Below are 53,354 nucleotides of genomic sequence, written 5' to 3'. Positions count from 1 at the left end.
CGCCACGTGTTTCCACGCCCCAGAAGTCGGTCACCATCAGCAACACGCTCCAATGTCGTCATCACCGATCTCACCACCGTCTTCTGTACCAACCGACTTGCGTCGATCCGTCAGACTGTCTAGTCCGACCCAGCCGATCTCGTTCGACTGTACGACACGCTCGAGGCTCCCATACCGTTTTCGGCAAATTCCCATCCATCACATGCTAATTCCATCACAGCTGACATGACTTCCCGCAACGCCTTCAAGCACATCCTTGATGTGCCAACAAATCTTTCATCCTTGTCTGCCATAACCCAAGGTCTTCAGCTCCGCGAACTTCTCCACCTCAAACCTGATACCCGTTGGCATCATGGCTCTTTGTACGGCTAACCCTATGAAAAATTATCCAAGCTTCTCTCACGTGATGCCCTAGTACACAAGCAAAACCTGACTGTGGTACACCCTCATGTACTAATAGCAATTCCAACCAAAATACCTTCTGGTTTTCTCACGTGGCGTAGCTCCCTTGGCACAATTTTTGTAATGCTAGCTTTGCCTTGCCTCAGCTCTTCTGATGATGCGTATCAATGAATTTTCTCCGCCGATTCGATCTGCTGCCTTGTGTCTTGTCTCTCGTCCTTTGCCGGGCTGCTTTCCAGTGCGCGTGCACGTCTCCAACAGTCCGGCTCGGCAACGAGTTCTCTCGGGACTCGGTCCCTTTTGTTCCAAAACGAAATCTCTGTCCGCTGCTTCATAGCGCTTCCTGCGTGCTTCACGGCCATCTGTACTTGCTCATGTTGCCACACCTTGGCCTGCCCAGCTGCACGATGGGCCGGCAGGCACCAGCGATCACAGTGCGTGCCTCGAGTACACTCGCCCGATCGATCCAGCAATCAACCGCCGCCTGACTCGTCTGACGCCGCTGCTTCCAATCGCATCTCGCCGAGACTCTGAACAAATCGCTGCCAGATTGCACGCTTATGCCGCCGCCGCCTCGATCTGATTCGCTTTTCCGAGAAGATCACAACCGCTGGAACACCTCTGCTTCTTAGATCGCTCTGACTGCAATCGCTCCTGCAGAACTCCAATGATATCTTCCGCTTCCTCTAGATCAACTTCCGCGGATCCTTCGAACCTTGCTCACGATACCACTTGTTAGAATATATCCGAGGCATACCGTCGATCATCCGAGGACCAAGCAATCAAACGAGTATGACATCGAGATTTGTTAACGAGGTTCATCGATATGGCTACATCCCCGGGGCCCGACTACGGGCGCTCCTTCCCGTGACACCGTCACAATACCACACCCGGTCGCCCTGGACATCGGCACCATGCCGCCGGCTTCCCCTGCGTTCTGGTGCTATTATGTTGGCATAGGCTACATCGTGTGTCTACCCCCGCTATATATGAGAGGCCTAGGATACAAAGTGTCCTACTAGGACACGACTCCACATCCTGTGTAAACACAATACAACTCATAGTCCAACTGTAACCTACCTTGTACACTATATTCGACACAACTCTAACACTTCCCATAAAATCTTCAGGCATGCGCGTGGCCGCTAACACCACGAGCTGTAGCACGCCGTTGTCGGCTGATCCCCACCATTTCACTGTTGCGCTGCTGGTAACGAGAAGAGGAGTAGAAGCTTCCCCAGCGGCACGCGTGCACTGGCCGTCGTTGTCTTCTCCGGCTCCGGAGCACACCGGCGTGGCGGCGACAGCGACCTGCCGAAGACGGGGTACAGCCGGGCGCACCACCGTTCCTCCGTACTCTTGGTAGTTACGAATTTTGTTGCTCGGACTTGAGCTCCTCCCGTGCGCATCCCATGATTGAGCTCAGCCCCTGCTCATCCTCTCGGCCCGGAACCAACCATGGGCGGCTTTATACCAGAATCCATCGCCCTCGCCTTCCACTATGGCACGCCCATCTGACTTCAACGTTGATCACGATAATCGGACGACTAAGAGCATCTCCAGCCGTGCCCCCCAACAGGCCCCCCCAGGCGACTTTTTCGGCGTCGACGCCAAAAAAATGGCTCAGTCGTGCCCTAGGATGACAAAAAGCGCCGGTTCGGCCCTTTTTTCCGCCCGGCGGCCGCAGGCCGAACCCGGCGTGTTGGGGGTCGCTTGGGGGCTCCGGCCCAAGGGAAAAGCGCGGTTGGCCCACGCCGTCAGGTGAAAAGTCAAGATTTTCTTCCCCGACTGGCCTCCCACCCCCCGCGCTCTCGGCCGCCACTAGGTATATCCCAGCGCCGCCCCGCTGCCCTTCACCGCTAGGTAGCCATTCCCCACCGGAAAAATAGCAGAGGTTCGCCGTGGCAGCCCCTCCGAGACCAGCTGGGCGTTTCCGGCCCCGTTTCCGGCCGCGGAGGGGCAGTTTAGCGGCGGGTGCACGCCCACCGCGCGCAAGGTGTTCGGCGATTTGCCTGCCTCGGTGATGGACTCGGATGACGAGGAAGTGCTCGCCGCGCTGCTGGAGGAGGAAGCCGAAGCCGACGTCCAGGAAGAAGAGCATCTCATGGTGCTCGTCGCCCTCGCCCAGTTGCTGGCGAGCAATGAAAAGCCGCGGCGAGGTGGCTCGGCGCCGGGGCGGGTGAAAGCAAAGAACCGGCATCGTCTCGAAGGCTACTGCATGCTCTACTCCGACTACTTCGCCGATGCTCCACTTCACGGCGACAGAACATTTCGGCGCCGTTGTCGGATGAGCAGAAAGCTTTTCCTCAGGATTGTGAATTCCATCCGGGAGTTCGACAACTACTTCAAATGCAAGATGGATTGCACCGACAAACTTGGATTCACCTCCATCCAGAAATGCACGACAGCGATGAGGATGCTTGCATACGGAGCTCCCGGTGACTCACTGGACGACTATGGGAGCATGGCCGAGTCCACCAGCATAGAGTGTTTCTACAAGTTCTGTCGGGCAGTGGTGGCAGTGTTTGGACCGCAATACTTGAGAACCCCCAATGCGGAAGACATTGCTCGGATCCTAGCACAGAATGCTGCAAGAGGATTTCCTGGGATGCTTGGAAGCATCGACTGCATGCATTGGAAATGGAAGAATTGCCCATTTGCTTGGTAGGGGATGTACAAAGGCGCCAAAGGCGGTTGCAGTGTGGTACTTGAGGCGGTGGCCACACAGGACCTCTGGATTTGGCACTCCTTCTTTGGTATGCCAGGAACTCACAATGACATCAACGTGCTGCAGTGCTCTCCTGTCTTTGCCAAGCTTGTTGAAGGTCATTCTCCTCCGATGAACTTCGAGATCAATGGGCGGCACTACAACAAGGGGTACTATCTAGCTGATGGCATCTATCCGAGATGGTCGACATTTGTGAAGACCATCAAAAACCCTGTGCCTGGAGGCAAGAACGCCTGGTTTGCGAAGATTCAGGAGGCTTGCAGGAAGGATGTCGAGCGGGCATTTGGTGTGCTCCAATCTCGATTTGCTGTTGTCTGATACCCCGCTCAGACCTGGTCGAAAGATCAAATGTGGGAGATCATGACCTGCTGTGTCATCTTGCACAACATGATCGTTGAGAGCGAGCAGAAAGAGACAGTGTTTGACGCTGAACCATACCACAGGCAGGGTCCTCTTGTCCAAGTTGATCACCAGCTACCGGCAACCTGGACTGCCTACCTCAGTATGCGTCAGGAGATCCGAGACCCACAGATGCATCATCAACTGCAGCAAGATCTGATAGAGCACCTATGGAGGCTCAAGGGCGACACCGAGCGCGACGTGTGATGAAATATGAGTTTTTATTTGTTGAACTATATAATTTGTATTGAACTATTTGTTGTTTTACTATTTTGTTGAAGTATTTGAATTTTCTGTGATGAAATATGTGATAAAAAAATATTTATGTTGATAATTGAACGCCAAGCCACGGCGAACCACGCCGAATATGGGCCTATTCTCGCCCATATAGGCCTTTTTCGTCGAAATGGGGCTTCAAAAGTGGGCCAAAATCAGCGACGGGGACGACGACTGGACACAAAATCGCCCCCAGTGCCGAACGAATCGCCGGCTCGCCCCCATGAGGCGATTTTTATGCGTCCTGGGGAGGCCAACGGCTGGAGATGCTCTAAACTAGATGTGTTCCACCCGTTGGTACATTATGCTCAAGGCAATCAATCTCGCCTGCCTCTCGTCTCTCTTTATCTTCTTTCTCTATCTCACAACTCACGGTAGATAGCTTCATATCAATGCGCATACTCCCTCCATCACAAAATAAGTGAGACGGAGGGAGTATATACCACGTATGCAGCTGGACCAGTAGGCAGCTAAAAAAGCCGACTCAGACATGAGTGTGACACAGCAAGGATTCAAACTATCTGTAAACTAATATAAGAGTGTTTGGATCACTACTTTAATGTTTTAAAAGCTTTTATATTAGTTTACGGAGTACTAGTGAGTAACACAGTACTAACAAAGACGTTGGGCATATGTCCAAATCGGACACGAACAAATCGTAGTGAGAGATCCTTCGGTCTAGCCTCTGGTGCAAGGTTAGTGGGTCGGCCCAATATTCTAGTTGCTAGGAGCGGTTTTGGAAAGCATCTATGAACTGGTTCGGTACGCTTTTAGAAGGTTTTGTGCAGTTTCTTTCTGTGTTTTTATTGGTTTTCATTATTATTTTTGTTTTGTTTTGTTTTTTCCTTTTCTTTTATTCAAATTCATGTCAAATTTTATGAATACATGCTGTACTTTTTCTTATACAAGTATCACATTTTAAGATGCACATTGCTCAAATATATGATGAATATTTCTTCAAACACATATTTGAATTTATTTTCAAATAAATCTTAAACATTTTCAAATACATAATTAACATTTTTTTGAATTAATGAAACATTTGTTAAACAATGAAAATAATTACATTTGCATACATTTTTTAAATTCCCCAAACATATTTTTGCAATGCGTGAACTCTTTTTAAAATGTCACAAACAATTTTCTAAATAGTACAAAACATTTGATAAACTATGTGAACATTTTTCTATAATGTGGCTAACATATTTTGGAAATATGTGAGCATTTTATGAAATGAAATGAAATATTGTCAGAACAATGTAAGAAAAATTATATTATTTTAAAAATTAAATGACACAAAGTTATTCTGGAACGCGTCAACATTTTTTAAATATCACGAAATTTTTTTTTATGCTGTCAACATTTTTTAAAAGTTGTGTGGACAATTTTTTTTTCACGACATGAACATTTTGAAAAAAAAAATAGCTCATGTAATGTTTGAAATGTATATTTAGTTATCCCAAATTTTAAACCAATTTAAAAAAAACAAATAACTAACTAACAAATGAAGGAGCACACTACTAGGCCAACCCATTAACTCGTCACTTGAGGCTAGGGGACCCTCACACTCGCTGCGAGCAAAGATAAAGCCACTCCCATTTCGACCCCCATATGGGATGGATGGAATACAGTAGTGGGATGGCTTTCCTCAGAACCCTTATGCTCAATGCAGAGTTTGTAGTTGGGCCCTGTGTTGCCTCGCCCAGTGTGGCACGGGTGTTGATGGCTCTATAACTTGTCACTTTTTATTGGGTACTTTGTTTTGTTTATCGAAGGGATTTTGCTGGTTTTCGCTTTCAACTAACAACAAACTTTGTGAAATACAGGAACCTTGTTTCCTTGTTGAGCAGGTCTAAATACTTTTGAAAGGAAATGGGACAATACCTGGTCACCTTGGGTAGCAAGGGACACTTTCCCTCTTTGAAAGAATTGCAGTTGGCGCATCAGAAGAGAAGACGACGCCCGGTAAGAGCGCAAACGCTTATATCAATCTCTTTCGCCTCCCTCTCATCTATAGTGAGAAGTCACTCCTCACCACAGCCTGTTTGATCCCCTAGTCTGCGGCGCACTGATCATAAATGCAACATTTTATTTGCCAAAAAGAAATCGAAGAGTGAATCTTCTACCATTCATGCAAAAAAAAAAACGGTGTCACGTCCGGGCTTCTCATCGCGGCCTTACCAAAGCGGTCAGCTTGGTAAGCCAACAACAAAAAATTGCAATCAATAATTCGGCCTTGTTGTAGTACATAGCTACGTTTTTCTTGTGGGAAGTACGTAACTATGTTTACTCCTTAATTAATGAAGAGGTAAATACACTACAGGTCTTAGAACTTGCGCGCAGTGGTCAGCTTAGTGCACAAACTTATAAAATAGGTGATTGTAGTCGTCTAACTTGCGCATGCGTGCAAATACAGTCACATTTCCTGTATGCGGTTGCATCCCACGCTTACGTGACATACCAGGCCCACTGTCAGTGAGACTTGATGCAGGGCTGGGCGCATCCTAACCACTGCGCATGACGACAACTGATGCCATATATGGACTACTAAGGTACATATCATTTAGCTCTACATAAAAGTATGGTTAAAACATGAAAACTTTTATATTTTACTCTCACCGTCCCAAAATAAATGTCTCAACTTTGTACTAAGTTTAATACAAAATTATATTAAAGTTGAGACACTTATTTTGGGATAGAGAGAATACATGAATATTTCATTAAATACGTGTATATTTTATAAAATATATGAAATTGTATGAACATTTAAATAATATCTATGAAATTACTATTGATGTATAATAACTTAAATCTAAAAATATTAGCATGACTCAAATACTATTCATGAATAGTTTCAGTCATGCGTAATTTCAAAAACTAATCATGTATTATTTAAACAATATTCACGTGCATAAATTACTAATAATTAAATATAAAATTATTATGTAATTTTAGAATAATTTAAGTATCAATAAACATATTAAGTTAAATTTTTAAAAATACAAATAAATGTTCATATAATTTTTAAAAGTGTTGACATTTAATAGAAAAGTTTATGCAGAATATAGGAGTGTCCAGTATTTATGATATTTCTGTGTTGTTTTATAAAGTGTTCACGTTTTTTCATAAATGTTTTGTGTTTGCCAGAAAATATTTATATATTCCTTAAAAAAATAGAAAATATGTATGAAAAAGTAAATACATGCTTTGTGATCCCTTAGAAAGTAATCCTCTAGTACTTACTCCCTCCGTCCGGAAATACTTGTCATCAAAATGGATAAAAAGAGATGTATCTAGACGTATTTTAATTCTACATACATCTCTTTTGATTCATTTTGATGACAAGTATTTTCGGACGGAGGGAGTATTATTTAAATTATACAATCATTCTTATAATTAATTTATATTACTTTTTTATATGAATATATGTTAAATAGTATGTTGATATTTATTAATTTAATTTAATTTAATTGTATGTATATTAATTACAATACTATAATATTTTAAGGTTATTTTTTTACATTGATTATCATTTACATATCTTTTTCAAATTTCTTCTAGAAACGAACAAAAATTTCAAAAAAGGTGCCGCATTTGATGGTTCCATTGACGTCCCACATGCATATTCACTTATAGGTTATTAAGTGTAGTTATGCAACACTTACATAAAAGTTTAGTCGGAGTAGTGGTTATCGTCTGTAGCTTAACCTGTGTACTGTACACTGATACGTGGGACCCAAAGATCATATAGATGTATAGTGTCATTTAGTGATTTTTTTACCAGAATTTGACAGTAATTTAGGGGGTTTTCATAAAATATGACGCTTCACTCACTGACAATGGCCCCGGTATGCCACGTAAGCATGGAAAACACCCACATACGAAAAATGTGACCGTATTTGCATGCATGTGCAAGTTAGATGACTGCAATCACGTATTTTACAAGTTTGTGCACCAAACTGACCGCCGCGTTCAAGTTCTAAGACTTCCGGTGTATTTACCTCATTAATGAAATAGACAAACTATACCAAAGGACTTTCCACTGTGATTGGAGACACACCCAAGCAAAGTTCATAAATTTTATTCAGCCGGCTTTCCCAGCTGAGACACCCACGCAAAGTTTTAAAAATTTCTAGCAATTCAGCCGGTTTTCCCATAAATATTGGGATTTTACAGAGAACTCCGTATAATTGGGACGAATTTCCCTCTCTGATGAACGATGGCGTTCCAAATGGACTCTCATTGCGTCAGCTGCGTTGGCCAGCTACCGTTCTAGTTCTAGCTGGCCATCTCTCAAAACTGCAAAGTTTAATTAGATGTCAGACGATAATTAACCGGTTTCCATTTGTGTGGCTCCGGCCACTTACGTACGTTCAGAGCCCAGACTGAGCAAGATCGTGACCAGCTACGAGCTAGCCTAAACCCAGCGAGCTGCCCAATTAGCTCCACTAATCCGAAGAGTAAAGTTTGGAGATGGCTAGGCAGAGTAGGTGAGCGGCGATAAGGTCGATCGACGCCGACAGCGACCGCGCGCTCGCCTGAACCTCCGGCCAGATGTCTGACGATCGTATTCGTTCATGGACAGCTCGTACGCGGCGGCAACGGCTAATACGTACTACTCCTAATTAAGACTTTGGCGCATGCATAATTTATTGTCACCGGAACTAAATTTGCAAGTGAAGAAATTGCTGCACAAACTACTCACAATGTTGGATTTAATCTGATCTGCCAGCTGCTACTGTCACTGTATATGTACGAAAAGAAGCCAAGAAATTCTACACGCCGCGTACTGATCAGGGATCACAATCTGAAAGAAAGAAAGAAAGAAAGAACGAAAATGCAGGGCAACCACCCGATCGGCGTGAAGATGGGTCGACGCTGACGGCTGACGTTGGTTGGTTGGTTGGTTAGAAGGGGTGGTAGCTCCGGCGGAATGCGCCGGCGTTGGCGAAGAGCCCGAGGAGGTCCTGCTTGTACGGGAGGAACGTCGACGCCCTGCGCCCGGGGCTTCCCCTGCCGCTCCCGCCTCTGCCGCGGTGGCTCCAGCCGTGGACTCCTCCGCGGCCGCGCGGCTCGCCGGTCCCCGTCCCTCCCCTGCTGCCCGGGGAGCCGGCGGCGTCCTGCTGTGGCTGCAGGAACACGAACTTCTCCTTGCCGTCGCTGTGGCTCCGCCCCACCTGCAGCCGCTGGCGCCACCGCAGGACCGACCCGGTCGACCCGCTCTTCTGGCACCGCGACGGCGACGGGGACGGAGACGGCGACGGCGTGGTCCCGGGCGACCACAGGCAGTAGGTCTCCGCCGGCACCCCGTCCAGCTCGTCTTCTTCTTCGTCGTCGTCCGGCCGTTTCCCCGACGACGACGACGATGACCCCCGCTCCTCGAGGAGAAGCTGCCTCAGCGGCACCCGCACGGTGGCCGTGCCGGCATCCTCCTCCTCCACCTCCTGCTCCGCCGGCGAACGCGGGCGGCCGAAGACCAGGTACACGGGCCCGATCGCGCACCCGTCGCCCACACGCGTCGCCGCCGCGAAGGTGAACCCCTCCCCCTCCTCCTCCTCCTCCTCCTCCTCCTCGTCTTCTGACGCAACGGGATCTTCTCGAGGGATCTCGACAGCCGGCCGTCGCTGTGATCCGCCATGGCTCCGCTCCCCGGGTGCCGTGTGCGGGATAAAAGGGCCGGGAGACGCGGGCAGTTGCAGCTGCGAGCTGCGCCTGGCACGCAAGGCGTGGGCCCGCGAAGCCCGCTGCGTGGCCGACGGGTGGGCCCGGATTCGCACTGCCGCTGCTGCCTCGTCAGTGATTCGAGAGAGCTGGTTGTTCGGTTGGTGGGTGGGCCAGGCCCACGCTCGACACGTGGCCGTTGATGGGAGCCGGCCGTTGAGCCAACGGAACGGGAGAATGCAAGCTGGACAGCAGCGGCCGCGGCGGCGGGGCGAGAATCCCAGTGGAGTGGACTACAGCGTCGCTGGATCTGATCCGATCCATCCATGTGCAGCTTCTCTCGTCTTTTGATTTTTTTTTCAAAGTACGCCTAGGCTACCATATGAAGGCAGAAATCAATTATAAGAGACTACAACTTGCTGCGAACAACAAGTGCAGTTGAAACTTCACACTCCACCACAATAATTACAAACACAAACGGAAAAGGGCCTGCTCTAATAGCATCTCCAACGGCCGCATAAAAATTCCGCGCCCAATAAAAGTTATGGCGCCACGGTAGCATTTTTAATGCGCCGGGACCAATTTTGCTTCAACAGGCGCCAAAAACGCGCGCCCAGAAAGCAGACAGTGTAAATTGTGAAGCACGCGCGATCCGGCGTCCAAAATATGCTGCGCGCGATAGCGTTTTTCAGCGCGCGCCCAAAAACTTTTAGCGCTACAGTTTCTGCTGGAGCTGTCCGACGCCCCAAAAAACAAACTTTTAGTGCACGGAGCTCTTTTTGGGCGCCTGTTGGAAATGCTCTAAGCCAATTATCTGGTCGCGTCACGACAAAAACCGGTCGCCTCGAAAATCAAGAACTCCAAACGCACTACCCACCCTTGAATGCCTAAGAGGAGGCGGCGAGGGGATAGCGGGACTCGGAACACACCGAGAAAGCCATCGTCTTGAATCACCGGCAACTTCATACATAGCACCCACGAAGATCGACTCGGGCAACGACAAGCACCAGAGAACCATAGACAAAACCTCCAGGCCAGGTCTTCACATGCAATGCTCTCAACAAAGTAACGACGCCACACCGCCGCCATCGCCGGTCCTATAACGGACAAGGCTTTCGCCCGAAGACCACAATCCGGTCATGGAGGGGAGATGCCGACACACCTTGGCGACACCTCCAAGGAGGGAAACGACACCCGCGGGCGCCGTCGCCACCAGCTTCGCAGACGAGCAGGATTTTCATCCAACTGTCCCACCTCTCCCACCCCCATCAACAGATTGGCCAAACTGTTGGAGTCACACCGCCGTTGTCGCAACACCTCGCCATTGTGTCCAGACCACTGCGGTACATCGCCCTCGCACAACAGAGAGCAGCCCGACCACCAACCAGCACCAGCACGGCCGCGAGAACCACCTCACCAGGACCCAGCAGAAGAATTGCTGGTACTCCATACCGCTGCTGCAACCCGAGGCCACAAATGGCAGAAACCGGTGCGCCGAAACGCCCACGCGAATGCGCACGCCCACCATGGTGCTCCCCTGTCTGAGCCCCTGCTCCGACCTCCGGCATGGAACCAATACAGATCCTGGTCGCGCCGCCACCAACACCACAAAGGGGCCGCCTTCCTCCAAGCCAAGCCAGCGTCGACAAGAGCCACTCCGCGTGCCCCGGCCACGACAACAAATCCCGGCCACCGCCCCGGGCACCACCACACCCGTCCGAGATCCGCATCCACCAAGGCCCCGCATCGCAACCTCCTGCACCCACCACCGAGCTCGAAGAAGACCACCGCCCCGCTCCACGACACGACCGTGCACCGCCTCTTCCTATGCTCTCCACCGTGCATCACCCCTACCAGCGTCACCGCGTCGGGCAAGAGCCGCCGCCGGCACCTCACAGTGCCCAGAGGCCGCCAAAACCCGACGATCACCACGCCTCGCAAGCAAGCAGCCATGGCTTAGACCCAATCACCACCAGATCCAGGATCGGGATTGGGGTCAAGGGCCCCATGCCGCAGCCGCCACGAAGGCGGCACCACTGGACGGCGCCCTGCCCTCCACCCACGCAAGAGGACTGAGCCCCCGCCAAAGCTCCGCTGCACCACGCCGCCAAGCCTCGCCGGGATAACTCGCGCTTCTGCTGGGGGGGGGGGGGGGGGGGGAGAGGGACGCGCCAGGGAGAGGCCCCGCCGCCGCCAACACTGCCCGGGCTTTGCCCGACAGTGGCCCTTGGCGGCGGCGAGGGGGAAAGAAGGATGAAGGAGGGCCGGTGGTGGGGGAGGCTAGGATGCCCGGCAGTGGAAAATCCTTTTTGATCTTTTCTCAAAGAGCCCCTGTCACTCACTCCTGTAGTATTATATAATTTTCGTAAAAGAACGTACCCCTATCGAACATCCGTAAGAAAAAAGGCATTTGCTATTTGTAAATGGTCTGAAAAATAAAATGGCTTAAATCGATTTCTAGAAGAAGAAGAAAGGTAGGCAAAGCGCGACATCGCCGGCAAGGCCAAGCCGGGAGCGACTTGGGGCCGAGGACAACTCGTGGTGCGGGGTGGGCTGCCGGCACCAGAGAAGAAGGACTGTGAGGGCATATAAGAAAGGTTGGGGCGGCAGCAGCACGACAGAAAGGGCGGAAGGGGGCCTCCAGGTGCGTGTCGGAGCACCGCCGAACACTAATGGCTCGGCGGCAACTGACAGTTTGGTCGGCGCTGGATCAGGCGGGTGGAAGGAGAGCCAGAGGAGGAAGAACATGCGAGAGCCCTTGAGTTCAAATCTAATGGGGTCCCAAAAAAGTTCAGACAACTTATCTACAGTGGGCCCCAATAAACTGATATTGTATGAATCATGTTACTGCAGATTTATTTTGTGAACATAATTTTGTTTCTCTTATGCTTTTGCACGTGGATCATCAGCCTTGGTGCATTTACATTGTACAATGGTGTGACCTACCTACCACGGTGATCGGAGATTCGGATGAGATGACTTGTCCGGTTTGCCATGCGTCCAAGCAAGAAGGTGAGAGTGAAATGACACTATAAGAGTAGCAGTTCGTGTTTGATTTTGTAAGTGCTTGCCTATAAAGGTATGGCGTGTCACTGGCGCCATGTTTGTTTGATGTTTCCCTGGTGTCAATGCTCCGGTTCTAAGTAAAGTATAGCTTACTTAAGATGTGGGATGTGTGTTAACCAAGACAAAAGTACTGGTACTTCTCTTAGTGGATACACGTGGATCAACTTATAACCTCATTAATCGCAAATAAAACAAACTTGTTGCTTCGTCCGTAAGATATTGCAGGCGTATTGGTACAAGTGTACAATGTCAAGGAAAAAAAATGACAACTAATAGAAAGTTTTGGGGCAATAACACAGAACAAATGCTCGTACAAGCGAAAATGGCTAATCTGTGTCGACAAAACAAAATGCTTCTGTCCATCATGCTTGTTAACGGGCCACCAATCTTACAAACTTTACGAACTTAAGTAGTTGATCTCCACTATTTCTATTTATCTCAACACATATACATATATACCATCTTTTTTTTTTTGAGAAAATACATATATACCATCTAATCACATATGTCAGACCATCAATCCCACTACATTTATTTCTCGGCTGAAGGAGGATCCTCCCAGTAACTCATATTGGACCGGCCCAACTTTCTATAGTTTGTTTCTCATTTATGTTTCTTCATTCATTCGCTTTATTTTATTTTACTTTTTATATTTTTGAGAAACACAAAACACATATATTTGAAAACTTAGTTTGCTTAAAAAATTGAATACAACAAATTAGAAAAATATTAATGCAGTGTAATTGTTTTATTAATGTAATTTTAGAAACATGTTGGTAGCATTCAATTAAATGTTTGTGTCATATAAAAAAAATCGCACATTTCAAAAAGAGTTCATGGCATTTTTACAAAAGGTTTATACAATGTAAAGAAATGTTCATGTAATTCCAAAAAACATATTACATTTCCAAAATTGTTTGCGTATTTCAAAAATGTTAAGACAATGAAAACAAATGTCCAGGTAGTTTAAAAATGCTTCATATCATTGAAAAGTATTTCAACATGTATTCAAAAAAATTTCAAAACTTTTTAAAGGTGTATAAAAATTATAGATGTATACAAAAAATATACAATGTGTATCAGCAAAACATATATTTTCAAAAATGTTGATCACGTATTTAAAAATTGTTAAATGTGTACAGTGTTGCTGAGTTATACAAAAAACGTACAATGTGTATGAAAAAAATTAGACATCTGTTGATAAAAACCCAAAGAAAACATGTGAACAGCGACATAAAAAGAGAAAAAAATAAAATTGGAAAGAAAAAAGAACCATCACAAAAATGAGGAAACCCCGAAAAAGGTTGATACAAAACAGTGAAAAAAATGATAATACAAAAGACACAAAAAAGGGCACGGAGCAACTGTAATGGATGGGCCTTATAGCATGTGTTTTAGGCGTGACTTATTAAGAATCAGTAGGGACAATACATAGCTATGGCGAAGTGCGCCAATAGGATGTTCCTCTTCGCCACGGGATAGGGAGGAAAAAAATACACCCCAAGGTGGTGGGCCGTCCGCTTAGCGGATGTTATGTATTTTATTTTTTAAATAGACTAAAAAGAATGAAAAAGAAAAGTTTCTCAAGTGATAAAGTATTTTTAAAAATGGCCATCCTACTTATAAATGTCATCCCATATTTTTCAAATTTCTCTTTGTTTATTTGATAAACATTCAGCACATAGTTGAAAAAAGCTTCACCGCATATTCAAATAAATATTGCATCTTTGTAAAAATGTTAATCGCTACAAAAAATATTCATCGTATATTGGAAAAATGTTTATCACATATTACATAAAATGTGTGTGTATAAAACACTGAAAATAAAAACAAAGAAAACTGGAAGAAACCAACACAAAAATGAAAAATCCATAAAAAAACCGGGAAGAAAAGGAAAAAAAATGCAAACATGAAAGGAAACTTGGGCCCTGCACTGGGCCGTTGCATGAACGCAATGTGCACGCAACGATACTGTCATGTGCCCAATGCAGGGAGAAGGAAATAATCCAAACTCCTCCTCAATGACATGATGAATTGGGCTCTTCCATTTGTCAAGGTTCATGCATGATAAGGCGGGTTATCACACTATTTCAACATTCTTGTTTTGTCTAGTGATCCAGAAGAAATTTGGGTTTTTTGAGAAGAAAAGAAAATCTTGGTTTTGTATACTAATGGCCTTTTGTTCCCAAAAAACCAAGGATGCTAATACATAGCGAACGTCAGGTGAGAGAGGTGCCTCGAGCGAACGATTGTTTTGCCCTCGGAGGGTAAGATCGGGTGAACCAATATCGACCCCTCACAAGTTCGCTGCAGGGACTTTTTAGCGCGACCAAGCTGGCCTAGAAAATAGGGATCTCATGAGAGAAAAAGGGCTAGCCAATTAGCTGATTTTTTTGAAAATATAAAATCTCCATCAACAAAAAATAGTTAATTCATGATATAGAAAAATTAATGTAGACAGAAATACATTTGCCATGGTGTATAAAATAAATTTGCCATGGTACAATACAGAAGAAAAAAACATATGCTGAGAATTTGATCGGGTATTGCACGATAAAAGATGGTCTATGGTGAGATGGCAAAATGCGCCCGTGCGCGCGCGCATACACACACACATCAAATTAGAATATCAAATTTATATGTATAGCTACGCGCAAAAAAACCCGCCATGCTCTAGACACTAAAACTAGAACATATTTTTGAGAAGTTCAAGTGTACTATACATACATCCTGAAAGGTGACATGATTCATCCTACTATAAAACGGTAAGCTACGACATGTCTAGACCTACTATATATACAAGAAAAAATGGTTATAAGACAAAAAAAATTCATTATCTCTACTCCTAGTATAGCAGTTGGTGAATAGTCTTCCGGTTTTTTTCGCTGGTTTTATTTCGTCTATCCTCCCACCTCCGTCAAATCGCTGGGTTTTTTTCGTCTATAGTCCCACCTCCGTTAGCTCACGACCCTCCCGCGAAAAAAAACATGCCAAAGAAAACCCCACGACCTCCCCTCCCCTCGCTAGCCCTACGCAGCCGCCGCCACACCTGCCGATCCCTGCGCAGCGCACCCATCCCCGCCGCCATACCTGCCGTCCCCTGCGCCACCCATCCCCACCTCGCCCCGCCCGCCGCCTCCCCTTCACGCCGGCGCCCGCTCGCCTCGCCTGCACCGGTCGCCACGCGCTCGCCCCGCAAGGCAAGGAGCTCCCTTCCCCAACCCGATCTGATGGAAAGAGGACCAAGCCTTAATGGTCCGGTGTTCGTTGTGGCCATATCCGGCTGTGGGAGCCACCGTAGAGCCTCCATGTCGGTGGAGCAGAGCAGCCCGTCGGTGGTCACGACCACGTCATTCCCTGATCTCGTCCCGCAGATCACCGTCTTGCTCCTCCGCCCCGCCGCCATTCCGTTGGAGATGAGGATTGCATTGTTGCGCCGCCGCCGCCGCCACTTCCTACAGACTCCCTGACTCACAGTGCAAGACATCCCAACTCGGGTCTATCCGGGTAAATGCCGCCGCCGCCCTTGGCAGGATTGAAGGAAATATGCCCTAGAGGCAATAATAAAGTTATTATTTATTTCCTCATATCATGATAAATGTTTATTATTCATGCTAGAATTGTATTAACCAGAAACATGATACATGTGTGAATACATAGACAAACATATAGTCACTAGTATGCCTCTACTTGACTAGCTCATTAATCAAAGATGGTTATGTTTCCTAACCATAGACATGTGTTGTCATTTGATTAATGGGATCACATCATTAGAAGAATGATGTGATTGACATGACCCATTCCGTTAGCCTAGCACTTGATCGTTTAGTATGTTGCTATTGCTTTCTTCATGACTTATACAAAGTTCCTGCAACTATGAGATTGTGCAACTCACGTTTACCGGAAGAACACTTTGTGTGCTACCAAACGTCACAACGTAACTGGGTGATTATAAAGGTGCTCTACAGGTGTTTCCGAAGGTACATGTTGGGTTGGCATAATTCGAGATTAGGTTTTGTCACTCCGATTGTCGGAGAGGTATCTCTGGGCCCTCTCGGTAATACTCATCACCTAAGCCTTGCAAGCATTGTAACTAATGAGTTAGTTATAAGATGATGTGTTACAGAACGAGTAAAGAGACTTGCCGGTAACGAGATTGAACTAGGTATTGGATACCGACGATCAAATCTCGGGCAAGTAACATACCGATGACAAAGGGAACAACGTATGTTGTTATGCGGTTTGACCGATAAAGATCTTCGTAGAATATGTAGGAACCAATATGGGCATCCAGGTTCCGCTATTGGTTATTGACCGAGAATGGTTCTAGGTCATGTCTACATAGTTCTCGAACCCGTAGGGTCCGCACGCTTAACGTTACGATGACAGTTTTATTATGAGTTTATAAGTTTTGATGTACCGAAGTTTGTTCGGAGTCCCGGATGTGATCACGGACATGACGAGGAGTCTCGAAATGGTCGAGACATAAAGATTGATATATTGGAAGCCTATGTTTGGACATCGGAAAGGTTCCGGGTGAAATCGGGATTTTACCGGAACACCGGGGGGTTACCGGAACCCTCCCGGGGGTTAATGGGCCTTAGTGGGCCATGAGGGAGAAGAGGAGGGCCGGCCAGGGCAGGCCGCGCGCCCCCTCCCCCCTAGTCCGAATAGGACAAGGAAGGGGGGGGGGCGCCCCCCTTTCCTCTTTCCCCTCCCCCCTTTCCTTCTCCACCAAGGCAAGAGGGGGGAGTCCTACTCCCGGTGGGAGTAGGACTCCTCCAGGCGCACCCCAAGGGGGCCGGCCGCACCTCCCCCTCCCTCCTTTATATACGGGGGCAGGGGGGCACCCCATAACACACAAGTTGATCTACGGATCGTTCCTTAGCCGTGTGCGGTGCCCCCCTCCACCATATTCCACCTCGGTCATATCGTCGCGGAGTTTAGGCGAAGCCCTGCGCCGGTAGAACATCATCATCGTCACCACGCCGTCGTGCTGACGGAACTCATCCCCGAAGCTTTGCTGGATCGGAGCCCGGGGATCGTCATCGAGCTGAACGTGTGCTGAACTCGGAGGTGCCGTACGTTCGGTGCTTGGATCGGTCGGATCGTGAAGACGTACGACTACATCAACCGCGTTGTCATAACGCTTCCGCTTACGGTCTACGAGGGTACGTGGACGAACACTCTCCCCTCTCGTTGCTATGCCATCACCATGATCTTGCGTGTGCGTAGGAAATTTTTTGAAATTACTACGTTCTCCAACAGTGGCATCCGAGCCTGGTTTTATGCGTAGATGTCATATGCACGAGTAGAACACAAGTGAGTTGTGGGCGATATAAGTCATACTGCTTACCAGCATGTCATACTTTGGTTCGGCGGTATTGTGAGATGAAGCGGCCCGGACCGACATTACGCGTACGCTTACGCGAGACTGGTTTCACCGCTACGAGCACTCGTTGCTTAAAGGTGACCGGCGGGTGTCTGTCTCTCTCACTTTAGCTGAATCGAGTGTGGCTACGCCCGGTCCTTGCGAAGGTTAAAACAGCACCAACTTGACAAACTATCGTTGTGGTTTTTGATGCGTAGGTAAGAACGGTTCTTGCTAAGCCCGTAGCAGCCACGTAAAACTTGCAACAACAAAGTAGAGGACGTCTAACTTGTTTTTGCAGGGCATGTTGTGATGTGATATGGTCAAGACGTGATGCTATATTTTATTGTATGAGATGATCATGTTTTGTAACCGAAGTTATCGGCAACTGGCAGGAGCCATATGGTTGTCGCTTTATTGTATGAAATGCAAACGCCCTGTAATTGCTTTACTTTATCACTAAGCGGTAGCGATAGTCGTAGAAGCAATAGTTGGCGAGACGACAACGATGCTACGATGAAGATCAAGGTGTCGCGCCGGTGACGATGGTGATCATGACGGTGCTTCGGAGATGGAGATCACAAGCACAAGATGATGATGGCCATATCATATCACTTATATTGATTGCATGTGATGTTTATCCTTTATGCATCTTATCTTGCTTTGATTGACGGTAGCATTTTAAGATGATCTCTCACTAAAATTATCAAGAAGTGTTCTCCCTGAGTATGCACCGTTGCCAAAGTTCGTCGTGCCCAGACACCACGTGATGATCGGGTGTGATAAGCTCTACGTCCATCTACAACGGGTGCAAGACAGTTTTGCACACGCGGAATACTCAGGTTAAACTTGACGAGCCTAGCATATGCAGATATGGCCTCGGAACACGGAGACCGAAAGGTCGAGCGTGAATCATATAGTAGATATGATCAACATAATGATGTTCACCATTGAAAACTACTCCATCTCACGTGATGATCGGTTATGGTTTAGTTGATTTGGATCACGTGATCACTTAGATGACTAGAGAGATGTCTGTCTAAGTGGGAGTTCTTAAGTAATATGATTAATTGAACCTAAATTTATCATGAACTTAGTACCTGATAGTATTTTGCTTGTCTATGTTTGTTTGTAGATAGATGGCTCGTGCTGTTGTTCCGTTGAATTTTAATGCGTTCCTTGAGAAAGCAAAGTTGAAAGATGATGGTAGCAATTACACGGACTGGGTCCGTAACCTGAGGATTATCCTCATTGCTGCACAGAAAAGTTACGTCCTGGAAGCACCGCTGGGTGCCAGGCCTGCTGCTGATGCAACTGACGACGTTAAGAACGTCTGGCAGAGCAAAGCTGATGACTACTCTATAGTTCAGTGTGCCATGCTTTACGGCTTAGAACCGGGTCTTCAACGACGTTTTGAACGTCATGGAGCATATGAGATGTTCCAGGAGTTGAAGTTAATATTTCAAGCAAATGCCCGGATTGAGAGATATGAAGTCTCCAATAAGTTCTACAGCTGCAAGATGGAGGAGAATAGTTCTGTTAGTGAGCATATACTCAAAATGTCTGGGTATAATAATCACTTGATTCAACTGGGAGTTAATCTTCCGGATGATAGCGTCATTGACAGAATTCTCCAATCACTGCCACCAAGCTACAAGAGCTTTGTGATGAACTATAATATGCAAGGGATGAACAAGACTATTCCCGAGCTCTTCGCAATGCTAAAAGCTGCGGAGGTAGAAATCAAGAAGGAGCATCAAGTGTTGATGGTCAACAAGACCACTAGTTTCAAGAAAAAGGGCAAAGGGAAGAAGAAGGGGAACTTCAAGAAGAACAGCAAGCAAGTTGCTGCTCAAGAGAAGAAACCCAAGTCTGGACCTAAGCCTGAAACTGAGTGCTTCTACTGCAAGCAGACTGGTCACTGGAAGCGGAACTGCCCCAAGTATTTGGCGGATAAGAAGGATGGCAAAGTGAACAAAGGTATATGTGATATACATGTTATTGATGTGTACCTAACTAGAGCTCGTAGTAGCACCTGGGTATTTGATACTGGTTCTGTTGCTAATATTTGCAACTCGAAACAGGGACTACGGAATAAGCGAGCACTGGCCAAGGACGAGGTGACGATGCGCGTGGGAAACGGTTCCAAAGTCGATGTGATCGCGGTCGGCACGCTACCTCTACATCTACCTTCGGGATTAGTTTTAGACCTGAATAATTGTTATTTGGTGCCAGCGTTGAGCATGAACATTATATCTGGATCTTGTTTGATGCGAGACGGTTATTCATTTAAATCAGAGAATAATGGTTGTTCTATTTATATGAGTAATATCTTTTATGGTCATGCACCCTTGAAGAGTGGTCTATTTTTATTAAATCTCGATAGTAGTGATACACATATTCATAGTGTTGAAACCAAAAGATGCAGAGTTAATAATGATAGTGCAACTTATTTGTGGCACTGCCGTTTGGGTCATATCGGTGTAAAGCGCATGAAGAAACTCCATACTGATGGACTTTTGGAATCACTTGATTATGAATCACTTGGTACTTGCGAACCGTGCCTTATGGGCAAGATGACCAAAACGCCGTTCTCCGGAACTATGGAGCGAGCAACTGATTTGTTGGAAATCATACATACTGATGTTTGTGGCCCAATGAATGTTGAGGCTCGCGGCGGGTATCGTTATTTTCTCACCTTCACAGATGATTTGAGCAGATATGGGTATATCTACTTGATGAAACACAAGTCTGAAACATTTGAAAAGTTCAAAGAATTTCAGAGTGAAGTGGAAAATCATCGTAACAAGAAAATAAAATTTCTACGATCTGATCGTGGAGGAGAATATTTGAGGTATGAGTTTGGCCTACACTTGAAACAATGTGGAATAGTTTCGCAACTCACGCCACCTGGAACACCACAACGAAATGGTGTGTCCGAACGTCGTAATCGTACTTTACTGGATATGGTGCGATCTATGATGTCTCTTACTAATTTACCGCTATCATTTTGGGGTTATGCTTTAGAGACGACTGCATTCACGTTAAATAGGGCACCATCAAAATCCGTTGAGACGATGCCTTATGAACTGTGGTATGGCAAGAAACCAAAGTTGTCGTTTCTTAAAGTTTGGGGCTGCGATGCTTATGTGAAGAAACTTCAACCAGATAAGCTCGAACCTAAATCGGAGAAATGTGTCTTCATAGGATACCCAAAAGAGACTATTGGGTACACCTTCTATCACAGATCCGAAGGCAAGACATTCGTTGCTAAGAATGGATCCTTTCTAGAGAAGGAGTTTCTCTCGAAAGAAGTGAGTGGGAGGAAAGTAGAACTTGATGAGATAACTGTATCTACTCCCTTATTGGAAAGTAGTTCATCACGAGAACCGGTTCCTGTGACAACTACACCAATTAGTGAGGAAGCTAATGATAATGATCATGAAACTTCAGATCAAGTTTCTACTGAACCTCGTAGGTCTACCAGAGTAAGATCCGCACCAGAGTGGTACGGTAATCCTATTCTGGAAGTCATGTTACTTGACCATGATGAACCTACGAACTATGAGGAAGCGATGATGAGCCCGGATTCCGCAAAATGGCTAGAAGCCATGAAATCTGAGATGGGATCCATGTATGAAAACAAAGTATGGACTTTGGTTGACTTGCCCGATGATCGGCAAGCCATTGAGAATAAATGGATCTTTAAGAAGAAGACTGACGCTGATGGTAATATAACTGTCTATAAAGCTCGACTTGTTGCAAAAGGTTTTCGACAAGTTCAAGGGGTTGACTACGATGAGACTTTCTCACCCGTAGCGATGCTTAAGTCCGTCCGAATCATGTTAGCTATTGCTGCATTTCATGATTATGAAATTTGGCAAATGGATGTCAAGACTGCATTCTTGAATGGATTTCTAGAAGAAGAGTTGTATATGATGCAGCCGGAAGGTTTTGTTGATCCAAAAGGTGCTGACAAAGTGTGCAAGCTCCAGCGTTCCATTTATGGACTGGTGCAAGCATCTCGGAGTTGGAATAAACGCTTTGATAGTGTGATCAAAGCATATGGTTTTATACAGACTTTTGGAGAAGCCTGTATTTACAAGAAAGTGAGTGGGAGCTCTGTAGCATTTCTAATTTTATATGTAGATGACATATTATTAATTGGAAATGATATAGAATTTCTGGATAGCATAAAAGGATACTTGAATAAAAGTTTTTCAATGAAAGACCTCGGTGAAGCTGCTTACATATTGGGCATCAAGATCTATAGAGATAGATCAAGACGCTTAATAGGACTTTCACAAAGCACATACCTTGACAAAATTTTGAAAAAGTTCAAAATGGATCAGGCAAAGAAAGGATTCTTGCCTGTGCTACAAGGTGTGAAGTTGAGTCAAACTCAATGCCCGACCACAGCAGAAGATAGAGAGAAAATGAAAAATGTTCCCTATGCTTCAGCCATAGGCTCTATCATGTATGCAATGCTGTGTACCAGACCTGACGTATGCTTAGCAATAAGCTTGGCAGGAAGGTACCAAAGTAATCCAGGAGTGGATCACTGGACAGCGGTCAAGAACATCCTGAAATACCTGAAAAGGACTAAGGATATGTTTCTCGTATATGGAGGTGACAAAGAGCTAGTCGTAAACGGTTACGTCGATGCAAGCTTTGACACTGATCCGGACGATTCTAAATCGCAAACCGGATACGTGTTTTTATTAAACGGTGGAGCTGTAAGTTGGTGCAGTTCTAAACAAAGCGTCGTAGCGGGATCTACATGTGAAGCGGAGTACATAGCTGCTTCGGAAGCAGCAAATGAAGGAGTCTGGATGAAGGAGTTCATTTCCGATCTAGGTGTCATACCTAGTGCATCGGGACCAATGAAGATCTTCTGTGACAATACTGGTGCAATTGCCTTGGCAAAGGAATCCAGATTTCACAAGAGGACCAAGCACATCAAGAGACGCTTCAATTCCATTCGGGACCAAGTCCAAGTGGGAGACATAGAGATTTGCAAAATACATACGGATCTGAATGTTGCAGACCCGTTGACTAAGCCTCTCTCACGAGCAAAACATGATCAACACCAAGACTCCATGGGTGTTAGAATCATTACTATGTAATCTAGATTATTGACTCTAGTGCAAGTGGGAGACTGAAGGAAATATGCCCTAGAGGCAATAATAAAGTTATTATTTATTTCCTCATATCATGATAAATGTTTATTATTCATGCTAGAATTGTATTAACCGGAAACATGATACATGTGTGAATACATAGACAAACATATAGTCACTAGTATGCCTCTACTTGACTAGCTCATTAATCAAAGATGGTTATGTTTCCTAACCATAGACATGTGTTGTCATTTGATTAATGGGATCACATCATTAGAAGAATGATGTGATTGACATGACCCATTCCGTTAGCCTAGCACTTGATCGTTTAGTATGTTGCTATTGCTTTCTTCATGACTTATACAAAGTTCCTGCAACTATGAGATTGTGCAACTCACGTTTACCGGAAGAACACTTTCTGTGCTACCAAACTCACAACGTAACTGGGTGATTATAAAGGTGCTCTACAGGTGTTTCCGAAGGTACATGTTGGGTTGGCATAATTCGAGATTAGGTTTTGTCACTCCGATTGTCGGAGAGGTATCTCTGGGCCCTCTCGGTAATACTCATCACCTAAGCCTTGCAAGCATTGTAACTAATGAGTTAGTTATAAGATGATGTGTTACAGAACGAGTAAAGAGACTTGCCGGTAACGAGATTGAACTAGGTATTGGATACCGACGATCAAATCTCGGGCAAGTAACATACCGATGACAAAGGGAACAACGTATGTTGTTATGCGGTTTGACCGATAAAGATCTTCGTAGAATATGTAGGAACCAATATGGGCATCCAGGTTCCGCTATTGGTTATTGACCGAGAATGGTTCTAGGTCATGTCTACATAGTTCTCGAACCCGTAGGGTCCGCACGCTTAACGTTACGATGACAGTTTTATTATGAGTTTATAAGTTTTGATGTACCGAAGTTTGTTCGGAGTCCCGGATGTGATCACGGACATGACGAGGAGTCTCGAAATGGTCGAGACATAAAGATTGATATATTGGAAGCCTATGTTTGGACATCGGAAAGGTTCCGGGTGAAATCGGGATTTTACCGGAACACCGGGGGGTTACCAGAACCCTCCCGGGGGTTAATGGGCCTTAGTGGGCCATGAGGGAGAAGAGGAGGGCCGGCCAGGGCAGGCCGCGCGCCCCCTCCCCCCTAGTCCGAATAGGACAAGGAAGGGGGGGGGGCGCCCCCCTTTCCTCTTTCCCCTCCCCCCTTTCCTTCTCCACCAAGGCAAGAGGGGGGAGTCCTACTCCCGGTGGGAGTAGGACTCCTCCAGGCGCACCCCAAGGGGGCCGGCCGCACCTCCCCCTCCCTCCTTTATATACGGGGACAGGGGGCACCCCCCAACACACAAGTTGATCTACGGATCGTTCCTTAGCCGTGTGCGGTGCCCCCCTCCACCATATTCCACCTCGGTCATATCGTCGCGGAGTTTAGGCGAAGCCCTGCGCCGGTAGAACATCATCATCGTCACCACGCCGTCGTGCTGACGGAACTCATCCCCGAAGCTTTGCTGGATCGGAGCCCGGGGATCGTCATCGAGCTGAACGTGTGCTGAACTCGGAGGTGCCATACGTTCGGTGCTTGGATCGGTCGGATCGTGAAGACGTACGACTACATTAACCGCGTTGTCATAACGCTTCCGCTTACGGTCTACGAGGGTACGTGGACGAACACTCTCCCCTCTCGTTGCTATGCCATCACCATGATCTTGCGTGTGCGTAGGAATTTTTTTGAAATTACTACGTTCTCCAACAAGCATCCTTTTTGGCGGCTTGGATCTAGGCAAAAGAGGAGCGGAAGGAGAGAAGTACGTCTATGACTCGGGTCATGGGGATGGATGGATCTCTCGGTAATGGTGGATCCAGAGTTCCAGACTCAGTTCATCTTATAGGCTTAATTCGTACTGTATCATTTTGATGAATACGTTGCTCCCCTATTTTTTCTACAATCAAGATGATTTTCCTCTGTGGGGTATGCATATCATCTTCTTTCGTTTTCGTTAGAACATATCATATTTTGTTTGACACGCAGGCACAACGATGGCAAATATTTGTTTTCATCAGAAGTATATTTTCATGAGATACAATGGCAATCAGGTTTGTGTTTTACGAGCTTTGTTCATATCACTGCTTCTCCCTAATCCGCCTTCACTCTAACGCATGGCCACCCAACATTGTCTTCTCCTCGGTTTGCAGGCGGCACATGCAGAAGAGTTGTGGAAGGTTGATTGAGAAGTCATAAGGACTGGGTGAAGCAAAATGCAATCTCCAAGGTTAGGTTACCTCTCAATGCCCTTGATGATATGAGTGCAACTAAACTAATATTTGTTTCTTGTGATCTATGGTTCCCACCTGCCATACTCATATATTTCTGTTTCCACATGATATGTCTTCTGTATTAAATTATAGTCTTTGATACAATAAGTTATTCCTTCAAATTTAACAGTCATGGAAGAATCTAAATATGGCAACGATTTCTTTCTTTCCTAAGCACTCCTCTCCTATTAGAATCCAACATATGCTGAACCACTGCTGCTTTAATGTCCAAATCTTTTGGTTTATAGTTTATGGCAAACCAAATTATGAATCAAGTGTTCATCTCTGAAGTTCATAACAGTGGTCGGTTTTTAGTGTGTCTAAAGGAAATGCACCAAGCTTTTGTACTGAAAGATTATCCTGACATGGGATTTTTTATTCTTGAATGAACATGGTAGCCTTTATTATTACTTTTAGAGAACACAGCTAGGATACAGAACTACATTCTTACTCTGATTGGCTTAATGCAACTAAGATCAAGGCTCCACGAGGCTATGTTGATTTGTTAAATTCCTTTCAGTTACAGGTTTCAAAATGAGAAATTGGAGCATTGAGACCTTTGAACTGAAACCTAAATAAAGGTATACATATTTATGTTGGTCTAAAGCCACCATGTTTTATCTGTAGAAAATAGAAATCGCCGTTCGGTTTCATTTACAAATTAAATTAAACTATAGACATAGTCCACGACGTCGGGACAAATAGAGTAACTAATTATATGTATGTTTTTTCCAGCAAAGAACTTATTATAAAACGGGACACCAGAAAATCCAGTGGGAAATTGATGGGCTCCCCTCTTTGCAAAAAAGTTACTTCACGGCATTGCCTAATGTACAGAGAAATCACGGGGTCAAAAATTGCTTTCCCGCCCATGACATAATTTATACAACATCATAGAGTGCCTTTTTATGCATAATCGACTTCCCTCGAAAAAGCATTTGTAAGATAGCTAATCAACATGTCATTTGTTCTTAATTCAGAATTGTGCATGCATCCAACAGAGAAAGGTGCGTACATATCCTGAGGGACAATAAAAAATGTGAGTTCTTTATGGCATAATATCAGGCACCGTTCTGAGTGATCTCTTTGCAACTCAAGATACCGAATAGTTATATTATTTCCTACCTGTAACCAATTTCTGCACACCAAAACACAGAGTCAAGTCAGATCTATAGGAGGATAAGTATTCTTGGTGTGATTACTAATGAGACAATGTAAGGAATTGTTTCTAGAACTCAATTTTATTATAAGTTCAATATCAGCACCACACAATCTTTCTACTACCATTCCTAGACAAATATCAACCCGTTACACAAGACAATGCAAGAAAACATATGTCACACAGGACTATTCTATTTCCGTGCGCTTCACCGTTGCCGTCGATGTTCCCAGCAGGCCACATATCCTCCAATGGCAATCTCATGGGTCATCTGATGAGACCGATATGAACCAAACTTTTAGCTTAATGATGCATGGTTAGATATAGATAGAAGAACCGGTTGTACTATATCTTTTTTTTGCCCTGAAGTAGCGCTTCTACTTCTGATTCATGTCTACTTCATGGTTGACATCTTAAAGAAAAAATACTCTAAATTAAAAGGTGCAAAGATTCTGTGGATGACATCCATGCATTAATGCATATAGCTCTGAGTCTTCCTTTTCTCTTATATATGAATCTATAATCTGCTTTTGTCCAATGGTACAATTTATCAAGTTCAACAAGGGTGTGGTTAGTGCCTTTTGTCCATTCAATCCAAAAACGGATCGGGTTCTACTATCGAAAGCGATAACAAAAAAAACATGAAAAATGAACCAGGTTAGTTCCTTTTTTTGCTAAGATTTACAATTAAAGTCAAATTAGTACTTAATGTAATGAAGGTCAAACTTTTGTCTTTACTGATTTTTGTCTGGTTCGCAGGAGAGAGGGACGAGTTCCCCGGCATGGGGTCATGAGTGGTACAAACTGGAAGATGCATGCCGATGGTTCTGTCAGTACAATTTACTTAGATTTTCAGTTCTTTTCACCTCATAATTATCTTTTCTTTATGTGTTAGTACGGTTAAACTTCTTTATCTTTTGTTCCTTCCTACTTATGGCCTTCGTGTGCACCTTGATTAAGTTCTGGTGTTTATTCGCTGCCAATGTCTTAAGACAATAGTTTCATGCATGGATTTATTCCAGCATTCTAATTTAGAGACCTTTGTGCCAGACAGTTTGTTGCATTCACCTTAATAGAGATAATAAAATCTTACTGAGTAACAAGCGTAATGATGGAGGAACGGACGTAAATTTAAAGGTGCATATTATTCAGCTTGATTCATTGCTGAGGATTTTTTTAATACATGGCTTCTAATTCCAGACCAAGAACTTAATTCAGAATCTAAAAATTGAAGGGGAGGTAGAGGGATATTGTTGGTGCTGTCCAGAAACAATGCTCATTTATTTATTACAGTCGATGTATTTCTTGTGTGTCTCATTGATTGAGTATTTGAGTTGGAGCATAAGTATATTAATGTCTTAGAATTTGCACATATGCTTTATCCACTTGTCATTGCTATTTACAAGTCACATATTTATATTTGGATTACAGATTCTTTGTACTTATTGTTGTACTTCGTGTTTTCTATTGAGTGTGGTACCTCTTGAAGGAGGGAAAGCTAGGATTCATTGATGACTGAGGTACAGAAACTGCTGGACACGTACAAGGACGAGGAGGTGAGCATCACGGTAATGGGGCACAGCCTCGGGACGGAGCTGGCCACCCTGAATGCGTTGTACATCGCCGAGAATGGCCGGTCACGGTGTTTGTGTTCGACAGCCCACGACCGGGCGCAGCCGGCTTCAAGAAGCGGTTCGACGTCACTGCGGCCTTTGCGACCGCAACACCGGGACATCGTGCCCAGGTACTCGGCGCTGCTGTAACATGATATGGGCTCCGAGCTGGCCATCGACATCGGCACATCGCCATACCTGAGGCCTGAGGGTGTCGCAAGGTCAGTCCAATCAATCTCCTACGCCATAGACGATGCCCTGACTTTTTTTATGTCCATCGACAATGATTCCTCACATATAAACCATGCGACAACCATGGACGACCTTTTGCTGAAGAATCTATTGTTTGCTCTAGTGGATTTGATCTTTAGTCTTCCCTTTCTTTCTATGGTTGTGAGTAATCTAATCCAATTCGCAGCTCCATGCACGATCAAGGCTAGGGTGTGAATTATGACTGTGTCGTATGAGGCCATGATTGTGGCAGGGATGTTTGGTGGCACGAAGTTGTTTAGTAACAAGATGGGTCTAAACTCAGCTACTAGAGATCTGAGCTGAAGCACAGGAGGAGTTCCTATCATCAATTCTAGCCGTAAAGTCGAATGCCTATGTTGGTGAGCTCTATAATCCAAACACCCAGAAGATGGTACCCCCTTCGTTCCATAATAAAAGATCTTATTACATTCAATGTAATAAGATCTTATATTATCGAATAGCGGGAGTAGATGTTATTTTGTACTCTTAGCATGTAAGTTGTTTTAAACTTTTTATTAGCAGCTTGTGACTTTTCTAAAAAGTAAGGTCATGTAGGCACATGGAGCGCTCCTTTTTTTCTTCACTTTCTACTCAATTGTAGAGGTTTATTTATTGCAGTATAATAATTACTTCTTGTTGAGGTTACTCTGCAGCACTTGCTGTCCTTGCCTTTTCTGATATCAAGGGGCCAATACAACTTCTCTGATTATAAATGTGTGCAACATGACTATTTGAAAGAAGCTCTGTTTGAGAAATTGAGGCTAGAGTTCTGATGTAAGTACGGCATCAGCATTTGTGAGCGCCTTTATATGCTGACCATCTCATCAGCATTTGTGAGCGCCTTTTCATTTTCTTTACTTTACTATGTTTCGTATACTTACATTATGTTCTTGTAACTACATGATGGTAGCACTTGTTTTTTCTTTCTATTTGTTTCCTTTTATCCAAAATTTTAACTGAACTAGGTAGGATGCCACAACCTGTTTAGCCTCTTTTGCATGATTGCATGCTGATAAACTTATGAAACAGATGGTAGACTAGGTGTGCATGTAATGAGATGGTGTGGTTGATCGAGATGATGCTAGAGTGACGCAGTGTGCCAACGAGAGAAGGAGGTGAGTTGAGAGGTAGGGAAAGAGGGTATAAGAGGAGAAATAAAGAAACAAATGTTTTTTTTCTTTCTAATAAAGCATACATATCTACAACAATCTATTTGGATTTTTTATTTTAAAGTTTAAGCAGTGGAGTGTATAGAAGCTGAACCAATTGTCTCAATGAGCTGTCTACACAGAGTCATCGCACAGTGTTGCACAATGTTGTTTGTAGCCTAGCCATTGAACATGCATTATCAACTTAGTTCTTCTGTTTTTCATACTTGGTGAAGAGATTGTCTATAGCCTAGCTGTCAGACATTATGCATCCAACCATTTGCGAGATAGCTACAGTTCTGAGTGCAGTGATCTCTTGAATGTAACTAGGGCTACAATTTAGCTTGATTCGGTGAGTTTGATTCCAGCAAGTCTTCTATGCATCTGTGCACTAAAAAAAGTGAACTCTAATACATATAGGATATGCAAGATCGTGCAAGCAGAGACTTATTCCTTTCATAAAGATAAATTGGTTGAATCTATTGGATTTAGTATCTTACGAGGCAGTCATGTTTCTGAATAGCAGATGGCAACTTAATTTAGGTTACGTAGTATTCTCTCATATTTTTGCTTGCAATTTTATTTGAACTTGATAAATACATGACTATTGTAGTTCTTTGAAATCGAGCTCAAATAAAACTAAGTGAATGCAAGCTTTAGTTAGTCTTTGATTTCCAGTCATCTTATATGTCCTTATTTCTCATGTTGTACTACGCCACATGGAATAGAAAGTTCAGTTGTGGAGACAGATATTACTTGCAGTACAAGGCAAACACATGTAAATGTAAACTGCATGACTAAAAACGACAAGAAGCATAACTCAGTTGTTTAGCTTAATTAAAATGTGATGTCATTTTTGGGTTTTCTAGCTGAAGAACTTTCCACTTTATATGTATGATAGTCCAAATAATTATCAAATTCCCTCAAAACATGTGCTACCAATGGAGAAACAGTTGTCCTGAAAAGTCTCTCTTTCCTACAAAGGCAACTTAGTGGACTGGAGCCATATCAAAGTTAGTAGAGCACCAACCTGTTTGAGCCATGCTTTTGTTTTGCACCATCATCTTTCACATGTACATTTGAGCCGACTGAATTATATATCGCTTTATCTCCGCAATTCTCCTTTTGAGAAGAGAATTACTATAATTTGTGTATGGACCAAAGTGTTCGGTTAGCATGTGGCAGATTGGTTAATTGGTTTAGAGAAGGCGGGCATACAAGTTGTTCGGCAAAACAAATATTTGTTGGGTAGACAGTGCATATATTTTACTGATATGCATGGTTGGACATAGTACATATGTTACGTGAGGAGTAACGTAAGATGAAGTGTAACATGGTGGACATGGCAGCATGACAGAGCTGGTGGAGAGATGTTATGGGGCGATGTTGAGGTCAGCGGTGGAAGAAATGGGCAAATGGGGTTCCTGATAGGTTCCCGACTTTCTCATGGAGCGATGCAATGTGCAGCAACATCGTATTGGGTTCCATTTCTAGATGGAGAAGAATGGATGAACGACATGAGCACGATTCATTTGTTCATTCATTTTATCCTTCCTTATTCTACTCAACTTAGATTCATTTACTTTTGCACTCACTCATGATTTGATGGATGTAAAAATTTAGTGACGTTAATTGTAATGAGGGGTACCATATATACATGAGTCTCAACTATTTTTTCCATTGGAACATGATCATTATGTTTATATATACAACCATTAAGTTTTTTAAAATGCCCGTGGCAACGGACTGGCATTCTATTAGGGCGCCGGCTCGTCGGGGCACACGGCGATGCGGCGGGGGAGGGAAAAGTGGGAGAAGAAGTGACTGAGTGGAGGGGGAGTGGTGAGTGAGTGGGGTTAGGGTTGGGATGCGGGCGGGAGAGGGGAAAAGGCGAGGGGTGGCGAGTGAGCCCAGAGGCAAGCGTGCCAGGTGGGCCGTCGAGCCGGCCCATGAGGCAACTTTGCCGTGCCTGGGCCGGGGAGGCCAGCACGCGTGCCTTGCCAAGAAGTGTCGTGCCTGGCCCGTGTAATCCTGGCCGTGTCGGGCCGGCCCATTTGTCCAGGTATACTGTAATCCCTCAAAAAAATATACTATGGACAAGGTAATTTCTTTTATAGGTTTTTTTTAGGGGGCTAAGTTCGGGTGCTGGTTGGGCCGTGGTGGATAGCTTATTTCGGCCTTGTGTGCAAATTTTGCTCAACGATAGAAATGCTAGACTCGCATGTGTATGAATTTATGATAAAAAACATAGATATTAAAAGTATACATACCTCACAGAAACAATAAAAAAGTATATATATACATATATATATATATATTAAATATGGTTCATAACATTAAATATTTTTTATACTTACCTTTCATATACTAAGGGTATCAGAATAAATTGAGAGAAAAAACAAGTATACTTGGTTGAAGAAGGTTTATTTGCATGTTTTTTTCTTTTGTTGGACAATTTACCATGGTCTATATAAATAATTTAAATAATTTTCATATGACAATTTACTTACCATGGCCTATATGAACATTACAATTTACTTATATATGAACATTACTTATATATGACAATTTTGTGTTAGTACAATGATTTAACCAACATATTTTCCTAATAATGTCAAATATGTTTTTTATAGAGAAAACAGTTGTGTTAGTTTCACTTTTATTTTTTCAGATATTATATATGATTATACTATGCAGTAGAAAATATCATTTATATTTCATCATATATATTTCATCGTAGATACAAAGTGATGGGTTCCGACGTATGCACTGATGTAACAAAGACAGACCGCATTGAAACACCACGAGAAGAGGTGAATAAAGCTAACCTTCCTCTGTATGTATATTCTACATGAAAATACTAAAGGTATATTTTTTGTATATTATTGTTTTTTCAGAATATAGGAGACATGGATATGGACTTTGGAGATGCACAAAAAGAATCCATTGAGGGTTTCGATGCGAATTTGCTGAAAGGGGCCGTAAATTCACCGAGTTTTTTACAATATAATGTTGTCGAAGCGGTGATATCTCATAAGAAACCAAAAAGGATGTCAATTTAAATGTTATCGCACAAGGTATTTTTTCAATGCCATTCAATATTTTCTTTGTGAAATTGCCTTCTGTATTCAACTAATTTGGCTCATTTTGTTGTCTAAGTTGACTCAATTTTTTATGATGTCGACGAAGTATGTTTGTACCCCTAGAGATATTTTAGTCATCAAATCAATCATGTCTGTCCCCAAGAAAACCTTGTTTGTGGAAATTGGAGATGATATGTTTTTTGAAAGATGATATGTTCTTACATAGATGGTGTAAGACCAATTTAACATGTATCTCTTGTAAACTTCTTCAAGAGCCCGTGGCAACGCACAGGCACTCTACTAGTCTAAGTAATAAAGTTGTCGTCATGCTACCAACAATAAAAATAATAAGGTCTAACTATTAACTCTTTAAGAAGTCGACTACTCCGTCCTGGTTCTTTCTTTTCCAAAAAGTTAGGGTTTCTCTTGCCTCCCGCCGGCGCCGCCGCCGGTCCTCCCCGTCTCCGGTGGCCTTAGGGCCATGGAGGCGGAGTGGATCTCGGCCCTTGCTGGTGGGAGGGCTTCGTTTCTAGATATTTTTTCGAATTTTGTTAGGGTTTGTGACTTTGTGTCCTACTCAGGAAGGCGAGACGGCGGCGATTCCCTGAAGATGGAATAAAGGTCTCCCCGCCTAGCCCCCGTTTCGGTGATGCGTCTAGCATTGTCGGTGGGCATGTGAAGGTGTGTCTCCGGTGGATCTATCTTTGGCGGATTTGTTCGGATCTGTTCGTTGTTCGTCTATGTTCCTGTGTCTTCAGGTTGGATCTTTCTAATCTACACTCTTCATCGGCGGCGGTTAATGTTCTGGTGCGTTGGTTTTATGGGGCCTTAGCACGACGGCTTTCTGACTGTCTACTACAACAAGGTTTGCCCGGCTCCGGCGATGGAGGGGCGATGACAGCGGCGCGCCTTCGGCTCGTTTCAGGCTTGTAGTCGTCGATAGGTGGTTTACGGATCTAGATGTAATTTTTATTATTTCTATTGTTCGTTGTACTACCATGATTGAAGATGAATAGATTGGAAGTTTTTCTCGCAAAAAAAAATTCTAGTTAATAAATTTGCCATGGTCTAAAAAATAAAATTGTCGTGCTATCTAAATTGAAACTGACATAGTCTAATTATTAATAATATTCTCATGATGTAAATAGTAAAATTGCCATGGTAGTTACCATAAAACTACCATGGTCTAATTGAAAAACCGCCATGGTCTAATTAGTAAAATTGCCATGGTACCTATAATAAAATTGCATAGGAAAAAAATGAAAATAGTATTCTAAAAGAACATTTCAAATATTGAATATTTGTAGAGGACAAGGCAGACTTACAAATCTTGTTCTTTTTTAAAAAAAAAGATGTCAACGTTATGGAATTTATCCTTTGAAAGGATCACAAATTTAGGAATTTGCCGTGGACACATGGGACAAGTGTAATCGTAAAAATGTCGTGTGACCATTACATATTTCAATTTGTCATGTTTTCGGGATGTTCTTAATTTGCCACGTGATTGTTAAAAATATATATTTCAAACTTGCCATGTTATAGAGATAAAATTTTCCTAGAAAGAATGTCATTGACCAATCTGCCTAGGAGAAGGGGGGCAGGGGGCGGCGATGGTGGAGGCCAGTCAAGTGACGGTTGGTTGAGTGAATCAGCGGCCAGTCAAGAAAGAATGCCATTTCCTTTTTCGCAAGGGACCATATCATTTCTTTTTCTACGGATAGAAAGTACTATGAGAACCATAACGGGCAGCGAAAAAGAAATAAAAAACAAGTGGAAATGAAAGAGAAGATGTACTAAGAGAAGTATAGATAGGCAAATGCAAGGGGGAACATGATGTGGATTCCATGACAAACGAAGCCAACACGTGCTCCCAGTTGAGATTCGCACGCTTCTAATTAGCACTAGGCATAGGCAAATCGAAGATAACATGTCAATTCTAACCAGCTCTGAATAAATCGAGATTCGAACGTGCGCGAGAAAAAAGCGCGACGCGCATCCCTGTCCACGCCGGCGCGGTGCATGCACCCGGCTGATCGTACGTACTCACTACTCACTACTGCCAGGCTGCTAGAAGATATCTGAAGTTGACCCGCCGCCGTGCACGCGCCGGCCGGCTGTCATGCCGGCGCTCGAACGGGCGCCGCGGGCGGCTCACGGGGTTTTGGCCGAGAAGGAGACGCGGCCGAAGCCCCAGCGCCCCGTCCGGTACATCTCCTCCAGCCACGCCAGCTCCGCCTCGTGATCATCGACGTCTCGCGCCGTCCCAACCTCGCCGCCCGTGGCGTCCACGCCGGTGCGGACGTCGGCCTCCTTCTCGGCGCCCTTCTCGTGGGCGCCACCGCCGTCGCTCGGCGCCGGGGCGGCGTGGGCGGCCACGTCGCGCACCAGCTTGCCGCGCAGCAGCGCCCGCCGCCTCCGCCTGGCCCTGATCACCAGCCTGCCGACGGCGAGCGGCGCCCTGACGAGCGCCAGGCCGAGCAGGCTGACCACCGCGCAGGGGCAGCACGCGAGCGCCACGCAGTCCGCCACCGCCACCGCCGCGCACGACCGGCAGCTGCACCCCGCGCTCGCCGCCGCCGCCGTCGTGGCCTCCCCCTCCTCCTCGCCACCAGCGACTTCAAACCTGCGTCGCGGCCGCGCCACCGCACCGCCATGCCGCGGCCGCCCCGCCCCGCCAATCATCGATCGCAGACAGACGGTCAGACGGAGCCAAGCAAAGGTGTTTGTGAATTGTGATTGTGACTGTGGTCAGTCGGCTAGTAGTAGCTAGCCTGGGGAACCGCGGCAACGGAGGAAATGGCCGGGTCGTGACACGAGAGCGCGCACTTTGTAGATTGTAGGTGGGGTTCGGGTAAACAGTTGGGACGGGCGGGACGGGTGATCCGCGTGCGCCCAGTAAAAGGAGAGCTCTCTTTTCTCTACCACCAAGCACCCGAAACTGTGAAAAACGGCAAGCAATTCACTCCCACGTCTGTCAGGCTCGCCGCCCAGATCAAAGCGCGCAGCGAGAAGGCAACGCATCCAAGAGATTCACTCTCGATCGTGGGCGTGCGGTAAAAACTTTGATGATGATGATACGTAGGCACGCACAGGCGGGGCCATGCTTGGGCGCGGGTACAAGATAAACGAAGGGGTGATAGCGTCCGATTTCGCGAGGACGGGTAGCTACAGTGCTCCAAAACTGCAACCTGCAACCCCTGCGCGCCTTTTATCCTCCCACGCTTCCGGGGGGGCCCGTGGGTGGAGTTAAGGGCCGTGCCGTTTCGGGGCACAGCGGCCGTGCGTCGCCGGGCCTGCCGCCGTGCCGGCACGCCCGGATTCAGAGCGCCAACTGTAGCTGCCAACACGGCCCCGATCGCCTGTCTGATCCTCTTGTACGTACGTATTTCCTTCGCTTCCAGTCCCAGGACGTCGCATCGCCAAGGCAGAGAGATTTGTTCTGTGTGGGGTGGGGGCGCAGAGCATGGGGGCCTGCATGCGGCTTCGCTCCAGAGTGAAGAACAGGTTCAGACTTCACAGTAGTAGTACATTGATCAGAAGATGACAAGTGTGCAATGATGGACAGGATGGTCATCTTGATTTCTGAACTCCCTTTTGTTGTAGTTTACCAACAACCAAAATTCATTAATCAAGTGGGGATGTTAGGATAGAATAAAATAAATGAAAGAAAGGACTGACAAAAAACATTGAGGTAATAGCACCCCAGGTACCCTAACTTGCACACAATGTGATGTTTTAGTCCCAAAGTTGCAAAACTAGACCAAACCATACCTCAACTTGCATCCAATGTGATGTTTTAGTCCCAGGCCAATCAGAGCTCGCCAATTGGCTGCCAAGTGGCTGGGCCGGTCAGCGCGCACAGTTTTGCACAAAACCCCCTGCAGTTTGCCCGATTCAACCCGCAGTCACCCACCACCTGAATTAAATCTGTCGGATGAATCGAGCTCACGTCCGGTCTCCAGCTCCACTCGTTCCCCATCTGCCCCCTGCCCCCCCTCAGCTCCAGCAGCAGCTTCTCCACGCCACCAGCTCGCCGCCGCCGTCCAGCTCGCCGCCATGGTATCTTGGAGTGAAGGGTCGAGCTCTTCGTCCGACGGCTACTCTGTGACAAGTGAGGTTAGTTCTTGACTATGTCTCTGGAGTGAGGGATTGAGCAAAAATGGGGAAGGGGGTATGTTTCGAGTAGCAAAATTTCAGCAGATGATGCCTGCCTCTTTGCTGACTAGATTATGTTGTACACAATGTTGTAGGCTCCTGCTCCTGCCACCATTTTCTGCTCTGAGTGGACAGGCCTTGCTCCAGATCTTGCAGCTAGATGTGAACACCAGTGTGTGTGTGAGAAGTTTGTGTGCTTTGAATCAGTTGATAGTGGAAGGAGGTATCTTGCTTGTGCACAAAAGGTTAGTAGATCTACCAAACTTGCAATGTGTGTCAGCTTACTTTGATCTGTATAATAGTGTGCCATTTAAATGTGGAGGAGTGCATTTTCAGCTAAGAGCATCTAGTTTGTGAACTTTATTGAATCTTCCAGTTAACAGCATCTTGTTAGTGAACTTAAGTGAATTCAAATGAAATAGCTGAACTTATCTGAATTTAAATTCAGTTAACTGAACTAAACTGAATTACAATGAAATAGCTGAACTTATCTGAATTTAAATTCAGTAAACTGAACTTAACTGAATTCAAGTGAACTAACTGAACTTAACTAAATTAAAATGAACTAACTGAATTCTATCTTATTTGTTAGGAAATACCTAAATGCAAGTTTGTGGAGTGGATTGACCCTGAATGGCCTGCCACTCTGAAGATGAGTTTAGCCAGGGTTTGGGGCATGTATGATGATGAGTTAAAGCTAAGGATCAGGGAAAGTGTAGTTCAAGCTGAAGAAAATTTTAGGGTTGTGAAAGAGAGGGAAAAGATGGAAAATGATCTGAGGTTTTTTAAACTAGATTTTGCTAAGATGGTGGCTGACAAGGAGCAGGTAATTACTGAATTGGGCAATGCAAGACTTGCTCTTTCTGACATAAAGGAAGAGCTTGAGAAGAAGAAGATGTCTGATAAGTCTACCACTACCATTCATCAGGTTGTGAGGGCTAAGGCAGAGAAAGAGAGGGATGAGATGAAGCAACAGATGGACAGCATGAAGGAAGAGTTGGACAAAGTGTTGTCACAGAGGGATGAGCTGAAGAAGGAGAAGAAGAAACTAGAGTACATGATTGGTGATCTATTCAGGCACAAGGAGGAGACCAAGAGCAAGATAAGGAGGGTGAAGGAGATCTTAGATGAAGTTGAGTAAATCATTAAGTTGGAGCTATTAATTAGCTGTACTTCTTTATGAACTTGGTTGATTTGTATGCCAGTGTCACCTAAGGCACTGAATTTGTATGACTGTTTTTAGTTAACTGAATTTGTATGACTGCCCAAGTTATCTTGTTGCAAGGTGTTATTAGACTGAATTTGCTTTTAGTTAACTGTATTTGTATGACTGAATTTGCAAGGTGTTATTAGATAACTGAATTTTTGACAGTGTTACTGAAGATTCAGTAAACTGAATGACCAGTTCACTGAAGATTCAGTTAAATGGCCATTTTGTCTCTCTCTGTTTGCATGTCCATTTTCCTGAATTTATAGTGGTCATAGATAAAACACTGACTGATATATAGATAAAACTCTGAGTCATACATAGATAAAACACTCACTCTCATACGTAGATAGACTTGCATTGACATAGATAAAACACTCACTCATACATAGATAAAACACTCACTGACATGCAGTGCATTCATACATAGATAGAAGATATAGGAGCAGTTGGGTGTTTAAGAGATCATCTATCTGGGTAGAGAATCCTACTTCACCTCTTCCTAGTGCACTGAAAAGGATGGAGATTAGCCCTCCTCCTTGCCCAGTAGATGATATCATCATCAGTAGGGTTTGATCCAGGTGGGAATGCCTCCAGGAACTGCTGTACATCCTTGCGGTTGCGTGCTGCAAGGATCCTCTCTGCCAGTTGCCTTCTTTGCAACCTTCTTGCCTCTCTACGCCTAGCTCCACTGGGTAGCGCTTCTGCATCTACTACCTCTCTAGGATCCATGCCCTCCTAGGGTTCTCTCTGGCGGCTGGGGGGAGGAGAAGTGAAGGATTTGGCTTTGACTGGTGTTTGTGCCAATTCGGTGTGGTTTATATAGAATTAAGAGGGGTGGGTGGTAGGTAGGCAGAGGTAAATCAGGGTGGGTGGTAGGTAGAATATTATTGTGAGCTAATATTACCCTCCTAAATTAAAAACAGGCCAATTTAGTTATTGGCTAATATTAGTTAGTGGCTAAATTTAGCTAATTTATATTAAGTAAGTATAACTGAATTAGTATAACTGAATTTGTATTTGTGTTTGTATTCAGTAAGCTTAACTGAATTTGTATTTGTATTCAGTAAGCTTAACTGAATTTTTTCAGTAAACTCATTTTAACTGAACAGCAACATTTTGTAGCAGCATATACAACTAACAACAGCTGCAACAACATATGAAAGCAACAGGTGGCAACATGCATATAACTTAGGTAGTTGCAGCATAAGTTCAACCCTCCAGGATGCAGCACTAGTTCAAGACATACCAAAAGTACTCCAGACCTAACCCATTCGAAACTACAAATAACTTATGTGCTAAACATATACTCAGCACACCTAACTACATTCTGATATGCTAACTTATATGCTACTCAGCATACCTAACTACATTCTGCAGTCTTCAGTTCTTCAGTTCTTGAGCTGCTTCAGACGCTGGGAGCAGCGCACCTCCCCTGCAACTTGAATCTTCGTCGGTTTCTTCCTCTTCTTCGAGCCATCCACCACCTCCGCTAGCACTTCCTCCACCACCTCCTTCTTGACAATGTCAGGCACTTCTGGCAGCAGGTCGACCTCAATGGGGCGGTCCCTGTCGCCCTCCTTGCCGGCGACGACGGGCTCCAGCATGACGACGTTGTCCGGCTCGTCGTCAGATAGTACGACCACCTCTATCTCCTCCTCGCCTGAAGACTCGCTATCCGCTTTGTAGCCAGAGTCGGAGTCGTCGGAGAAGGATTCATCGTAGGAGGAGGATTGGACATCGGAGATGTCGTCGTGGACGAGCATGTCGGGCTTGAAGCGGTCCCAGTAGGCGGTGTTGACCATCGCGGGGACGGCGAGGACGACGTCATCGACGCGCTGCATCCTGGAGGCAACGCGGAACGGATCCGGGTGCGGCGACGGCGTGGTGGTGGAGCGGTACATCCACCACCACGCGCGCTGCCTCGGATCGTCCGACCTCGTCTCGGCCATTGCGAAGCTCAAGACCAGGACCGGAGCTACGCCGGGTGCGGGCATGGCGCGACGCTTCTCGTCGTCGGTCATGACTTTTACCAGGGCACGCGCGTGGTGGAGGAGCATCTGGCCGGAGGGGAACCACCTCGCTATCTTCTCCAGGTCCGTGCGGAGCGCGTCGTCGTTGCCGGCCAGATCCTCGATGGCCCTCTGCCATGCGGGGGTGCTGTCCATGGCACCGGCGGCGGCGAGCCTTTTCTTGGTTTTCTTGGTGGAGCGGGGTAGCGGGGAGATCGAGGAGCGAGCTGCGACGTGGGTGGACTGGGTGGAGTTGAGTGTAGTTGGGGTGGTTGGCTTTAAAGGCCTAGGAAACTGAAGAGGCGGAGCGACCGATCTAGTGGAACGGTGGTTCTACTTAACTACAGTGCGTGCTAGTATCTGAACAAATCACTATTACTATCACACTGGCAATGCTGCTCGGTTTGCTATTCACAGGTCGTGGGTTCGATACCCAGACAACATTTTTTTCCAATTTTTTGTTTAAATTAAAAGAATCATTATTCAGTACAGTACTCACTTAACAACAACAGTATTTAGTCCAGAAAATTTTTAAAGTTTTTTTCTAGACAATAGCAGCAAAATTGAATTCAGTTAACACCACATAATTTAACTTAACTACAGTGCGTGCTACTATCTAAACAAATCACTATTACTATCGCACTAGCAATGCAGTTAGGTTTGCTATTCACAGGTCCTGGGTTCGATACCCAGGATAAACATTTTTTCCAATTTTTGTTAATGTTTTTTTTCAGACAATAGCAGCAAAATTTAGTTCAGTTAACACCACAGAATTCAGTTATATTCAGTGAACAGCAAAATTCAGATATGTTGCAACATTTAGGTGTCTTCCAGGATTCAGTTAACTCCTACTTATAATATTTAATTACAAAAAGGGCAATGTATGCCATGGTTTGCCATCCAGAAATTAGGCAATATAAGCCACATTTTGCCATCAAAAAAGAGGCAATTTATGCCACAGTTTGACATAACAAAAAAAGGCCAGTTTATGAGTTACATAAGTATAGGCCTTGTCAAAAAATGGTGGCTGAGAACTGCCACTAGATCAGGCAGCAGGAAATTCATCAGGAGGAGCATTTAGGTCAGGAATATGACTGGCAATGTCATCTCCAAACATCAGCCACCATGCCCTCTCACCTGCTTGGCCTCCTCTTCCTCTCCCTGCATCTGAATTTTCTCCTCTTCCTCTCCCTGCATCTGAATTTTCTCCTCTTCCTCTCCCTGCATCTGAATTTTCTCCTCTCCCTCTCCCAACACCTGGGTTTGCTCCTCTACCTCTCCCAGCACCTGGATTTGCTCCTCTCCCTCTCCAGCACCTGGATTTGCTCCTCCTCTACCCCTTTCTCCCCCTGCACCTGCATCTGCACTGGCACCTCTTCCTATAGCTGTGACTGCACTTGCTCCCCTTCCTCTTCTTGCATTTGGATGTACCTCTCCTCTGCCTCTCCTTTTCTTTCCTCTTGCAATGTCAGCTTCAGTTCTTTCCCTTGTCTGCCTAGCAACATTCATTTCTGTAGTCACCCTGGGTTGTGGTATTTCAGCCCCAGCAGCAGCAACAAATGAAGAGAGCTCAGGCAGTGGGCCATGGACCCTTTGAGGAGGTCTTCTTGCTCTTTCCCTGCTGGCCATGTTAAAAACCATACTAGTTGGTGACTCAGTAGGATCCAACCTAGGATCTGGCCTGTTTGGAAAGATGTTCTGCAAAGAAAATATGTTCAGATAAGCTCATTTTAGGGAGTTCATGCATTAGAGCCATTCCTATAAAGATGGAACAGAAGCATACCTGAAGAAATGTTGGATCATCATAGTTATCATCAACAAGCTCTACTCCTTCTGCAACTAGTGCTTCCTGCCACCTGTAGTGCCCTTTCCTGTTGTGGTCAGCTCTGCCACAAATTGAGCAATGCATTGTCATACCTTTTTTGTTCAAGTATCTAACACCATTCCTGCTTCTCTTCTCTTCTGGTGTTTTCTTCCTGTTTTTCTTTGGCCTTCCCAACTGTTTAGTGAAAACTGGTGGATATACTTTGTCTCCATTCTGTTTCTCCCAATGCTTTGGATCTCTAAGTGGAACCAGAGTGTATCCATATGCTTTCAGATAATTCTCCATTGTGTAGCAGTTATGAACCATTGTCACTGGGTCAATTCTCTCCTCCCTGCAACATGCTATACTATGGCCACATGGTACTCCAGAGAGCTACCATCTCCTGCAGTCACAAGTGTGCAAGCACAAGTCAACTGTATAACTAGAGTTACCAGACTGAACTCTGAACAATTGTTGGCCAGCTTCAGAGACATGGCAATTAGCAGCAAACTCAGTGTTCTTGTCTAGTTTCTTCTTGATCTTTGGGCATATTCTCTGCTCTGCCCACTTCTCTATGGCCTCTCTCTGTTTACTCACCATCCTTTGCATGATCTTGTAAAATGTATTCCAGCATGGACAGCACTGGCATCTCTCTGCCCTCCAGAATGTAGCTGTTAAATACTTCAGAGTTATTGTTCAGCAGAATATCACACTTGGGAAAGACACTAAAAAATGACTTGCACCATGTCTTTGGATCAAGTCTTTCAGTCCAGTGGAAGGCAGCTGCACTGTGTCCATCCATTTTCTCACAGTTTTGGCTCCACTTAACCCTGTTTGGTGCTCTTGCAATGTCCCAAAGATCTTGCTTCAGTTGCTCTCCTTTGTGCTTCTCATTGAAATTCTGATAAATATGCCTAACACAAAACCTATGCTCAGCATCTGGCCAGATTTTTTGCACAACATTGATCAAACCTTTCTGCTTGTCACTCATAATAGTGAAAGGAGCAGTATTTGTGATGTTAAGGTCATCTCTCAATGTAGTGAGAAACCACTCCCAAGAACTGGTGCACTCTACTTCTACCCAACCCATTGCAATGGGGAAAATGCAGTCATTAGGATCAATACCCACTGCACTAAGCAACACTCCTTTAAACCTATTTTTCATGTGACAACCATCAATGAAAATAATAGGCCTGCATCCCTTGAGCCAACCCCTTTTGCATGCATCATAAGACCAATATAGAGTTTTGAGACATTTCCTGCCCTGTGGGAAATCTTTGTCTCTAACAACCTCAGTTGACAGAAGAAATGTAGATCCAGGGTTGGTATTCCTCAATTCATGACCATAGTCCCTAAGCCTATCAAACTGCTCTTCTTCATCACCATGGATCTCCTTAAGTGCTGCAGTTCTTGCCCTAGCTAGCTTCCATCTGTTAGGGGTGACATGAAATTCATGGGTGATCTTTCTTGAAAATGTACCTAGTGACATCTTCTGGTCATCTCTGAACTCATTTATGAAATACTTGCACAAGAATTTTGCTGTCAGTGACCTTATCTTCCATTTCTTCTGACATACATGTTCTCCATAGTAAGTCTTGATGACAAACCCCCTGTCCTATTGTCTTTGCCAGCATACAGATACCATGGGCAACCATTTTCACAAACTGCTTCAAGTCTCCTCTTGTCATTCTTTATCTTCTTGATCTGCACTCTGTTTCTAACTGAATATGCAGTCAGTGCATGTCTTAGCTCAACCACATCAGCAAATACCATCCCTACTTTAAACACAGGGGAAATCATGTCCACCTTTGCATTGAAAGCTTTAAACTTGTACCTAAGTTCATCTGCTTGCTCAGCTGATAGGTTGAGATCTTCATCCTCAAGCAAGTATTCAGGCTCCACATCATCCTCATCCTGATCAGCTTCTTCATCAACATCAAAGTCAATGTTGTCATCATAAAAATCATCATCACCATCATCTATGTCATAGTCACTATCACTGAAATCAGAATCTGAAACAACTACATCTTCAATAACTGTTTCTCCATCTGCAGTTAGCATGTTGTGATCAGCACCCTCAATAAGCAAACTCTGTGGGTCTGTTCCAATTGCTGCAATCTCTAACAAGGGATCTTCAGTTACCATGTTCTGCAAAGCACCCTCAATAAGCAAACTATCTGGGTCTGTTCCATTTGCTGCAATCTCTGACAAAGGATCTTCTACAAAGGCTGAAACTAGGCTATGGGAAGGGGATGCACTTGCTGTTGCAAAACTTGTTGTTGATGTTATGAAAGATAGGGGCAATGTGCACACCAAGTCAGACCTGAAGTTGCTGATGAAATCTGTATGGTCAACCATGACTGCAAGCATCTTATGCTCAGCACTAGCTCTGATCATATGCTGCACATCCTCATCACTGCTAATTCTGAACAAACCATCTGAGGTTGGTTTATTTGGTTTGCTTAAGTAAATGATGTGCTCACTCACAGGATATCCCAACCAAACCAAGTGTTGTTCAAGGAATGCATAAGAGAAAGTGCCAGAGTCAACAAAGTCTAGGACCTCAACAGAAGGGTTCCAGTACTCCAGGTTTGTGATTGGGCCACAGAAAATGCCACCATGCTCAAGTTCCAGTGTAAAAAATGGACTGTCCACCCTTTGTCCAATTGCTGCATCACATACTGTATTCAAAACAAAGATGCATCAGTTAACTGAATATTAAGTTAACTGAATAAATTAGTTAATTGCAACATACTTGAACAATAGCTTAAGGTTCACTTAACTGAACCTTTCAGTTAACTACAGTAAGCTGAAAAAGATGAAGTTAACTACAGTACTTGACAAAATTTTGATAACTACAGTAACTGAAAATATTCAGTTAACTACAGATAACTGAAATATTCAGTTAACTACAGATAACTGAACTACAGATAACTGAACATATTCAGTGAACTAAAATAGCCAAGTTTGTACTCTGTACATAACATCTTCAACATCAAAAAGGAGTTAAATTTCACAACACGAACAGATGCTTGAGTAGAGTGCAGGCTAAAGCACAACGAAAAGCCAACTACAAAGGCATTAACATCTAATTTGTCCGCCATAAACCCTAGCTATCGTGTCGAATCCAAACCTAAATTCATCGACCGAAACCCTAGCTCCACTTCGCCATACATGACCCTACTCAAGAAACTCCCACTACACGACCCTGATTCGAGCACAACTGGACGCGATTCGAGCTGCAAACGGCGGGGCGACAAGCTCAGAGAAGCAAAGCAGAGGAGAGGACAGGGAGGAAAAGAAAGCAGAGAAGGGGCGTCGAGAGCTCACGGTAATCAGGAGGGAATGCTCCGAACGGCCGGACGAGATGTGCAGATGCCGACGTCTCCACGCCGCCGGCGAAGGGCGGCGACGACGCCTCCGTCGCTGATGTCACCATTGCCCCGCCAGCCCGTGTCGCCCCGACAGCGACCAACTGAACCCTCTCGGACGGACGCGAAGTGGAATCCGACAGATTTAATTCAGGTGGTGGGTGACTGCGGGTTGAATCAGGCAAACGGCAGGGGGTTTTGTGCAAAACTGTGCGTGCTGACCGGCCCAGCCACTTGGCAGCCAATTGGTGAGCTCTGATTAGCCTGGGACTAAAACATCACATTGGATGCAAGTTGAGGTATGGTTTGGTCTAGTTTTGCAACTTTGGGACTAAAACATCACATTGTGTGCAAGTTAGGGTACCTGGGGTGCTATTACCTCTTTGCAACTCAAAATTTGCATCGAACCAAGAGAGAACCGTGATCCTGATGGGACAAAATCAGAGAGAAGACCATGATCTTGATAGGAAAAAATGAAGAAACAAAAAACCAATGTCCTGCAGATCGAACCAAGAGAAAACAAATGTGATGCACAATTTTCTTTTCGCGCACATCCATTGCAAGTTTTTTTTGCGAGAAAAAAACATTTCATTAATTAATCATGGTTTCACAAACATTTGAATAAAACTGCTAATCTCCTCTGGTGCTTTTGTTAACCAACAAGCAGTGCGCTGGTGCCCACAACCGATCGCTGCGCAAGTTACTCTTTTCTACCCAATACAAGGCAATCATGATCGGTACTGGATACACACAAACGCAGCCGCCGCCTCCTCCTCCTCCTTCAAAACAAAAGTTAGGGTTCCTGCCTGTTGCAGGTCCTCCTCGTCCCCAGCGGCCCTAGGGCCATGGGGCATGATGGATCCTGGCAAGGGCCGGCGGGAGGGCTGCGTTTTTAGTTATTTCTTTCAGTTTTGTTAGGGTTTCTGTCCTGCTTAGTAGGTGAGAGGGGCGGCTCTATGAAGATGGAATAAATTTCTCCCTGTCTAGCCCCATTCCGGTGGTGCGTCTAGCATTGTTGGTGAGCGTGTGGAGGCGTGTCTCCGGCAAATCTATCTTTGGTGAATTTGCTAGGATCACGTCGTTATTCGTCTACGTTCGTGTGTCTTCGGTTTGGATCGTTCAGATATACGTTATTCTTCATCCGGCGGTTGTTGTTGTTGTTAGAATTAATGGGCTAGGCCCATAGCAATTTCTGAAATCTCAAAGCCCATGTGTAAAATGGCAAGTGGTGGTGCTAAAGTTAGTTCCACCCCGGAAGTTGAAGAAGAGTTGGACCTCTTTATATAGTGGGTTCTCTCCACCACTCTAAGTGGTGTGTGAGAAGAGAAAGGGAAGACCACACGCGCATGCTCGCTCGCCTGGCCTGGGCGAGGCGAGGCGCGGCGGGGCGGGGCGGGGCAGGGCGACACGCGCGTGAATGGTCCGCCAAAATCCGGTCCGTCTCCTTGCAGGGGCGCAACTTCCTTTTGCCGTTTTATTTTTATGTCTTGGCAGACAAGTTTTTGATTTCTTGTCCGGTAAGTATACAAATTAGAAACTGAGTCGGTTTGATATTGTGATCGCGACACAATACCGCCTCTGGTCCTAGTATATATATATACAACTACCGGCTACGGCCAAAGACACACCGAAAACGCCTAGGGTTTTGTCTCATCTCGCAACTTGCGCCGCCGTCGTAGTCTACTCCATCCCAAACGTCAGCGTGCATCAGCGCGTGGGAGAGCATGTCTCCGGAACCGTTCGTCTTTGCGATCCTGCACAGGGAGAGGACGAATTAGGTTTTTGGGAAGCGCTCTGCGCGACTGCTCAAATTCGTCATCACGGGTCGTCTTCCGTCCAAATCGGGCGGTGCTACTCATCGTCGTATTCATCACTGTCAGCAGCAGATCGTCACCAACATCGTCATCAACACTGTCGCACCCACAATAGCTAATGAACAGTACGTCCAACATCATCTGTTCATGTCTACAACTATTGTATTGTGTTCGCTGCTGTTATGCATGTCTTGCTGTTCTTCTGGTTTACTAGATTGTTGCATGCTAGTATCTCTTCTAGTCATGAATTATTTACTGGAATTAATCATGAACTTGCCTAATTCTCCAACAATCCAAAAACCTAATTGTAGGCAATTTCCTGAGTTGACTATGGCTGGATTTGCTGATGCACTGAGGCTGGATAAATTTACCAGTGTGCACTCTAAGAGGTGGCAGGTGAAGACCACACTCTGGCTTACTGCTCTGAAAGTTTTCCACGTTAGTGTTGGTGTTCCAGAGGGAATGTCTGACGAAGATCAGAGAAAATTCCAGGAAGCCAATACTATGTTTGTGGGATGCATTCTGAGTGTTCTTGCTGACCGTCTGTGTGATGTGTACATGCACATAGATGACAGAAAGACTTCGTGGGATGCACTGAATGCAAAATTCGGTGCAACAAAGATGCAGGCAGTGAATTGTACATCATGGAGAGTTTTCATGACTACAAGATGGTGAATAACCGTTCTGTGGTTGAACAAGCTCATGAGATACAATGCATTGTGAAAGAACTTGAACTCCTTAAGTGTGTTCTACCCGACAAATTCGTGGCTGGGTGCATGATTGCAAAGTTGCCTCCTTCATGGAGGAATTTCGCCACAACTCTGAAACATAAGAGACATGAGATATCAGTTGGAAATCTGATTGCATCTCTTGATGTTGAAGAAAAAGCTCGGGCTAAAGACACTACTGACAAAGGAGGTGACGTTCAGCCTACCGCTAATATGGTGCAGAGGTACCCACAGAACAAGAACAAAGGGAAGAACAAACCTGTTTTCAACAAGCCTACCAAGACTACTACCTTCAAGAAGAAGAAGTTCAACAAGGCTGAGCTAGAATGCTACGCCTGTGGGAAGCCCGGACACTTTTCCAAGGAATTCCCTGAACGTGCAGACCGTAGAGGGAAAACGAGCTCCAAGACTGTCAACATGGTGACCGCTAGCAATACTGATGGGTATGGTAATTTACCTATTGTGCTTTCAGTATTTCAATCATCTTCATGGTGGATTGATTCGGGTGCTAACGTTCATGTGTGTGCTGACGTCTCCCTATTTACTTCTTATCAGGTCGCAAGGGATTCTTCCGTCCTAATGGGGAATGGGTCACATGCTTCTGTTCGTGGCATTGGCATAGTGGATCTGAAGTTTACTTCGAGAAAGATCGTGCAACTAAGGAACGTGCAGCATGTCCCTACTATGAACAAGAATCTAGTTAGCGGCTCCCTTCTATGTCGAGATGGATTTAAGGTAGTTTTAGAGTCGAATAAAGTAATCGTGTCAAGATTTGGACAATTTATAGGAAAAGGCTATGAGTGCGGAGGCTTGTTCCGCTTTTCCCTTTCAGATTTTTGCAAGAAGTCAGTAAACCAAATTTGTGCTAGTGTTGATGCAAGTATTTGGCACTCTCGTTTATGTCATATTAATTTTGGTTTAATGTCTCGGCTGTCCGGTATGAGTTTAATTCCAAATTTCACCATTGCCAAAGGTTCTAAGTGCCATAGTTGTGTGCAATCGAAGCAACCTCGAAAGCCTCACAAGGCTGCCGAGGAGAGAAACTTGGCACCTCTAGAACTCATACATTCTGATCTTTGTGAGATGAATGGTGTGTTGACAAAAGGTGGAAAGAGATATTTCATGACTTTGATTGATGATGCGACTAGATTTTGCTATGTTTATTTGTTGCAAACTAAAGATGAAGCATTAGACTACTTTAAAATCTATAAAGCTGTCACATCCCTAGCTTCTGGCATTGCTCTAGCCTAGCTTCATGTATGCATCATGTCTATATTTTGAAACTTGAATTGAGGAATTATTGGAAGCCTCAAAACCCTAAATAAAAGAGGGGCAAAAACCCTAGAAATCTTATTCATTGCTCCAAAAGGCTCTTCTTAAATGTTTGATAATTTTTGGTAAGGGTTCTGGTCCCAACCAAAATATTGAACATTTTTAAGGATTTATTTTTGGGACTTTGAATTTAAATCATTAGCTATTTGAACTTAAATTATATTCATATAATTAGAATACAATTTCAAATATCCCTGAATTATTTTATGAGCTTTTGGAAAAGTCCATCTAGCAAAATAAAAATATTCAGAGGAGCAATAATTGAATTGGTTTCAAAACCAAATTCAAAACAAACCTGCAAAATAGAAAACAGAATTAAAAAAAAGAAAGAGAGAGAGAGAGACTACCTGGGCCACTTACCTGTAGCCGGCCCAGCTGGCCAGCTCCTCCCGCTGGCCCAGCCCACCACCGCCTCCCTCCCCTGTCGCCTTCCTCCTCTGCCAGGAGGACGGGCACGCGCCCGGCGCGCGCGGCCACGCGCCCCGGCCACCTCCTCCCTGCTTCGGCCACCTCCTGCCTCCCTGCTTGCCTCCACTACTCCCTGGAGACGCCACGCGGCCCCACGAACTCTCTCACTCTCCCGTATCTCTCCCTCCGTCCCTATCCCCTCTGCTCTCTCTCTCTCACGATCGACCACGAGCACCCGAGAGCACCGACAAGCTCCACCGCGGCCAGTGTCCACCCCTCGCCTCGGCGATGCTTCCAGAGGAACCGCCGCGCCTTCCTCTTCGTCCCCACCAACTCACGTGACGCCGGGAGCCCTGCATCGCCGCCCACGACGCCGTTCCCCTCCTCGGCCACCGGAACTCGCCGCCGTTCGATTCGCCGGCTCCGGACCATCCCCGGCCTCGTCTCCGCCTCGAATGGATCCGCTGTGAGCCTCCGCTGCCTCTCCTGTGCTCGCCCCCTCCGTTCTCGCCCCCTAGCCCCAACTCCCACCGCGGCCGAGAGCTTCTCGCCGCCGGCCATGGCGTGGCCGTGGCCACAGCCACCGCAGCTCGTTCCCGAGCCCACCATCGTGATCAGCACGATCGCATGAAACCGTAGACACCCACAACGCCTCCTCCCGTGCTCTGTAACGCCAACCCCGACCTCGCCCGAGCTCCGGCCGCCGCAAAAGAGCTCGCCGCCGGCAGCTCCGGCCACCCCAGCTCCTCCCACTTGCACTACCAGACGCGCGCGAGTCTGGGCTTCGCGTGGGTGGTCTCCGCCGCCCGAATGGTCGCCGGAGCGGCGATCCCGAGCCCCTCCGCCGCGTTTGCTGTCGCCGGCGGCTAAACGCCGGCGCATTAGCCCCGGTTGACCAGGGGGTTTGACCTCCCCTGGGTCAATGACATGTGGGCCCGGCCCTGACTAATTCTAGTTTAGGATTAGTTTAAATTTAATCAACTCTGTTAATTAATCCTGACACTGACCAGTGGGCCCGACCCCCCCTAACCTTTTAATTAAATTAAATTAACCCCGTTAACCCCCCCTGTCACTGACGTGTGGACCCCACACGTCAGGTTTGACCTGGACCGCCCGTTGACCTGCTGAGGTCAGCATGAGGTCATGCTGACGCCATAATTCATTTTCTGGAATTATTTTAATTCTAAATAATCAGAAAATTCCAGAAAATAGCTAAAACTTCAATAAATCATAGAAATTAACCGTAACTCCAAATGAAATAATTTATATATGAAAAATTATCAGAAAAATTCAAGGAATCCATCTGTACCATTTTCATGCATGTTAGAACAACTTATAGCTGCTGTTTAGCACAAATCAATTAAAGGGCATTTAAATAATCACATATGGAGTTTGAATTTGAATCTTGTATTCAAACCAACTTCATTTAATCTATTGCTAGTTGCATTAGCTCATAACACATTCATTTTGCCATGTCATGATCATGCATCATATTGTGCATTGCATTGATTGTGTTCCCTTCTGTGTTGCCGGTATTTGTCCCCTCTCGGTAGACGTGATACCGATGATGTGATCGTTGACACTGATGAAGACTCAATGTTATCTTCAGAAGTGCCAGGCAAGCAAAACCCCCTTGTTCATTCCGATAAAATCCCACTCTCTCGCTCCTGCTCTCTTTTACTGCATTAGGACAACATCGATTCATCTGTTACTTGCTGCGGTAGCTGAACCCCTTTATCCTCTGCATGACCTGTCATTCCACAGTAATTAGATGAAACCCACTAGCATGAGTAGGAGTTGTTTGAGCCCTGTTGTGCCTACTCATTCATGTTTGTTTGTCATGCCTGCTACTGCTTAGAGTTGAGTCAGGTCTGATTCATCGGGGATGAATCAGAGGCGTGTGAACATGTCCTACTGTGTGTGAGATAAGTGTGTGAACACGATTTGGTAAAGGTAGCGGTGAGAGGCCATGTAGGAGTACATGGTGGGTTGTCTCATTGCAGCCGTCCTCAGGAACTGAGTTCTGTGTTTGTGATCCATGATTCAGCTACTACCACGCATTGGGCCCGAAACCAATGGACCCTCTCGGCTTCTTGATCACCCTTGTCCTCTGTCCAGGAGTTGCAAGTAGTTTCTGGTGTTTGTAGTATGCTGGAGGCCGTGCGCAGCGCTGACCGTAGGGGTGGGCTGTGATGCGGTAGGCACGTGGCACGGTGTACCGGGCGCCCGTTTGGTGTCTCGGGAACCCTGTTCACATCGTTTGGGGCTGTGAGCGAAACTCCGGCCGGATCTCCTCATGGATGGAACCCGAATAGGCGATAAACCTGGACTAGAGACTTAGGTGATTAGGTAGGTCGTGGCCGACACCCACGTTGGGCTTCCGCTTGAAGGTTGCCGAGTACATGTCGTGTAAACGACGGTAAGTGGTGAGAGCGTGTGTGAAGAAGTACACCCCTGCAGGGTTAATATGATCTATTCGAATAGCCGTGTCCGCGGAAAAGGACTTCTGGGTTGCTTATATCAGTTCATAGACAAGTGAAAGTGGATACTCTAAAATACGCAAGATAAGCGTGAGTGCTATGGATGGCGTTCTCGTAGGGAGACGGGAGCGGTTCCATAGTGGTGTATTGATATGGTGAATATGTGGACTCGTGTGCGCCACCTCAAAAGAGTCGCTTGCAGTCGTAGTTTAGGATAGCCACCGAGTCAAAGCTGGCTTGCTGCAGTTAAACCCCACCATCCCCTTTGTTGATAATGATGCATATGTAGTTAGTTCTGATGTAAGTCTTGCTGGGTACATTTGTACTCACGTTTGCCTATTTTATGTTTTTGCAGAGAGACTTCAGTCTCACTAGTAGTTCCACGTGGACTTCGACGTTTAGCTTGTTACCTCAGCTACGATCTTGTGCCCCGGCAGGATCTGGTAGATAGTCAGGCTTCTCAGCCTTTTTCATTTATAGATGTCTGTACTCAGACATGATAGCTTCCGCTTGTGCTTTGACTTGTATGCTCTGATTGTTGGGTCATGAGACCCATGTTTGTAATATCTCGCTCCTCGGAGCCTATTGAATAAATACTTGAGTCGTAGAGTCATGTTGTGATGCCATGTTGTATTTGCACATATCGAGCATATTGTGTGTATGTTATTGAAATGCTTGGTATGTGTGGGATCTGACCATCTAGTTGTTTATCTTTAGTAGCCTCTCTTACGGGGAAATGTCTCCTAGTGTTTCCACCGAGCCATGGTAGCTTGCTACTGCTCCGGAACACTTAGGCTGGCCGGCATGTGTCCTTCTTCGTTCCTGTGTCTGTCCCTTCGGGGAAATGTCACGCGATGAATACCGGAGTCCTGTTAGCCCGCTACAGCCCGGTTCACCGGAGTCCTGCTAGCCCAGTGCTACAGCCTGGATTCACTCGCTGATGACCGACACGTTCGATGCTGGGTCATGGATGCCTGTCCCTGTAAGTCTGTGCCACTTTGGGTTTACGACTAGCCATGTCAGCCCGGGCTCCTTATCATATGGATGCTAGCGACACTGTCATATACGTGTGCCAAAAGGCGCAAACGGTCCCGGGCAAAGGTAAGGCGACACCCGTGGGAATACCGTGCGTGAGGCCGCAAAGTGATATGAGGTGTTACCGGCTAGATCGATGTGGCATCGAGTCGGGGTCCTGACAGCGTTGGTATCAGAGCTTGACTGCCTGTAGGATTACCAAGCCAAAATGGTCGAAGTTGAGTCTAGAAATTCTTTAGTTATATAAGGGAATTGATTGTGGGATGGAACGTAAGGCTCTTTCTACTCCTTATACCTTATGCCTTCTGATCTGAGTCATCATCTTCTCTTCTACGGGGATTAAGAACTAGGCTATCTCTTCTTCCATCAGGATCACGTGTTACTAATCCGTAGACTTATAA

The 53,354-nt window shown here is 45.5% G+C and overlaps 1 long non-coding RNA gene and 1 pseudogene across 1 annotated transcript; one reads left to right on the top strand and one right to left on the bottom strand.

Annotated features, from left to right (window-relative positions):
* Window positions 1-8,494: 8,494 nt before the first annotated feature.
* LOC123099447 (zinc finger protein AEBP2-like) lies at window positions 8,495-9,443 on the bottom strand (annotated as a pseudogene).
* A 15,395-nt stretch (window positions 9,444-24,838) lies between these two features.
* On the top strand, window positions 24,839-27,155 carry LOC123099439 (uncharacterized). Its single transcript, XR_006448163.1, has 4 exons — window positions 24,839-25,133; window positions 25,233-25,309; window positions 25,879-25,933; window positions 26,333-27,155. It is a non-coding gene; the product is annotated as an uncharacterized lncRNA (long non-coding RNA).
* Window positions 27,156-53,354: the final 26,199 nt, after the last annotated feature.

This window comes from Triticum aestivum, chromosome 1B (assembly GCF_018294505.1).
Source record: "Triticum aestivum cultivar Chinese Spring chromosome 1B, IWGSC CS RefSeq v2.1, whole genome shotgun sequence".
NCBI classification, from domain to species: Eukaryota; Viridiplantae; Streptophyta; class Magnoliopsida; order Poales; family Poaceae; genus Triticum; species Triticum aestivum.
The sequence above is the reverse complement of the archived record's forward strand: the minus strand, read 5'-3'. Positions and strand labels throughout refer to the sequence as shown.